Here is a 72,089-nt window from a genome sequence, read left to right on the forward strand (position 1 = left end):
CTGCTTCTCCCACATTCCCACCTCACCACAGTGGATGAATCGCATCTTGAAGGACCTGGTGGCATCCAGGTAGTGGATGTCCTTGCACTGTGGATGCTGATCCAGTCTCTCTGCAGCCCTCCCCTCTCCCTTCATCAGCCCTGCCCTCACTCCTCACCCCCACACTGCACTATGAAATGGTGCTGAGGAACCCGACTGCCCACACAGGGAGCTGGGCTGGGGACAGGCAGGCAGGGTCCCAGTGTCTATGGAGGGAGGACTCCTGGGAAGTCTGACTCTGGCTTCCATGTCCCCCAGGACAGGGCTTTTCCTTAACACCTGGTTCAGAAAACATACTTGTCTCCTTCCAGCTGTCCACATGTTCCCTGGATGCGAACTATCCCCAAAGTCTTCAGGACATGGAGGACCTCAATGAATATCAGGAATTGTGAGTTTAGAGCAGGTAGCTCGGGGTCAGGGAAGTAAGGGCACATGGACTCCATTGCTTCACATTCTTTGTGACACCTCAGGGAAGCCAACAAACTGGAGCCCAGAGGTGGAGAGGCTGCCGTGGAGCCTGACCTGGAGAGTGGAGAGGAATGGCTATTCAGGATCCACGCAGGTGAGTGAAGGATGTACCCTGAGGTGGTCCCAGGGCTCCCCTAGGGCTTCCAGGCTGAGCCCCCAGGAGCTGCTTACATCTGAAGGGAAGGCTGGGGGTGCTGGTAGGACTGGCATGTGAATGGCTTCAGTGTGGCCACGGGTGGTGTTGTTTCTGGAAGAGCCACCAGAGCCACTCAACACCTCCCTCTTGAGGGCATTTTTCTGCCTGCCCGACATGGATGCCAACAGGGAGCCTCACCAGCTGTGGTTGGACACTGGTGTTGTCCCTGAGCTCCTCCACCTCGAGACAATGAGGTGAGGATGGACAGAGGGAAGCACCTCTGGGCTCCTTTTCACACCAGAAGAGGCCACAGATCCACCTTTGCAGCCCTGTGGGTACCCGGCCCATCCTGACACCACTTAGGAGCCAGTGCAGAACAAGGGGCTGCTGGGATTTCCCCAATCCTCAGGGGGCCCTCAGCCCCTTTTCTTAGAGGGTGACAACCGAGGCTTTTTAAAATATGTTTAAACTGTTTTATTGGGGGGGGATATAAAATCATCTGGTTAGCTGTCAAGTTCAAACAGAAACACTTGACATCAATTCAAGGCAAAGCTCACTTTGGAGAGTGACAGGAGCAGGGCCACAAGTCCCTCTGTTCTTCTTGTCGGTGCTCTGATTTTACACTTCAATTACACACACACACTGGTTTTACGCCCCTTTCAGAAGAAGTTTCTTCCATCCCAGTTCCATGCTGAAAGCTACTAAAGCAATCACGATATGGTTTTAGTGCCACAAAATAACTGTTTCCAATTACATGCTTGAGATCAGATCTACAGGGAGGATAGAAAGAAGTTCTGCAGGAATAGCGAAGGAAACCGAAGAGCTGGGGCAGTTGTCTGTAGTTAAGATGTGGGTCACAGGCTGGATCCTGGATCCTGAGGGTGAGGTCAGACTGGGCAGGATCACGGCCCCACCCTGTGTCATCAGACCCAGGGGAATAGGCCTTGGCTTTTTAATCCCAGGACCAGGTTAGAACGGCTTACTTACACAAATCTACCAAAAACAGATGCTGGTGAATAAGTGGGGAAAAGGGACACTAACCCACTGTTGGTGGGAATGCAAACTGGTAAAGCCACTATGGAAGCCAGTATGGAGATTCCTCAGAAACCTGAATATAACCCCACCATACAACCCAGCCAATCCTCTCCTTGGAATTCACCCAAAGGACATTAAATTGGCAAATAAAAGAGCTGTCTGCACCTCAATGTTTATTGCAGCTCAATTCACAATAGCTAAGACATGGAATAGACCTAAATGCCCATCAACAGTAGACTGGATAAAGAAATTATGGGACATGTACTCTATAGAATACTATACAGCAGTAAAAAAAAAGAAATCTGGTCATTTGCAACAAAATGGAGGAATCTGGAAAACATCATGCTGAGTGAAATAAGCCAGTCCCAAAGGGACAAATATCATATGTTCTCCCTGATCGGTGACAACTAACTAAGCACCTAAAAGGAAACTTGTTGAAGAGAAATGGACACTATGAGAAACAGTGACTTGATCAGCCCTTGTCCTGACTATTGAGGAACAACTTACTACTTTATTCCTTTTAGTATTTTTTTGTTCTATTTAGTACCATTGGTTGAACTCTTTAATTAACACACAATTATTCTGAAGTGTTGAAATTTAACTGAAAAGTGATCCCCATTAAATATAAGAGTGGGAATAAGAGAGGGAGGAGATGTACAGTTTGGCACATGCACAATCGCACTTACCCCTAATGGTAGAGCTAGAAACATACCAGGCGATTCCAATTCAATCCCATCAAGGTGGCATGTACCAATGCCATCTCACTAGTCAAAGTGATCAGCTTCAGTTCATAATTGATCATAATGATAGGATTAAGAGTCAAAGGGACACATAAACAAGACTAGTGTCTGCTAATACTAACTGATAGAACTAAAATGGAGAGAACAATCCAACATGGGAAGCAGGATACACAGCAGACTCACAGAATGGCAGATGTTTTAAACAGAGCTTTGGCCTCAGAATCAGCCCTTAAGGCATTTGGATATGGCTGAAAAGCCCATGAGAGTATTTCTGGCATGGAAAGCCAAGACACTCAGGGGAAAAAAAAATGACCTAAATGAAAGATCTCTGTGAGTGAGATCCCAGTGTAAAGAACGGGCCATCAAAGAAAGAGGTACCTTTCTCTGAAGGGAGGAGAGAACTTCCACTTTGACTATGGCCTTGTCTAAACAAGATGGGAGTTGGTGAACTCAAGAGGCTCCCAGGCCAGCGCCGTGGCTCACTAGGCTAATCCTCTGCCTGTGGCGCTGGAACCCCAGGTTCTAGTCCCGGTTGGGGCACTGGATTCTGTCCCAGTTGCTCCTCTTTCAGTCCAGCTCTCTGCTGTGGCCTGGGAAGGCAGTGGAGGATGGCCCAAGTGCTTGGACCCTGAACCTGCATGGGAGACCAGGAAGAAGTTGGCTCCTGGCTTAGGATCGGCGCAACAAGCCGGCCACAGCACGTTGGCCATAGCACCAATTTGGGGGGTTAACCAATGGGAGGAAGACCTTTCTCGCTGTCTCCTCTCTCACTGTTTAACTCTACCTGTCAAAAAAAAAAAAAAAGAGACTTCCATAGCGTTGGCAGGTCATGACAAGAGCCTCAGGTGATTACTGACGTCATAGATAAGGGTGTCAATTGTTAGACCAACAACAGGAGTCACTGTGCACTTACTCCTCATGTAGGATCTCTGTCCTTAATGTGTTATACTATGTGAATTAATGTATAACTGGTACTCAAACAGTGCTCTATACTTTGTGTTTCTGTGTGGGTGCAAAATGTTGAAATTTTACTTACTGTATACTAAACTGATCTTCTGTATATAAAGATAATTGAAAATGATCTTGATGTGAATGGGATGGGAGAGTGAGTGGAAGATAGGATGGTTGTGGTGGGAGGGAGTTTATGGGGGAAAAAAGCCGCTACAATCCAAAAGTTGTACTTTGGAAATTTATATTTAGTAAATGAGAGAGAGAGAGAGAGAGAGAGAGAGAGAGAGAGAGAGAGAGAGAGAGAGAAATCCTAGGGCCCGAGAGACTTGCCCTTTCCTGTGCATCAAGTTCACATTTTAAGGGGTCACCTCCCTGAAGGCTGTCCCATGAATGCCTGGGGGAATTCGCCCTAGCAAATGGGCCTCAGTGACCACGACCCTGACTGCTGCTGAGTTCAGGAGATCCTGAGATCAGGAGCCCTGTGAGTGCTGTACTCCCATCCCACTGCCCACACCCCTGCTGCATCCCTGTCCCCCCACTGACCCCTGCTCCTGTGTCTTTCTTGCAGACATCTTCAGCTGCTCGGAAGTCTGCAGTGTGGAGTCCTTGGACCCAGAGGAGCTGGAGCTTCCCACACCATCGGAAGCTTGAACCACACAGGAGGAGACACAACAGCAGCCATGGCCCTCCTCACCAGTCCTCTGCGAGCTCTGATATTAAATCATCACTGAGCACCAGTTGGTTTTCATATGGTTTTGTCTAATAAAGCACAGTGTAGGAAAACAAGCTTAGCAAAGGTAGAAGTTCAAAGGGTCCGGGAGCAGTCACCTGGTGAGTGCCCTCACCAGCACTCTCTGGAAAGGAACCAGAAAGATGTGGTCTCCACTGAAAGTCACTGCCAGGCGTGGTCTTTTCAATCTGTGCTGCAGCAATGACTTCCTAGTGGTTGTGTTGTCTCGTGTCTGCTCCTCCTCTGGAAGGGACCATGAGGTCCATCTCACCCAAGACCTCTCATGACCACCTGGACGTCAATGCATTTATCACCTAACGTCAGCTTGGATGGCACAAAATTCCTGACTTATCCTTTCTCTTCTTGAGTATCTTAAATACATTTTTATTCCCCTGACCCAGTCTCGCTATCTCTACAAGATTGGTGAGAGTCTCATTTCCTTCTGTGCCGCTCATCCTTGAACTCTAGATGCATGAACACATTTTCTTTTAATTCACAGATGCTACTACTAGAGTATCAGTGACATCAGTCACTCAAAGTCAGACCCAGGATTCTATGAAGTAGTGTGGGAGTATACTTCATAGCAGAAGTCTGAATTCTAATTATTAGTCTGGATCACTGCATTGGTTCCCTCTTCCAGGAATCCCATTCATACACATGCATGGATTCACCTTTGGTATCTCCCTCTCGTATTCTGAAATCTTCAGTAAACTTCCTATTCTTAACAGTATTTCCCTTCATGCCACCTTCTGCTTCTTCTAAGGCACAGTCTGTTCCTGTGTTTCTTGTGGTTTGCATTTCAAGGCTGATGTTATTTTCTCCTGTTTTCCTTCTTCTTTCCTGAGTCCTGCCCATCCATTTCTGAGTTTCCCTGATTCTTAGTAATGATGTCCCTTCATGCTTGGTACGATTTTCTTGGAGATTTTTCCTTCATCCTGAAAACGACTCTGCTCCACACACAAAGGACACCAAGATCGGAGTCTTTTCATGTGTGGTGTGGTTCCTTCTTTGTTTCGATTACTGATTCTCCCTCTGGTACCCTTGTATGATCCATCAATATTTTGTTTTCTTCCTTTTTACAGAAAATTAGGTTTTGGAAATTCTGAATGAGCAACAGCATTCAGAAATGCCTGTCTCGCCTCACCCTGCTTTCTCAGTTGTTTCTGCGCAATGCTAAATAATACAACACCTAATCTCCTGCCTCTGTAGTTCATTGTTTCATGAACCTCCCCTCTCAATCAGTCTGACCTGATTATTCTTACTCAATAGAAGTCCTGTTATGGAGGACAACAGCCCCCAAGTTCCCAAATCTAGATTCAGTCCCTTTATACAGAGAGGCAGTGTCAGAATCCTGGAGCTCATGGAGTTATTTCTATCATGTGTCTACAAAATGCTTCCCCTGAGTTACTGGTTAACCTTTCTCTGTTGGTCACTATTTCATTCATAGGATCATTAGGTCTGAATTTCTTCTGGTTTATTTGAGTCACAAAATAAAAAATTAGTGGTTTTTCTACTTATATTTGTGTCATTTGAATTTAGTTAATAATTTTCGCTTTATATCAATCTTCAGAAAAATCTGGTTAAACTACAGAAATTTTTTTCATTAATTAGTGATTATTATTCCTCTTGAATTCCTTAGATTACAAGACAGATACACATAAAGTCATATATGCTTAGGCCCACAACGCTAGCACAATGTGATTTTGCCAAGTTCAGGCAAAGAAAGCAGGCATGCTACGTTTCCTTGTGTTTGATACACAATGGCCAAGGACCCTCTTACTGATTCACCCATGTTGCCTTTAAATGCACTGTTTTGAAATAAATTCTCAAAGGGAAAGTACTCCTTGACTTTTTTTTGCCCATGTAAAAAAATTAATGGATAAATAAAATCCTATCATTCACATAACGTCATGAATCTAATTCCTGAGAATTAAAGATGTATGCACACACACTACAGACTGGGTTTCCTGGAATAAAACACTGATCCTTACACATGTAAAGTTAACAGCAGGACTGTGTGAATGAACTCCTGGTTTCCTGTAGCCTGGGGATGCTCTAGTGCTCACTCTCCATGGACTCCCATTGAAGGAATGGCTGAGCCAGGTCACAGCTGCATCTTAAGCACCCCTGCACATACACACATGCATGACTTGTCAACAAATGCAGGACAATGTCATACAAGCCCTTCCAGCCTCTGACGCCCTGCAAGCATGTACAGGTGACCTGTCCCAGAGCACTCCAAGCACAGGCTGGAAGAATTCATGGATTCCATAATGTGTACCGGTGACCTCAGAAATGCTGCCGAGGCATGCGGTGGAGGCGCTGGTCTAGTCTCCTGTGTGTACGTGCATGCTAGGGATGGTTCAGATCAGCAGGTCCAGAAGTGAAGACAGCAGCATGTGGAAAAGCAGAATGGCCTTAGGAGGCAGGGGAACTCCTCATGGGGGACCCTCAGAACCAGTGCTGGGACCCCGACTGATCTATCTGTCCTGGCAGCCTTTCACTGGCACCTGTACAATTAGGAAGCATCCAGTGAGAGAGCCCAACTGGAAACAAAGTGCTGCTCTCAGGCAGCAGAACTGCTCAGGAAAATTATAACCAAAAGGAAATAGATGCATAGTCACTGCAGTGAGATCTACGAGTGGATGACAACAATGTTTTTAGATTTGGGCTGGAGCCTGGTATAGCAGGTTAAAGACCTGGCCTCCAGTGCTGGCATCCCATACGAGTGCTGCTGGTTCAAGTACTGGATGCTGCACTTCTGATCCAGCTCTTTGACATGGCCTGGGAAAGCAGTAGATGGTCCAAGTCCTTTGAACCCTGCACCCAGGTGGGAGACCTGGAAGAAGCTCCTGGCTCCTGGCTTCAGAATGGCTCAGCTCTGGTTGTTGCAGTCATTTGAGGAGGGAACCAGCAGATAGAAGACCTCTCTCTCTCTCTCTCTCTCTCTTTTTGTCTACCTCTCTCTGTAACTCTATCTTTCAAATAAGCAAAATCAATCTTTTTTAAAAAATAATGTTTCACAGTTTAGAACCTGTGGTTTGAGAAATGATGTAATATGGGACATACCCTAAAGGCATACAAAGTATAAATTAAATTTGCAGATCATTGCAGTCAGGAGAAAAGGAAAGTCACAAATAATTTCATTAGGATGGGCCAAGGACTTCAATAGACATTTTTCAAAAGAGGAAATCCAAATGGCCAACAGGCACATGAAAAAATGTTCAAGGTCACTAGCAATCAGGGAAATGCAAATCAAAAGCACAATGAGGTTTCACCTCACTCCGGTTAGAATGGCTCACATACAGAAATCTACCAACAACAGATGCTGGCGAGGATGTGGGGAAAAAGGGACACTAACCCACTGTTGGTGGGAATGCAAACTGGTCAAGCCACTATGGAAATCAGTCTGGAGATTCCTCAGAAACCTGAATATAACCCTACCGTTCGACCCAGCCATCCCACTCCTTGGAATTTACCCAAAGGAGTTTAAATTGATAAAGAAAAAAGCGGTCTGCACCCTAATGTTTATTGCAGCACAATTCACAATAGCCAAGACCTGGAACCAACCTAAATGCCCATCAATGGTAGACTGGATAAAGAAATTATGGGATATGTATTCTTTAGAATACTATACCGCAGTAAGAAACAACGAAATCCAGTCATTTGCAACAAAATGGAGGAATCTGGAACACATCATGCTGAGTGAAGTAAGCCAGTCCCAAAGGGACAAATACCATATGTTCTCCCTGATCGGTGACAACTGACTGAACACCAAAAAGGAAACCTCCTGAAGTGAAATGGACACTATGGGAAATGGTGACTTGATCAGCATAGCCCTGACTGCTAATGGACAACTTAATATATTATCCCTCATAGTATTTTTTTTTGTCTGTTCTACTTAATATGACTGGTTTAATTCTGTAATTATCACACAGTTATTCTTAAGTGTTGAAAATTAACTGAAATGTGATCCCTGTTAAACATAAAAGTGGGAATAAGAGAGGGAAGAGATGTATAATTTGGGGCATGCTCGGGCTGACTTGCCTCAATTGGTAGAGTTGGAAACATACCAGGGGATTCCAATTCAATCCCATCAAGGTGGCATGTGCCAATGCCATCTCACTATTCCAAGTGATCAATTTCAGTTCACAATTGATCATAATGAAAGGACTAAGAGTCAAAGGGAGCACATAAACAAGTCTAGTACCTGCTAACACTAACCAATAGAATAAATAAAGGGGAGAGTGATCCAACATGGGAAGTGAGATACTCAGCAGACTCATAGAATGGCAGATGTCCTAAATAGCACTCTGGCCTCAGAATCAGCCCTAAAGGCATTCGGATCTGGCTGAAAAGCCCATGAGAGTATTTCAGGCATGGAAAGCCAAGGCACTCTGGCAAAAAGATCTCTGTGAGTGAGATCCCAGTGGAAAGAACAGGTCTTCAAAGAGGGAGGTGCCTTTCTCTGAAGGGAGGAGAGAACCTCCACTTTGACTATGACCGTGTCTAAACAAGATAAGAGTCGGAGAACTCAAGGGGCTTCCATAGCCTTGGAAACTCATAACTGGTGCATGGGGAGATTACTGATGCCATAAACAGGAGTGTCAATTGGTAAAGTCAACAGCAGGAGTCACTGTGCACTTACTCCTCATGTAGGATCTCTGTCCTTAACGTGCTGTACACTGGGGCTTGATGCTATAACGAGTACTCAAACAGTATATTTCACTTTGTGTTTCTATGGGGGTGCAAACGACTGAAATCTTTACTTAATGTACACTAAACTGATCTTCTGTAAAAAAAAAAAAAAAAAAAAAAAAAAAAAAAAAAAAAGAAAGAAAGAAATTATCAATTCCCAACTTGACTCTCACTGGGATTAAACATGACAATAGGTCTGATCTGATTTCATCATCATTTTAAAAAAAATCATCTATTATTTTTCACTTTATGTTTCTGTGTGGGAGCAAACTGTTGAAATACTTACTTAATGTATACTAAGCTGATCTGTATATTAAGATAATCGAAAATGAATCTTGATGTGAATGGAAGGGGAGAGGGAGTGGGAAGGGGGAGGGTTGTGGGTGGGAGGGACGGTATGGGGGGGGAAGCCATTGTAACACATGAGTCGTACTTTGGAAATTTATATTCATTAAATAAAAGATAAAAAAAAAACAAATAATTTCATTAGGAACACACGTTCATGAGGAAGACAATTCTAAAATTCATATTCCTTGTGTCTGAACACTGTGGATTACAAGTGTACACAGAATGAGCCTAAATCTCAGTATCACTATGATATCAATAATCAAAGAAAACATCAGAAAGCAACAAATGGCTAAGTGCCCATTTACATTTAAATTAAATGACATCAGTAGCAAAATACCATGAAGAGATATTCTTTTTTTTTTTTAATTTTTTGACAGGCAGAGTGAAGGTAAGAGAGAGAGAGAGAGAGAGACAGAGAGAAAGGTCTTCCTTTTCCATTGGTTCACCCCCAATGGCGGCTATGGCTGGCATGCTGTGGCCAGTGCACCGCGCTGATCCAAAGCCAGGAGCCAGGTGTCTCCTCCTGGTCTCCAGTGCGGATGCAGGGCCCAAGCACTTAGGCCATCCTCCACTGCCTTCCCAGGCCACAGCAGAGAGCTGGACTGGAAGAGGGGCAACCGGGACAGAATCTGGCACCCCAACTGGGACTAGAACCCAGTGTGCCGGTGCCGCAGGCAGAGGATTAGCCTAGTGAGCCTCTGAAGAGATGTTCTGAATTCAGTCTCTGAGAAGCTGAGGCACCCAGGAAGCAGTCAATTTATACTGGGTAAGAACAATGTCACATTCTGCGCATTACCTTCTCCCTGAACCAAGCTGAGCAAAACCCAGGGAAGGTGGCTGACTTTGACTTCTCCTACAGGAGGGACACTGAGACTGGAGTGTGCACCTGGACTCCTGGTCTCCCGACCACGCAGGTCACCCCCCACAGGGCCCTTTCCCAGATGCTCATCCTGATCACTGCCTGACTCACAGAACAGTTAGGGCAGGAACTCTTCTGATAGACAAGGCTGGACTTGGAGAATTCACTGAAGTACAGGTCCAAGCTCTTTCTTGTGATGTAGAAGGAAAAGAAGTGGTCAAAGAAGTTCCCAAGTCACACAGAACACACCCAGGGGTCAGTCCATCTCTTGCATCAAGCAGAGCACTGCCGACTGATGGAGCACCAGGCCATCATGACAGGGAGCAGTCGTTGCCATTTCCAATGTACAAACAAGAAAGCAAGGCTTCCAGAAACACAGCGTCAACTGCACTGATGCAATCAAACCAAGAAAACAAAACTGCAGGTAATTCACCTAGAAAAAGGGCAGAACTGCAAACAGCCTGATACATAATTTAAAAGTCACCTAATCTGTTCTCTTTGTGCTAATATCACATAAGCATGAAAATTGGTGAGAATTTTGTTGTAGTAAGTACCGTGCATTTGCTGTCACACTACGATCTAATGTATCAATAAACTTAAATTAAAAAGGGAAATAAAAAGTAGTCACCTCAGTGAAGCTAAGTGAGTTGTACAGAAATAAGAAAATCATGAAGGCTGTTAAGGCTTCCTGCTCTGGCTGAAAACCCCATGAGAGAATTTCAGGCATGGAAATCCAAGACGCTGTCGCAAAAATGTTCTGTGTGAAACATCTCTGTGAGTGAGGACCTAGCAGAAAGAGTAGCCATCAAAGAAGGATGTACTTTTCTCTAAATGGAGGAGAGAACTTTTACTTTGCCTATGGCCTTGTCCAAACACTGATGGAGTTTGTGGACTGAAAACGCTTCCATATCCTAGGCAGCTCATGTCAAGAGTCTCAGGTGATCACTGACATCATATATAAGAGTGTCAATTGTTAAATGAACAACAGGAGTCACTGTGCACTTACTTCCTATGCAGGATCTCTGTCCTCAGTTGAGATGTATTATGAAAATTAACTATAAAACTTGTTCTCAAACAGTTTGTATATTTTGTGTATATGTGTAAAATTGTTGGTCTTCTGTGTATAAAGTTAATTGAAAATGCATTTTAATGAAGAATGGGATTGAGAATGGGAGAGGGAGAAGGAGGTGGGGTGGGAGTGGTGGTGGGAGGACAGGTTTAGTGGGAAGAATGCTATATTCATTAAGTTGTACTTATGAAATTTGTGCTCATTAAATAAAAGGTTTCTTTGGAAAAAAAGTTGTACTTATGAAATTTGTATTCCTTAAATAAAAGCTTTCTTTGGGGAAAAAAAGTTAGTGTAACCACAATTAGATGGTACTGGCATAAAAACAGACATGCTGAGCGATGTGACAGAACAGAAAACAGAATAAACCTATGGATTGAGAATCAAGTGGTCTTTGACAATTGTGCCAAGAACATACAATGATAAAAGCATAACTTGTCAATGAAGCAGGTTGAGGAAACTGAATATCCACCTGCAACAAAATAAAATAACAACCCGTATTTTTTTCTTTTTGAAATATAAAGGTGCATTTATTTGTGACCATGCCATCTAAAGCTATTGAGTACAGTAATCAGGACCGGAGAAGGGACGGATCAGAACCCAAAACACCGTCACCACAACAGCACAGGTGCCCCCTGGGCTGCGAGTCTGAGCTCATGAGGCTGCATGCTGGCTGCCAGTTTCCTCCCTGAGAAGCTCACTCCACGCTCCCTTGTCTCCTCCAGCATCTCTGGTCCCTTTCAGCTAGGGCCTGGACAGCGTCAGGATGGAGCCGCGCCCTCTCCTCCGGGCCTTCAGTCGCCTGTGGGCTGGGGCTGAGCACAGGCCGGGCCCGCAACTGCCCCCGCAGCCCCTCCACAGCCTGCAGCAGGGCGGTGCGCTCCAGCTCCAGTGCCAACAGGGCCTGCTTCAGCTTGCTCTCACTGCTCAGCAGCTCTCCACCGTGGCCTCCAGGCTTTGGATCCTGCTGTTTGCCACCTGCAATTGTTCAAGGAGGTCAAGGTTCTGTTTGTGTAAGCTGTTGTTGGTTTTCTCTAATTTATGCATTCCTTGGTTGTCACTGAGCGGGGAGGAGTCAATGAGCCCTTCTTGAAGCATGTGGTACTCGACTTCATAAGCTTGTAACTGCTTAGCGATGTCCATCTCAAACACCTGGTTGATGGTCTTCTCCATCTGTACCAAGCCCAGGTTGGGCAGTGTGCTTTTGATAAAGTTGACTATGGTTTCTAGGTTTTCCTGCTGCAGAATCAAGGGCTTGTGGCTTCCCAACAGACTCAAGACAAAATGGATTAAGACTGAAGAGAAAGGGTTTTTTTTGTTTGTTTGTTTTGGACAGGCAGAGTTAGTGAGAGAGACAGACAGAGAGACAGAGACAAAGGTCTTCCTTCCGTTGCTTCACTCCCCAAATGGCCACTACAGCCAGTGGGCTGTGCCAATCTGAAGCCAGGAGCCAAGTGCTTCTCCTGGTCTCCCATGTGGGTGCAGGGCCCAAGCACTTGGGCCATCCTCCACTGCCTTCCTAGGCCACAGAAGAGAGCTGGACTGGAAGAGGAGCAACCAGGACAGAATCTGGCACCCCAACCTGGACTAGAACCATGGGTGCTGGTGCCACAGGTGGAGGATTAGCCTAGTGAGCCGTGGCGCTGGCCAAAAGGAAGATTTCAAACTCTAAACCTAAACCACCTCCATCAAGAAAAAATAGGGAAAAGGATTTTTGAATTCATGATGTTGATGTTCACTGGGATGTTTGTTGGATTTGGCCCTAAAACCAGAGAGAACAAAAATGAAAATACACCAATGTGATTACCTCCAACCACAAAGCTTCTTGACAGCACAAGAAACAACCAACAGAGTGAAGAGACGACCTACAGAACAGGAGACAACAAGTGCAAATCACTCATCTCATAAGCGGTTAACACTCAAAATATTCAAGGAACTCCAACAGCTGTATTACAAGACACCATGTAATTTCCTTTATAAATGGAGCAAATACATCCACACGCATATCTCAAAGAGTACATACACAAGTACAAAAGATACATGGAAATACATTCAATATCACTAATCCTCCCAGGAAATGTAAATAAAAACTTGTATTATATATCACCATGTCTTTTTAATATGACTATGGTGAACAGTTAATGGGAACATAAACTGGTACAGCCATAATGGAAACCAGTAAGAGCTTTTTCAAATACTAAAAATGGATTAAGCTGGGCCTCTCTCCTGAGAACTTTGCCTCCATGTCAGGATTTTTTTAAAGATTATTTGAAGGGCAGAATTACATAGAGAGATGGGGAGAGAGAGATGGAGATAGAAAGATAGAGATAGAGAGAGAGAGAGAGAGAGATTGAAAGAGAGAGAGAGAGAAAGAGACCAAGCGAGCGAGCAAGAGATCTTCCAACTAGTGGCTCACTCCCCAAATCACTGCAATGGCCAGGCTAAAGCCAAGAGCCTGGAAGTCCATCTGAGTCTTCCACGTGGGAACAGAGGATCAAGGGCTTGAGCCTTCTTCTGCTCCTTTCCCAGTCTCATTAGTGGGCAGCTGATTTGGAAACAGAGCAGACAGGACTTGAATGGCACCCGTATGGGATGCTGGCACACAGGCAGTGGCTTAACAACTGGTGGCTTAACACGCTGTGCCACAATGACAGTCCCTCACTCTGCATTTTAAGGCTTTCTTACAAGCAATATGACACCTGGCCATACTGAATTCCTGTAAAAATCCATTCTTAATGCAGACTAGGTTCTCAATTCTTTCTTTAGATCAGCACCTGGTCTGTCAGGTGTACTCTCTTCATTGAACTTGGCTAGTATACTGCCTGCTAATTTTCCATTCATATTTAGAAAGAAATTTAAATAAGTTAAAGATCTCTACAATAAAAATACAGAACAATGACAGAAGAGATCACCAAGGACACAAAAAAGTGGAAACAAACTGCATGCCCATGGATTGTAATAACTAATGTAATTAAAATGTCCGTACTACCTAAATAATCCTACAGATTCAATGCAACGCAAATCAAAACACCAATGACATTCTTTACACAATTAGAAGAAACAACCAAAAAATCCATTTGGAATCACAAAAGACCCAGAAGAGCCAAGCAACTCTGAGCAAAACCAAACAAAAAGCTGATGGTGTCCCAAAAGCTGATTTCAAAGCAAACTGCAAAGGTGCAGGACCTAAAACACCACAGAACTGGCACAATAGCCAACACACAGATCAATAAAGTGCAATAGAGAACTCAGAAATTAAGACACGTAAAAACAGCCCACTGATCTTTGACAAAGGCACCAAGAATATGGGGAAAGGACAGCCTTTTCAATAATGGTGCTGGCAAAACTTGGTACATACATAGAAGAATAAAATTAAAGTCCTGGGGCCAGCGCTGTGGCATAGCAGGTAAAGCTGCCGCCGGCAGTGCTGGCATTCCATAGGGGCACTGCTTCAAGTCCTGGATGCTCCACTTCTGATCCAGCTCTCTGCTATGGCCTGGAAAAGCAGTAGAAGATGGCTCAAGTCCTTGGGCCCCTGCACCCATGTGGGAAGACTTGGAGGAAGCTCCTGGCTCTTAGCTTCAGATCGCCACAGCTCTGGCCATTGCAGCAATCTGGGGAATCAACCCGTGGATGGAAGACCTGTCTCTATGCCTCTGCATTTCTGTAACTCCACCTTTCAAATAAATAAATTAATCTTTAAAAACATTAGAATCCTATCTCTCCAAATACACAAATCAACTCAAGATGGATCAAAGATCTAAATGTTAGACATGAAAGTCTAAAATAGCTATTAGAAAACCAAGGGTAATTACTTCAAGATGTTGAAATAGGCTATGATTTCTTGGATAGGACCCCAAAGTGAGTGGATAAAAAAGATATGGTATATACACACAATGGAACACTATTCAGCCATTAAAAGAATGGGATCTTATCATTTTTAGCAAAATAGATGCAAATGGAGGACATCACAATGAGTACAATAAGCCAGAAAGGCAAATACCGTATGTCCATATGTTCTCCCTCATTTGTGGAAGCAAAATAAAATTCAATGTGAACACAGAATGTTGATTACTAGAGACTGGGAGGGGAAGGGAGGATAGAAGGAATATGGATAACAAATAGGGGAAGCTGGACGTGGTTCATTATTTGCAAAAAACATACAATGCTAATATGAGATGTTAATAAAAGAGAAATCTGGGTATGGGTATACATAAACTCTTTGTACTACTTCACAAATTTTCTTTTGTAGATTAAAAAATGTTCTGGAACAAAAAGTTATTAAAACAAATAATATAGAAATAAATACATGGCTCCCAAAATCATTAGTTGCTATCAAGAAAGTATTAAATATATGAATAAATATCCACCAAATACTTAGAAACACACATTATCCTCACACACACACATACACACACACAGTCCATTTCTCCAGGGGTCACTGGTCCCTCTGTACTCCTACTGGCAAATTTGAGGTCATGAACACCCAGGGAGGCCCTGCAATATACATATAATCCACGAAAATACACAAAACCCATTTCCCAGGTCAAGGGCCATTGGGACCTCTACTCCCTTACAGGCAAGTGCATGGGGCATAAACACCCAGAGAGTCCCTTCATTGCCAGCCCCAGATTCCCAAGGCAGACACCACTCACTAGACACATTCCCATGCCACTGAACCATTCCTGACTAAAAGGACCTCACTCCAAGTGGTGATACTGCCTCTCTTCCCAAGGGTATGCAACCATCTCTTCAATAAATCTCTTCAATAAACCACCAAAGCTCCAACTTGAGAGCAGGGGAGGGGCTGGAGCTGGGGCTATCCCCTGAGAACTTTCCATTACTATGCACTGTCAGGTTCCTCTGGAGGCAGGCAGTACATAAAAGCATGCGGTAACATGAAACCAGGCTACAGGAGAGCCATGCCAGGTAGGACAACAGTGTGGATGATGGGGAATTCATATAGCCAGGCTAAGGCCACAGGACTTAAAAGAGAGCCGAGGCAGGCCAAAATTATTTTGTCCTAAAGGCAGGGAACAGGTAACTTAAAAGATCAACTGACTACCTCTTTTAGTTATACTCCTAAGCCACATGCCACAGGCCTCCCCAAAGTCCTAGGTAAGAACAAGGGCCTGTATCAGCCCAGGTCACCTCTGATCTTAGCCCAGCAAGGTTTCCAGGTGTCTCTTCATTCATCATTGAGAAGCTGAGACATTTCTGTTGTCTATAACAAAAATAACCCTCTTGGAAAATACTTGGCCATGTCCTCTTACAAACAATTAGATAAAGACAAGTACATAACTGGACAAAAAGCTGTCTAAAAAACCAGGAAAATTGTTCCTTTATCTGCATAGCGACAGGATTCAAGTGTGGTTGTACCACCATTCTGGGCAACACAACACATGAGACTCACCTCACTAGATCCAAGGCAGAGCGTGGGCCTAATAGCCAGGTGGGTGCATAAGCACTGGGTCCAGTCCAGAACCTCCACTGTTGGGCAAAGAGGAATAGTCCAACTCCTGGAGGGTCTGGGGATGTCAACTGACAATGCACAAGCCAGGAGCTGGTTACAGCCTCGTGCCCAATCAACCCAGGGCGCCTGTGAGTTCAGGGTTGAACTGAAGAGCATCATCAATCACCTGCATCTAAGAAATACGTCTAGAATAGTGCATTCCTCAACAGCACCATGCCAAACACTGATGCACGTAACACATTCAGTGTCCAAGAAACAATCTGTGCAATATTAAATATCATAAATCCTACAGAGCATGTTCCCAGATCAAAATGCACATTCAACTGGCAATTCACAATACAAGGGTGTGTGGAGTATTCACAAACACCTTGAGACCAAGCAGCACTTTTTTTTTTAAAGATTTACTGATTTATTTATTTGAAAAGCAAAGTTACAGAGAGGTCTTCCATCCTGTTTCACTTGCAAAATGGCCACAATGGCCAGGGCTGAGCTGATCTGAACAGGAGCCAGGAGCCTCTTGTGAGTCTCCCATGCAGGTGCATGGGCCCAAGGACTTGGATCATTTTCCACTGCTTTCCCAGGCCATGGCAGAGAGCTGGATCAGAAGTGGAGAAGCCAGGACTTGAACCAGTGCCCATACCAGATGCCAGCACTGCAAGGTGGTGGCTTTACCCACTGTGACACAGAGCCATCCCAGCAACACTTATTTTTATTTAAAAATTCAAAACCAGGGCCTGTCAGAAATTAAAAGTATTATCCCAACAAATGAAGATGAATATACAACACTAAAGTCACGAGTTGGGAAGTGAATGCAGGTCTCCCGTGTGGGTGGCAGGAATCCAGCTACTCAAGCAGCCATTGTCTGCCTCCCAGGCTGCACAGTAGCAGCAAGGTGGTCTCAGGGTTGGACCCAGACTTTACTTAGGCCCTGATATGGAATGTGGGCAAACCAAGGGACACCTTAACTGCTGCCCAAATGCCTGCTCTCATGAAGCCTTTTTCCTTTTTTTCTTTCTTCTTTACAATTTATGCAACCCTGGGTATTTTGTTAAAGCAATGAACATTGGAAGAATTTGATTATGAGTGAGGGAGATTTTAAAGTGAAATTCCTAATAAATCAATTTTTATTTTAACTTGGGGGAATAGGGAGGGAGCACACCAATGGTCCAGGAAGGGAAGGTTCAAAGAGGGGTGAGAATTTGTAGTTTTGGGGAAAGGGAAGCTCTTTCGAAATGGGGGAGACGGGGTGGACCTGCGAGGAGGACGCAGATGCCTGAGGAGCAGGACACCAGCAGGAGTGTGTACGCACCAGCGCTGGAAGCCAAGGTGAGACAGGGCGCTTGCCCAGTACTGCTGTAACAGCCACCACCACCCCTCCCCCAACCCACCCTGGGACGGACACTGAGACACGCACAACTGAGTAGGGGAGGAAATAGAAAATGGAACAGAGTGAGTAGCGCCTGCGGAAAGAGTGCCCGATTCAGGGGGATGAATTGAGGGACTAAACAAGCGAGGATCCCTCCCCCAAGTTGGAGCTGCAGCGGGCAGGAAGCAGCCATCTTGTTTGTTTACATTCGGGCTTAGGGGAGAACTGCCTCTGCCTCCGCACTAACCTTTGGAGGCAGAGCCCAAAGGTGGAGTGGAGCGACAGGACACTCCTTGGGCAGGGGCAGGCAGCGAGGGAGGGCAGCTCAAAGCCCTGACACCAGTCTACTCAAGTTACCAGAAAAAAAAAATTGAATAGCGCCCGTGGGAAGAGGGCAGGATCCAGGGGGACAAACTGAGGGATCAATAACGCCAGGATCCTTAGGACCACCCAACCCACAATCAGAGCTGCAGCAGGCAGAGTGCAGCCATCTTGTTTGTTTACATTCGGGCTTAAAGGAGGCTGGCCTCTGCTCCAAAGGAGGAAGCAGCAGGGGCGGAGTCCAAAGGTGGTCTGGAGCTACTTACACTCTTCACGCAGGAGGTGCAGTGAAAGAGAGTGGCTGACCAACGAACCCCAGGCACAGACACGTAAGGGTGAACATAGGAACAAGGAAAATGGCCCCCCAAGGGGCGGAGATTGGCACCTCAAAGCCCTGACACCAGCCCACTCAAGTTACAAAAAATAAATAAATAAGTAAGTAAAAAATAAACAAATAAACTCTAGAAGGCAGATCAGCCTGCTTACACTGGATATTGGTACAGACTCACAGCAGCCCATAGCAGAGGGAAATCAACCTGAAAAACCACCCAGAAAGAATGCCAAAAAAAAACCAAAAAACAAAACAAAAACCCACAATAAGGATATAGAAGAACATATAAACTTTACAATGGAGCAGGCTAAACCAACCATAACAGACGCTGAAGAGGAAGAATTTGAAACTATGCCAGAAAAAGAATTCAGAAAATTAATAATCAGAATACTTAAAAATAATGAGAAACAGTGTCGAGAGCTGAACGAAAAACAAGCCCAAGGATTAGAGATCCTAAAGAGAAGCCAGAATGAAATACTGGAAATGAAAAACTCAATTGACCAAATAAAAAACACCATGGAATCTCCCGGAAATCAAACAGATGAAACAGAAGACAAATATCAGAATTCAAAGACAAACTTCCAGAAATAATACAGTCAGTTCAAATGCAGGAAGAAGAAATTAAAAAATTAAAAAATATGGTCAGAGACCTACAATATTCAATAAAATGGTGTAATGTTTGGATAATAGGAGTCCCTGAGGGGGTGGAAAGAGAGAATGGATTGGAAGGTGTTTCCAATGAAATAATATCAGAAAACTTCAAACAAAGGCAACTGGATAACAGGCAAATTCAACAGATAGCCAATAGAATGGCAGATGTCCTAAACAGCACTCTGGCCTCAGAATCAGCCCTAAAGCCATTCGGATCTGGATGAAAAGCCCATGAGAGTATTTCAGGCATGGAAAGCCAAGACACTCCGGCAAAAAAACAAAAACAAACAAAAAAAAACCAAAAACCACCTAAATGAAAGATCTCTGTGAGTGAGATCCCAGCGGAAAGAACAGGTCTTCAAAGAAGGAGGTACCTTTCTCTGAAGGGAGGAGAGAACCTCCACTTTGACTATGACCTTGTCTAAACAAGATAAGAGTTGGAGAACTCAGAGGGCTTCCTGGACTGGAGCATAGGGAGGTTACTGATGCCATAGACAGGAGTGTCAATTTGTAAAGTCAACAACAGGAGTCACTGTGCACTTACTCCTCATGTAGGATCTCTGTCCTTAATGTGCTGTACATTGAGATTTAATGCTATAACGAGTACTCAAACAGTATATTTCACTTTGTGTTTCTATGGGGGTACAAACTGTTGAAATCTTTACTTAATGTATACTAAACTGATCTTCTGTAAAAAAAAAAAAAAAAAGAAATTATCAATTCCCAACTTGACTCTCACTGGGATTAAACATGACAATAGGTCTGATCTGATTTCATCATCATTTAAAAAATCATCTATTATTTTTCACTTTATGTTTCTGTGTGGGAGCAAACTGTTGAAATTTTTACTTAATGTATACTAAGCTGATCTTCTGTATATTAAGATAATCAAAAATGAATCTTGATGTGAATGGAAGGGGAGAGGGAGTGGGAAAGGGGAGGGTTGTGGGTGGGAGGGACAGTATGGTGGGGAAGCCATTGTAATCCATAAGTCGTACTTTGGAAATTTATATTAATTAAATAAAAGTTAAAAAAAAGTGACTCCTGTGAATGACTTTGTGCTATCAACTTAGAAAACCTTGAAGAGATGGATGAATTCCTGGGTGCACGCTATCTGCCAATATTACTTCAAGAAGATATAGAAAACCATAACAATGCGATTGAAGCAGTACCTAAAAGTCTCCTGTCAAAGAAAGGTCCAGGACCTGATGTCTTTACAACTGAATTCTACAGAACATTTAGACAGGAACTAACTCCAATACTTTGCAAATTATTCCAAAACGCTGAAAATGAAAGAATTCTGCTGAATTCTTTTTATGAGGCCAGTGTTACTCTGATGCCAAAACCAAACAAAGACATAACATAAAAAGTAAACTATAGACCAATATTCCTGATACACACAGATGTAGAAATTCTCAACAAAAGATTAGCAAACTGAATCCAACACTACATCAAAAAGATCATATACTATGATCAACTAGCATTTACCCCAGAGGTGCAAGTGTGGTTCAACATTCACAAACCCATAAATATAATTCACAGTAGCAGACTGAAGAACACCATATGATCATCTCGATAGATGCAGAGAAATCATGATTCAGCATCCCATCTCTATAAAAACCCTCAACAAATTAGTTCTACAAGGAGCATATCTCAAAATGATACAGCTACATGTGTGTACATGTATGTATATGACTAACTGGCAATCAGGATCATCCTGAATTCAGAACACTTGAAAGCAGATCCAGAACAAGACAAGGATGTCCAATTTTTACCACTCGTACTTGATATAGTGTTGAAAGTATGAGCATGGGCAGCGGGGCGCTGTGCTGTGGCGTAGTGAGTAAAGCCACTGCCTGTAGTGCCAGTATCCCTTATGGGTGCCAGTTTCTGTTCTGGACGCTTCTCTTCTGATCCAACTCTCTGCTATGGCCTGGGAAAGCAGTGGAAGATGGCCCAAGTCCTTGGGCCCCTGTACCCACGTGGGAGACACAGAAGAAGCTCCTGACTCCTGGCTTCGATCGGCACAGCTCCAGCAGTTGCACCCATCTGGGGAGTGAACCAGCGGATGGAAGACCTCTCTCTCGCTCTCACTCTCGCTCTCTTTCTGCCTCTGCCTCTCTGTAACTCTGCCTTTCAAATAAATAAATATATCTTAAAAATTAGAAAGTATTAGCATGAGCAATTACAGAATTGAAGAAACAATGAGCTTCAAATGTCACAGAAGATGAAACCAAATATCCATGTTTGCAGATGACATGATGCTGTACAGTGCCAGGTCATGCCTCTCATTCAAACTGTTACCTCAACTATATTGGAAACAGATCCTCTTAAGTCACTCAACTTACTTCACAAGGAGGGAATGAGAATGTGTGGGTCTTGCAGTCAGTTTTGGAAACAAAACTTGGACTCTAAAATGACCACGCTTGGACACTGAAAAATGTGTGTGTAGACAGCAGTACAGCATCACCTACAGTGTGGCATGGCTCACTTTGAAAATTCCATGGTGTCCTGTCGCCAGGGTAACAAGGTGAGTGACATCATCCTGCCATTCCAACTGTCACTCTCTTGAGCTGAAAGGTTCAAACTTGAGTGCGGTGGGAACGTGCGTATCGTCCTATCCAGAGTGGTCCGCGATGGGAAATCTCAACTGCTGTGCAGCAGGTAGGCCACACTGACCTCCACAATGCTGCTTCTCCACTGGCCACTTACCTTCTGCTTAATCACTCTCCTCATGGACTGTCATTTCCCCATTCCAGGCTGTCTACAGATTTATAAAGATAGTTGGTCATCCGTATTATTCAGTTTCTACTTTTGATGCTTCTGTTAAGTTTGTTGTTTCAAAATATTTCCTAAATTTAGAGAAACACATTATTTCCAATGTCAAGTTTGTTTGCACCTTATCCAGAGAATGATGATTGGAAAGAAACTCACGCTACTCTCATCAGTCAGGAAAAATTAAGACCAAACACAACACAGACATCACACAAAAAGGCACTTTCAAGCCAGTCTCTTCTCTCTGTAGAGGTCGCCATCTGAGACCAAGACTGTAAGAACAGTCTGAACCCAGATATCTTTTTCTCACATTGGAAGAAACTGGGATTTCAGGGTGGGGTGGATAAACACATGAACCCTGCTGTTTGGGAGTTACAGGGAAACGGGGAGGAGGGACAGCGCCGTTGGTCAGTGGGGCAGACATCTGAAGACAGAGAGAAAGGGCCTGCATGATGGTCCTCAGGCAGAATCATGGGTTGGAAGGGGCAAGCCTGGTGATGGATGAACCTCACCAATGGGAGAGGGAACTGTGTATGCTGTCCCTGCAGGGTCTAGAGAGAGGTGAAGAGTTCCTAGGGACTGGGTTTTGGTGAGAAAGGTCATGGGCATGAAGGTGCAAACGCAGAGTTGGTACAGACATTGCCTTTTTCAGACAGGGATTTGAGACTACTCAGCCACTTTCTCTGAAGGACAGATATTAAGTTTTCTGTGGCATTAAAATTTCATCTTAGAGTGGGTAAATTACAAAGAAAGAAGACCCCCAAGCTCAGGATTCTCAAGTCTGGGAGTCAAAGATCAGGTGCCCATATCAAGGGTCCCATGTTGTGTCCCATCATCGTGGAAAAGTAGAAGAGCAAGCAGAGTGACAGAAGAGAGACAGGGAGAGGGGTTGGGCTTGTGTTCTAATGACTCTCCCCCGTATTAACCAATTCAGTACTGAGAACCACACGAACTCCTTTCAACAACCTGATCCACTATTGAATGGGAAAACTGGGAGTAAAGTGAGGAACTGTAATGATCATACACTTCCCTGTGGTCTCCTGTCAGTGGGATGTCAACAGCTGTCTGTATTGTCATACTGTTCCAGGATCATGTCTAAAGAGTTTTAGACAAAAAGGAAGTCGGAGGTCAAGAACATCGACTGTCCATTCCACACAGAAGGTCAGAAAAATCCGTGTCTTGCCAAAGAACAGGATGCCCCCAACAAAGGAATCAGTTGAAGGTACTGTGCAAATTCAATCATGAAGCTCGTTCAACAATCAGGATTCTGCTTTATTCAGGGCCTCATAGTTAAGACAAAACTCTTAAAAAGCTATGCTATCTGTGTCTTTCATTCCATGACTGCAAAATTAGAATTGGTCAACTCAATCAGCAGGGTGACCACTACACAGGGAAGACATGTTAACAACTTAAACTTGGGGTCACTGTTAGTAGTAACATTTCAAGGTACTGTTCAGACATTTGCCCGATTGTGCAACATGGGCTGAAATGGACATCTTACTGAGAGAGTGCCACCAGATTTCATGCTAATATTAACAATTGGAGATAAAATAGGAAAACTGAACAGATAGCTCCTAAAGTTCTCATACTGGACTCCCACTTCCCTTTTTCTGATGACACTTCCATTAGTAGGGTACATTTGTTATGGAGACTGAACCAATAAAGAAATGTTATCATTGACTCAACTCCCAAGTCTGCACTAAGGTTGGTTCTGGTGGTACAGTCCTGGGAGTTATTCATCTTTACCCATGTTTCTAGAACCCTTGAATGACCCCAGAACATGACCCTAGAACTGGCCATTTTAAATATCTTTTTAGTCATTCTTTTTCAGTTTCCTAGAGTTGGAATTAGATTTGGTAACATACATAAGAACTCTTCTGCTCCTTTTTGTGGCTTGATTGCTCAATGATTTTCATCACTGAGTTATACCCCCTTGGATAGATGGGCCAATGTTCTTGGTCCTGGTTTCCAATTTAAGCAATCAGGAAGAAAGCCACCAGAAACAGTCATGTGGCAGGGTTCTGTGGGGACAAAGTTTTTTAAATTAATTGGGTAAACACCTAGGACTATGGCCCCTTGCTTGGATGGGGATGACATTTTTCTTGGTAAAACTGACTGGAGTTCACCAATGAATCCACATGGCCCTGACACCTTCTTTCGCCTTTTGTAGCTGTAAAGTTCTCTTCAAAGGCTCGGGCCCATGGGTTAGTTTGGGTAGTTCCTGACTCTGAAGGAATTTCAGGCTTCGTTGAACCTACTTGTGGGCATACAGTATGTAAAGTACTTTTTTCTTTTCCTTTTCCTGTCCATGCCATGAAAGGTGAGGATTCCCTTCTCATTTACAGTAGCAGACATTGTTTCTTCTCCTTTTTGCCTTGTGCTTAGACAGGCAGAGGTTTTATAATCTTATGGATTTTTTTCAAAAAAAATATTTTTTGACTTTTTGTTTTATTCTGCCCATTTCCTATTACATCCATTTCTGAGAAAATTGCTATTTTTTCATTTTTTATCTAATTTACATGAGATTGCTTTTGGTCATCTACTTTTCTAGGTTGCAAGAATCCCTTATTGATTTTAGATCATCATTGTTTTCTAAAGTATTTCACTCAAGGGCTCCATTTTCCTTCTGAGCACTGCTTCATTGCAACCCAAAGTTGCAAAAGGGGTTTTTATTTGCTTGGTTCAAAATAGTTTAAAATGTCTATACCGTCTTCTTTGACCCATTTGTTTTGGAGAGTATGTTATTTAGCTTCCATAGTTCTTGCAAAATTTACCAAGTAATCTTCATTGCATTGATTGAACTCTATTGTATTACCATAGTTGCCCAGTGGCACAAGCTGTGTGACATACATTTCTTTAAGTGAGTGGTTGTGCGACAGAGCTCATACTTTGATCTGCCTTGGAGATTTCTTCATATGAACCTGAGAAGAATGTGTTTCCCTCATGGCTGAAATGTCTCTACATGCCAATCAAAATAGTTAGTTGAGGGATAATAATTTTCTCAGGCTGCCATAATCAAGTGCCTGGTTGGTTGGTCAGTTTGAAGTACATGATATTTTATTTTCCCACAGGTCTGGAGATTGGGTGTCAGAAATCTAGGTTTATGCATAGTCACCCTCCCACAGAAACCCATCAGGACTAATCTTTCCTGTCCCTTCCTGGCTTCTGCTGGTTTCCTGGAAATCCTGGGCCTCCTGTGTGCCTACCAAAGCACCTGAATTTCTGCCCCCATCATTTCATGGCATCCTTCCATCTTGGACCTGTTTCCTCATCTTGTAAAAATGCCAGTCATATGGGAACAAGTCCTTGCTACTCCAATATGAATTCATATTAACTGGTTAATCCTCCAGTGACTCCATGCCCAAATAAGCTCACCTTCACAGGTCCTTCAAGTGAAAGGGGAGGGAACATGCTGAAGCCCTCATACTGCTGTTCATTTCAACTCCACCTGGCTTGTTTCATTCCTGCTCAATCTGTCAATTTTCAATGATAGTAGTGAATTTGTAGGCCAGCAGCGCAACTTAGTTGGCTAATCCTCTGCCTGGGGCACCATTACCCTGGGTTCTACTCCCAGCTGGGGCTCTGGATTGTGTCCCGGTTGCTCCTCTTCCAGGCCAGCTCTCTGCTGTGGCCTGGGAGGACAGTGGAGGATGGCCCAAGTGCATGGGCCCTGCACCTGCATGGGAGACCAGGAGGAGACACCTGGCTCCTGGCTTCGGATTGGCGCGCCGGCTATAGCAGCCATTCTGGGGAGTGAACCAACGGAAGGAAGACCTTTCTCTCTGTCTCTAACTCTGCCTGTCAAAAAAAAAAAAAAAAAAACAACAGTGAATTTGTGCCCCTCCATGCCACATGGCTGAAGGTCTCTGACTTTAATAAACCTTTATTATTTTAAGATTTATTTATCTATTTGAAAGTCAGAGTTGCACAGAGACAGAAGGAGAGGCAGAGCGAGAGAGAGGTCTTCCATCTGCAATTGGCTGCAATGGCTGGAGCTGGTCTGATCTGAAGCCAGGAGCCAGGAGCTTTCCCTAGCCTCCTATTCTCCCTATTTATTTTACTAAAACTAGTGGGGACTAGAGTTGTCTGGATGCCCCCTATCCAGTCACATAAGGTTCTGGTGGTTTCCTTGGAGGATGTGACTTTGTTATGAAGAACACCTGGGAATACTTCACAGTGCTCACTTTCCCCTGAGTATTTCCAAATGGGTATTTCCCCCTCTCCTGGGCCCACAGGGGTTCTCCTCTGACCTTCACCATAAGAATCTGGTGGACCTGTGGAGCACAAACATATGGAAGTGGGGTGACCTGGAGACTGGACCCCACTGGGTTTGTTCTCCAGTAGGTGCACACTCAGCCTCTGAGCCCATCCACACTCCCATGCATATGCGCTGTGAGCCACAGGCTCCAGGACCCCTGTTTCAGCTACGCTGACTGCAGCTGTGCTCTCTGCACCTATCAGCTGCAGGCAGGAATTTCAGGGCGGCAGCTTGCCCACTTGCTTCACTTTTTTGATAGATCTAAGTTGGCCTTTTTTTAAAAAAAAGATTTTTTTTGAGAGAGAGTTACAGAGAATAAGAGGGAGAGACAGAGAGAGAGATCTTCCTTCTGTTAGTTCACCCCCCAAATGGCTGCAAGGGCTGGAGCTGCGCTGATCCGAAGCCAGGAGCCAGGTGTCTCCTCCTGGTCTCCCACGTGGTGCAGGGGCCCAAGCACTTGGCCCATTCTCCACTGCCTTCCTGGGCCACAGCAGAGAGCTGGACTGGAAGAGGGGCAGTTGGGACTAGAACCGGTGCCCATATGGGATGCCGGCCCAGCAGGCAGAGGATTAACCTACTGTGCCATGGTGCCAGCCCCTATTTTGGCTTTTTTGAGGTAGTCTCTCCCTTTCTGTCACACTCTGTGTATCACCAAATAGTGGACAGCAGATGATGAAGCAGGTATCTCTCTGTACCTAAGTGTTCACAGCAAGCAGAAAACAGAAACAACAGAATCTGGATTATTTCCCAGTATCCAACAACAAACAGATGAGTAATGACAATGTGGTATATGAACACAATGGAAGAGTTTTAATATGTAAAAGTGAATTTACGTTTTATACCAGACGAGGGATGGACATGGTAACACCTGACACTGTATTAAGGTGGACACAGAAAGACAAACACTGTATGTTTCTAATACAATGGCATGTCTACAACAGGCAAATTCAAAGGGACTGGAAGTACAGATTAGTTGGGGATGGAAGGAGGAGAAGGTAAAGTTCTTCCGTTATAGATGCAGAGTTTAGATTGGGTATGATGACAATAGTTGGGGCACACAGGGGTGGTGCTTACACAGCACTGCCAAGTAATTCATGCCACTGAAATTTTCACTTACAAGTGATTCAGATAATAAATGTCTACTTGCCCACAGCAATTTAAAAATACCTGAAAGGAAAGATGGCAAATGTAATAGCTGCTTATGTAGATTCATGGAGGTAAATGATCTTGGGACACAACAAGAAAAATGGGGGGATTTCCATGGTCTACAATTTGGGCATTTCCACGCCCATTTTGCACAGGAGCAAAGATGAGGCATCATCAAGGAATCAGTGCACTATAGCAGTCGCCTATTTCTAAATTGACTGTTTCATTTCTAAATTGACTGTTTCATTTGGTTGCTGGCAGTAAGAAAGCCAAAACTCCCCTTCTCATTTCTTTTCTGCTCCTCTTCTTGGGCTTTGTCATCCACCAGGGAGGATGGCCCAGCAGTGGCACGTGTGCAGTTCCAAGCCCACATCAGGTGGCCTTCCTGCTACTTGTGGGTGCAGGGCTGGCTTGTCTTTTTCTTGCTCTGTTACTGAGTGCAGCACAGAACTCTTGACATTGTTCACTGCTCAGCAACCCCCCCACCTAGCCTAGGCCCATGTCCACAGCAAGCAAGTCTCCCTGCCGAACTCATCCACAACACCTGACAGTTACCCCTGGTTCACCTAGCTGCTCCTGAGGACCTGGTGGAAGCGATTCCGAGAGGCAGAGCAGAGGAAGAGGTCACATCTCTTGGCAAGGTGTGACTGGGGTTTTTGGTCACAGAAACAAATGTTCCTGGTATACAATCACTAGTCTTATTTATTTATTTGTTTGAAAGGAAGAGTTACAGAGATAGGGGAACAAGGCAAAAGATCTTCCATCTAGTAGTTTACTCCCCAGATGCCTTCAAAGGCCAGAGTTGGTCCAGGCCAAAGCCAGGAGTCCAGTGCGCTATCCAGATCTCCCACATGAGTGATAGGGGACATTCTCCATGCCTCCCCAGGCACAACAGCATGGCATTGTATTGGAAGCTGAGCAACCAGGATGCAAACTGGCACTGCAGGATGGACTGCTGGCACTGCAGGTAGCAGTTCCATTCACTGTGTCACAACATCAGGCCCAGGCAACGTTTTTCTCAGATATGAAAATCTGAACGCCTATACTGCAGATGACTTCCACAATTTATTTGGTGGGGAAAGCCCAGGGCATGTCTGTTATGAAGTGAGACATGACTCAAGAGGGTCTCCTGTAATCACAGCATCAATTACAAGTGATGTGGTGCTGGGCGTTTTCCACAGGAGCAGTTCTGCATAGTTTAAATATTTTATAATTTAAAAGATTTATTCTTTATTTGAAAGGCAGAATAACAGAGAGACAGAAAAAGATCTTAAATCCTCTGGTTACCTTCCCAAATGGCTATAATGGCTGGGGCTGGGCCATGTGGAAGCCAGGAGCTAGGAACTCCATCTGGGGGGGGGGTCTCTCACTGGTTGGAAGGGACTCAAATACTTGGGACATCCTCCACTGCCTTCCCAGGTACATGAGCAGGGAAAGGCAGCAGCAGGGCAGCCTGGACTTGATTTGGTGCTCTGATATGGGATGCTTGCCTCACAGGGGGCAGCCTAACCCAGTGTGCCACAAGGCCAACCCCCAGGTTTTCATTTTCACAAATGAATGTTGCATTTGCCAACCAAAATGAACACGTAAAATAGGCTGTGAAAAGCTCACGTATTTCACACAAGTATCCTCTGTGCTTTAATTGGGGCATTTGCCTCATGCACTGTATCCCATCAAGTTTCCCAAGGTCAGCACCAGGAGAAGAGACCTGTACAAACAGTATCTGATCTCACAGTGACTTCCTTTCTCTGACTGCAGGTGGACTCAGGATCCAGTGGATACTGTACGTATTCTAGAATGCCTCAAGTGCTGAGGAACAACTGAAGGGAGGAGACACTGGGACCTTCCTGCCGGTTCTCTTCTGGAGAGCCAACCTGATTCCAGCTTCCTGGTGGATTAAAAAGATTGAGGGTGTGGTAAAACAAAAACCAGAAAGACTAGCACATAGCTACAGGCATCTAAGGCAGGCTCTGGAAATAGCTATGTCATTTAGATGGTGGGGGTTTCTGTGCCCCAGTATGGTGAGTTTTTATGAGTGAGCGTGTATGTCTTTGAAAGTGCTTGGATGTGTATATGTGTACATATTTCCCACAGAAAATGTGTTCCCAAATGCACAGCTCAAGGTTCAATTCTCAAAAAACAAAAACAAAAAAGAGCCTGATCACCCTCTGAACATTATGTAAGTGAGCTCATTCAACCCTCACCCCACATGTGTCTGATGGTTAGGTCACAATTCCATGGCTTAGCTGGATATGAAATATACTCCCAACATATGTGAAAAGTATTTAATACTAATGAAAACAGTTTAAAATATATTTAGGGAGCTGGAAAGGTCAACATGATTTGATCATCACACACTGTCTGCATACAATGAATTCTTATGCTATAATCCATAAAGATACCATTTCTAATGGTAATAAAAACAATAAGATCAGGAGAAAAGTTTTACCATAATGCCTGGTGCTCATTTTTAAATGGTGGAATTTCAACATTTTTACATTTTCTTTATTTACTTGTGTGGTACCTAGGGATTGGCAATAAATGAACATGTTGCATTGTCTACAACTGAGTCCTTCTCCCACTAACGGTTGCTTTTAATTAAGTTCAGAAGCTCATAGGAGAGATGACATATTCAAATACAATAAACAGATATTGACCCCTGAGTAGTAGTGACCTTGGGAAACATCAAGACGACAGTAGCCGTTTATTTGGCTTCTAAACATGCAGGAGTCGTCCCAGGACTCTTACGGAAATACAGCAACCGTGGTGGTATTGACCCTAAATAGTTCCCATGAATGAAGCTGCCTTGAGCTAGAAAGCTTAAGGCTCTGCTTCTCAGGTCTTTCACGTTCTTTTCCTTGGCCTTAACCCTCACCCCATGCCCATGTCCACCAATGCTCCCTGATGCACCAGTGTACTGACAGTCACCATATGTCCTTTTAGTGCCCCTGGAGGATGCATGGGAGGAGCTTCCTGGTGACACGGAGGATAAAGAAACTCCAGAGTACACTGAGGTAAGGGCCCCCACCTTCCTCTAAAACAGAAATGTTCCTTCCTTGGCTTCTTCCTTTCTCAACCAGATGAAGAGAAGAAAAATCTGAACATGGATAGGGTCCATGATACACCCTGTGTACAGTGAGTGCCACTGAGAGGGAGAGTTTACAACAACAGAGAGCTGAAACAGGACACAGGGACAAAATGAGTGTCAGGACTGGACCATAGCAAGCTTTTCTCTGCAGCACTTCTCCTCTTTTGAAAGGAATTTTGTGACTTCCAACCACAGTGGACTGGAGAGACACGTCCCCCATGAAGAGCTCGTGCCTGCTGGCCTGAGTGTGATCGCTCTGCTCACGTCTTTGGGTTCCCTCCATAGGACCACTCTTTCACATGGGGTTTCCCAGTGTCACCAAGGGCATTAAAGACAGGTGCAAAGGGACACAGAGTGTTCAGACCCTCATGGTGCCATTTTCTAATTACAGGTGATTTCAATACGAACAGCAAGTGGTATGTATTCGGGAATCACTTACTCCCTGTAGTATGAATAGTCCAGATGACAGCACAGATGGGACTATCTTGGGGGCTTTAGTGTGGAAGGCCACCTGACGCCCAATTCCTGCTATGACAGAGGACTAGGAGTGTGGTGGTGGGGAATTAACTTCCTCATACAGGGTAATGATCATTTTCTGGGGTCCCTGGAAGATACTGGCTTGTGCATGGGCGTGGGCTTTATCTATGTGGGTTTCCATGTATTACAGTTCTGAGTCTACAAGTTTGGCAGTTTGTGTGTATTACCCTAGTTATGTTCCTCTGAAGCCACTATCAGTTCTCTATAAAAAAACAATCACAGAGGTATTGCTGCATGGTTACAGGAATATGTATATAAAAAAGTGGGGGGTTTCAGATGCAGGCTGGAGGCACTAGGGAAAGTGAGACGTTGAGAGGTGGTGCCGTCAGCTCCTCTCCCTCCCTGGAAGGCTTGAAGCTGTGGTCAATGTCTGCCTGAAGGTCAGGTCCACAGAGCCCAGGAAGGGGCTGAGAGCACAGAGAAGGGGCAGGGTCATGCTGAGCAATCCAGGGGAGGAACGGGTGAGACTCTCTGTGAACACTTACTGTCTGTGTTTGTGTCTCTCAAGATTGGGTCTTACAGAGCGTTTCTGACTATAACAGTGATGATGAAGCCTATTCAGGTAGGAGCAACACCCACAAAGATCAGAGGGTCAAATTAGGGCAATTCTTGGGTTATCCGCTACTTTGGACCCTGAGAGGACATATGAACTCAGGAGGAAAAAAGACATTGCATGTAGACGTCTGATTTGTTCTTTTTTATATTAATTATAGAGTAGGAAGAGGTTTTATACCCATGGGATTGGAGCAATAGAAATTGTTAACTATCATTTCTTGCTTTACTATTTAAAGCTTTACATATTCTTTAATACTGACCACCCCCGGCTTGCCATTGCAAAGATCAAATCCACTGCATTGTGACAGGACAGCATTGCCTTCCAACTGAACACAAGAGATGTCTGGGTTTTGCACTGACCATTGTCTTTGTCCATTTATGGCCACAATGTAATACCTGAGACTCTGTAACTAATCAGGAACAGAAATTTCTTTCTTACAAGGTTGAAGGTCAAAGAGCAAGGTGCTGCCATTGTGTCTCAGTAAGGGCTCCTTGCTTCATCCTCAGCTCAGGGCAGAAGGAAGAGGAGCACCCCCCTCCCCGACACACCACCAGGGTCAGTTGAGTTAAAGAATACTTGCTCTGGGCTGACTGGGAGGCCCCAGCATCTTAGAGTTGTGAGGGCCAAGCATTACTCTGGGTTCATCTTGGCTTCCACATCTCATCCAAGTCTAGTGTTTGGAGTAGACTGTGTGACAGGCCATTATCCAGATCCTACTGGAGACGCTGCATAGCTGTACAGGCTGCCCAGAGGATGTGTGTTAAGGGATCCTGGACTGTACACACACGCGGTGTGCTGACCTCATCTCCTGGAATGCACTGGGCTCAGTGGAGGGCCTCTGGGCAGCAGGACTGGGCATCACTGTTCCCCTCAGATGCACTGCTTCAAACACAGCCTGTTCCCCCTCCAGTCATGCCTAGCACGTTCCCTGTCCTCAGGCCTGCCAATGTCCTACTTCCCAGTCCTCCCACTGCTCAGTGAAAACCCTAGCAAGTCCCATTTATTGATATGGCCAAGAATACACCTGCTGTGGACCCCCTGTTGCCTCCTTGGCCGACTACCAGAATTTGAACAAATTAAATTTCTTCTCCTCTTTGGGTCATCTTTTCAAGTGGATCAGGAAACATGGGATTCTTGTGATGATTCAATATTTCCAAACTCCATGAGGTTACCCCAGACATGTGGGGTTGGTCCTCATTACCTTCCCAAGGCCCAACAAGTGTCCATGACACTTGTTCCCCATGTAAGTGATCTATAGATGTATTGCTGTGCATGGCAATATGTTTTTTAAAGATTTATTTACTTACTTGAAAGGCAGAATTATAGACAGAGAGGGAAAAACAGTGAAATCTTCCACCCTCTGGCTCAGTCCCCATAGAGCCTCAATTAGCAGGTTGGGCCAGGCCAAATCAGGAGTCCAAAACTCCATCAGAGTCTCCCAAATAGCTGGCAGGACCCAAGCACGAGCCATCTTACACTGCTTTCTGAGGCACATTAGCAGGGAGCTGGATCAGAAGTGGAGGAGCAGGGACACCAACCAGGGATCCCATGGAGGGGTCCCCACAGGTGGCGCTTGAACCTGCTGCACCACAATGCCAGCCACAGGTGGCAGTATATCTTTATCTTGGCCTCCAGAGCTCCCATATCAGACAATAATATGATTGGTAGATGACAAGGACAAAGGAAATGGACAAGAGTTATGAGACAAAATAGAGGAAGGGAAACACGAGGGATGGAAAACAATGAGTTGCACACATCAACCCAGTGGCTACCTATGGAGGAACAAGGTGATACTTCTTAGGCACAGTGATGGGAATCTGAGGCAGGAAGAAGAAGGCAAAGTTCAGAGATCCTCTCACTTATTACAGAGGTGAAGCCATCTAGGCCCTGGGATAGGGATATAGACATGGAGTCCAAGGTTGACCCACATCATCTAACCAGCAGCAGGGATCTGAGTCCTCACCTCAAGTCTAACTCTCCCCTTTCCTTCTCTCTGCTCTGGTGCACACGGAAGGCAACTTGGCAGAATCTGAATGTTATCTTGGCAGCGGCGATCTAGGGGTGAGTGATTCCTTTCATTTTTTTCTGATTCTCTTGCTTTCTTGCTCACAAGCCCCTGGTAATGCTTCTCCCACATTCCCACCTCACCACAGTGGATGATTCGCATCCTGAAGGACCTGGTGGCATCCAGGTAGTGGATGTCCTTGCACTGTGGATGCTGATCCAGTCTCTCTGCAGCCCTCCCCTCTCCCTTCATCAGCCCTGCCCTCACTCCTCACCCCCACACTGCACTATGAAATGGTGCTGAGGAACCCAACTGGCCCACACAGGGAACTTGGCCGGGGACAGGCAGGCAGGGTCCCAGTCTCAATGGAGGGAGGACTCCAGGAAAGTCTGACTCTGGCATCCATGTCCCCCAGGACAGGGCTTTTCCTTAACACCTGGTTCAGAAAACATACTTGTCTCCTTCCAGCTGTCCACATGTTCCCTTGACGTTAACTACCCTGAAAGTCTACAGGACATGGAGGACCTCGATCAAGATCAGGAAATGTGAGTTTGGAGCAGGTAGACGGGGGTCAGGGAAGTAAGCAATGGACTCCATTGCTTCACATTCTTTGTGACATCTCAGGGAAGCCAACAAACTGGAGCCCAGAGGTGGAGAGGCTGCCGTTGATCCTGATCTGGAGAGTGATGAATGGATGTTCAGGATCCACGCAGGTGAGTGAAAGATATGGTTCCAGGGACACATCCCCATTCCATGGCAGCCCTTAGGGCTCCCAGGCTGAGCCCCCAGTAGCTGCTTCATCTGAAGGAAAGGCTGGAGTTGCTAGCAGGATTGGCATGCAAATGACTTCGAAGGGGGATGTTAGTTGTGTTGTTTCTGGGGAGAGCCCCCAGAGCTGTTGAACATCACCCACTACAGGGTGCATCCCTACCTGCACAGCCCAAAGTCAACAGGCAGCTTCACATGTGTGGGGAGATACTAGGGGTTGTCCCTGACCTCCTCCAACTCAGGACAATTAGCAAGAGGGAGAGACAGAGAGAGGTACCTATGGGTGTCCTTTTCACACCAGGAAGAGAGCCCACTGCACCCACTTTTGTATCCTTGTGGGTACCCAGCCCATCCTGACACCAAATAGGAGCCAGCACAGAACACAAGAGCTCCAGGCCTTTTGGGGACCTCAGCCTCCTTTCTTAGAGCCTTTTTTATATGTTGATTGCTTTATTTTTCTGGGTATAAAATTTCCTATGTACCTGTCAAATTCAAACACTTGGGCTGGTGCTGTGGCTCATAGGCTAATCCTCCACCTGCAGCGCCAGCACCCAGGGTTCTAGTCCCGGTCAGAGAGCTGGATTCTGTCCCAGTTGCTCCTTGTCCAGTACAGCTCTCTGCTATGGCCCAGGAGTGCAGTGGAGGATGGCCCAAGTCCTTGGGCCCTGCACCTGCATGGGAGACCACGAGGGAACACCTGGCTCCTGGCTTCAGATCAGTGTGGTACGCCAGCAGCAGTGCACTGGCCGCAGTGGCCATTGAGGGGTGAACCAATGGAAAAGGAAGACCTTTCTCTCTCTCTCTCTCACTGTCCACTCTGCCTGTCAAAAAAAAAAACTAAAAAAAATAAAATTCAAACACTTGACAGCAATTCAAGGCAAAGCTCACTTCGAAGAGTGGCAGGAGCAGGGCCCAAAGCCCCTCTGTTCTTCTCATTTGTGCTCTAATCTATACTTCAATTACAAATACACATTGGCTGTATGTCTTCAAAAGAAAGTCTTCCATCACATGTTCCATGCCAAAATATACTAAAGCAATAATGGTGGGGTTTTAATGCCACAGAATGATTCTTTGCCAATAAAATCTCTGAGATGACTTTTACAGGGAGGATAGAAAGAACTTCCACAAGATTAGGGAAGGAAACCAAAGGGCTCTGTGCAGTTGTCCATAATTAACATGCAGCTCACAGGCCCCAGACCTGTGGGGTAAGGACTGAGTGGGCAAGGTCAGGACTCTCATTCTGTGTCATCAGACCTCCTGCTCCTCACAAGACCCAGGGGAGTGGGCCTTGGATTTGTAATCCCAGGGGCCAAGAGACCTCCCCCTTCCGTGCATCAGGTTCACTGCCAAAGTAGCCAGTCCCATGAAGGCTGCCCAGGTGAGTGCCTAGGGGAATTCACAATTGTAGGACATCCACACCCCATCCAGATGGGCCTCAGTGCCCCATGGCCCTGACTGCTGTGGAGTTCAGGACCTACGGTTACCTCCCAGGGCACAGGAGCCTTCTGAGAGCTGCACACCCATCCCACTGTCCCCACCCCAGCCTCATCCCTGTCCTCCCCACTGACCCCTGCTCCTGTGTCTTTCTTGCAGACATCTTCAGCTGCTCGGAAGTCTGCAGTGTGGAGTCCTTGGACCCAGAGGAGCTGGAGCTTCCCACACCATCAGAAGCTTGAACCACACAGGAGGAGACACAGCAGCCACAGCCCTCCTCACCAGTCCTCTGCGAGCTTTATATTAAATTCTTTCACCTAGTACTAGTTGATCTTTACATGCTTTTCTGTAAAATAAATACATCATAAGAAAACACCTTTAGCAAAGGCAGAACTTAAAATGATCAGAGAGCAGTCACCCTAGGGAGTACCACCATCATCACTCCCTCGAGAGGAATCTCATTTGGTCTTCACTGAACAAAGTCACTGCCAGGTTGGCTGTTAAAATCTGTCCTTACAGTAATGACTTTCTAGGGTTTTTGTCTCATGTCTGTTCCTTCCTCTGGAAGGGATCGTGGGGTCCATCTCACCCAAGATCTCTCACAAGGACTTGGATGCCAATGTTATTTTTCACCTAATGGCAGCTTGGATGGCACAAAGTTCTTGGCTCTTCTTGAGCATCTTAAATATTGTCTTCTTTTTCCTCCCAACCCAGACCAGCTGGATCATTTTCATTCCCTTCTATGTTACTCATCCCTGTATTCTAGATCTCTGAATATTTTTCATATAATTCCCAGATTTTACTAGGCTATAAATGGCTTCACTCACTCAAAGTATGACCCAGTTTTCTGTGAAGGAGGAGTTTGAGAGCATATTGTCATTTCCGGAAACAGTCTGAATTATAATTATTAGCTTTAGATCACTGCATTGGTTTTTCCTCTTCCAGCAATCTCATTCATACACATGCAGGTATTCAACTTCTGGTATTCCTCTCTCATCCTCTGAAATCTTTGGTCAAGCTCCTATTCTGTATATTTCCTCTCTCACCTTCTGTTTCCTGAAAGGCACAGATCTGTTTGTGTTTCTTCTGGTTTGCATTTCATGGGTGATGTTAGTTTTTCCTGTTTTCCTCCTTCTTTCCTGAGTCTGCCCATTCATTTCTGAGCTTCCCTGATTCTTAGTATCCTGTCCTTCCATGCTTGGTATCATTGTCTCAACCATGTCTCCCTCATCCTGAAAACTACCCCGCCGAGAACACAAATTACACAAAGATGGAAGTGTTTTCATGTATCAGAGAGTACTTTCTCTCTCTTTATTACTGATTCCTCCCTCTAGTACTTTTATATGGGGATGGGCATATTGCCACCCAGATTCTGGTTTTGTTCCTTTTAATAGAAAATTTGGTTTTGGGAATTCTGCATGAGCAATAGGATTCAGAAAGACTTGTCTTACTTCACATAGCTTCTCTCAGTTGCTTTTGTGCAATGCTGAAAAACATAACACCTGATTTCTTGGCTCTGCAATTTACCATTATTCCATATGATATTCGCCTCTGAAAACCCCTTTTTCAGCTTAACTGGATTATTGCTACTCCATAGGAAGGCCTGTTATATAAGGAAACAATGGCCCCCAACTTTGCAAATCTAGATTTATAAAATCCCTTTTTATGAAGAGTCAGTATCAGAATTTCTGAGATTATGCAGTTACTTTCTATGATGTCTACAAAATTCTTTTCTCTGAGTGACTGGTTAGCCTGTCTTTATCGGTCACCATTTCATTCATAGGATCATTAAGTTTTAGTTTTTTGGTTTCTTTGAATCACAAAATTTAGGAGCTTTTTTATTTATATTTGTGGCATTTGAGTTTAGAATTAGTAATTTTCACTTTACTTTTACATCAGTCTTATTTCAGAAAAATTTGGTTTCAGTTACCAAAATGTTTTTAGTTAGTTAGTTTTAGTTAGTGAATGCTATGCATTTTGAATCCCTTAGACTATCAAACAGGTACATGCAAGATCAGGTTCACCTAGGTCCACAACTCCAGCAGAAATGAGTTTTGCCAAGTTCAAGCATAAACAGCTGGCTTACCACAATCTCTTCTGTTTGACACAGAATGGCCAAGGATCATCCTTACTGATTTGCCCTTGTTGTCCTTAAATGCACTACCTTGGAAATAAACTCTCTAAGCAAAAGTACTCTTTGAATTTTCTTTGCTGATATATAAAAATTAATGTACAGAAAAAAAAAACCTGTCATCCATATAATGTCATGAATCCATTCCTGAGCAAATAAAGATTTATACACACACACACACACAAACACACACCCCAGAACACACACACACTATAGGATGGGTGGCTTGGAAAATAAAATGATGATCTTATACTCACAAACCAGGAGTTCATGAATGAACTCTGGCTCCCTGGAGCCTGGGGATGTTCTACTGCTCACTGTCCAGGGACACCCATTGGTGGAATGGCTGAGCCAGGCCCACAGCTGCATCTTTCTTTTTCAAGATTTATTTATTTATTTATTTATTTGAAAGGCAGAGTCAGAGAGAGAGAAACACACACACACAGAGAGAGAGAGAGAGAGAGAGAGAGAGAGAGAGAGAGAGAGATCCTCCATCTACTGGTGGTTCACTCTCCAAATGGCCATAACAGCTGGGATTGGGTCAGGCCAAAGGCAGAAGCCAGGAGCTTCATCTGGATCTCCCACGTGGGTGCAGGGGCCCAGGCACTTGGGGCATCTTCCACTGCTTTTCCAAGTGCATTAGCAAGGTGCTGGGTGGGAGGTGGAGCAGCCGGTCATAAACTGGTGGCCATATGGGATACCGGCATTGCAGGTGACAGGATAACCTGCTGTGCCACAACACTGACCCACACAGCTGCATCTTAGCCCTGCCCCCCAACACACAAACACATACACATGGCATCGCTTGTTAGCAAAAGACAAGATTAATATCATACAAGCTCTTCAAGCCTCTGATACCCTACAAGCATGCACAGGTGATCTCTCCCCAAACCGTCCAGGCACCGGTTGGCAGGATTGATGGATGGCATGGTGTGCACCTGTGACTTCAGAAACATAGGCATGGCGTGCAGAGGAGGCACTGGGCTGGCCTCCTGATGCACTTGTGCATGGTGCAGATAGCTCAGAGGCAGCAAGTCTAAAAGGGATAACAGTGGGTGGAACAGTGGATGGAACAGCCTCAGACACAGTGAGCAGGAGGCTAGAGAAGTAACTTCCTGGAAACACCTGGAAACCACTCCTGTTAAGCCTCTCATGTGCTTGGAGGGGCATTATGGAACTGTGGCTGGTTTACTGGCTATTCAAATGGGACATGTGGGAGACAACAAACCCCCACACCAGAGGCTGAGGATAAAGCATAAAAAAACAGGTAGAAGCACAAGAATGGGTCTAATAAAGGACCTTCTGCTGGTGAGTGGGTTATCTCCCTTGTTGGAGGGCACAGGGATGTGAGCTGTCTATGCATCATCTAAGATCAGGAGATAGGGACAGAGTGAGCATCTAGATCAGCCTTGAGTCCCCGGATCTCATGTCAACGAGATTTCCGGACGACTCCTGGTTCATTAATGGGAATTTGAGTGCTGCAAGGGATATGTAGCAAAAGTAACCTTTTGGGGCACATTCCTCCCTTGATGTATTTAAGGAAATGTGTGAAAGTACTGAATGAATGCTTAAAGACACATATATAACTTTATAAATACCTCTATGCTTTGAAAAATAAAATTTGGGGGCTCACTATGGTGTAGTGGGTAAAGTTTCTGCCTGTGGTGCCTGCATCCCATATGGGTGCCAGTTCAAGTCCCAGCTGCTCCACTTTTTTATATATATTTATATATTTATTTATTTGATAGGCAGAGTTACAGAGAGGCATAGGCATAGGTATAGGCATAGGCAGAGAGAGTGAGAGAGAGAGAATCTTCCATCTTGGGCCATCTTCCACCATTTTCCCGGGCCATAGTAGGAAGCTGGATCGGAAGTGAAGCAGCCAGGTCTTGAACGGGCACCTATATGGGATGCAGGTACTATAAGAGGTGACTTTAACCACTATGCCACAGCATCAGCCCCTGCTCCACTTCTGATGTAGCCCCCTGTTAATGTGCCTGGGAAAGCAGCAGAAAATGGCCCAAGTGCTTGGGCCCCTATACCCTCATGGAAGACCTGGATGAAACTCCTGGCTCCTGGCTTCTATCTGGCCCAGCCCTGGCTGTTGCAGCCACCACGGGAGTGACACAGCAGATAAGATTTCTCTCTCTCTCTCTCTCCTCTCTCCTCTCTCCTCTCTCTAGAACTGCCTTTCAAATAAATAAATAAATCTTTTTTAAAAAAGAAAGTTGTAGCCGGCACCGCGGCTCACTAGGCTAATCCTCCGGCTTGTGGCCCCGGCACACTGGGTTCTAGTCCTGGTTGGGGCGCCGGATTCTGTCCCGGTTGCCCCTCTTCCAGTCCAGCTCTCTGCTGTGGCCAGGGAGTGCAGTGGAGGATGGCCTAAGTCCTTGGGCCCTGCACCCCATGGGAGACCAGGATAAGTACCTGGCTCCTGCCATTGGATCAGCATGGTGCACCGGCTGCAGCGCGCCAGCCACAGTGGCCATTGAAGGGTGAACCAATGGCAAAAGGAAGACCTTTCTCTCTGTCTCTCCCTCTCACTGTCCACTCTGCCTGTCAAAAAAAAAAAAGTTGTTTTTTACTTGTAAAGTTGAATCCTTCTTTCCAGGATGCTTCCCTCTCAAAGGAAGGAGGAAGTCAGGACAACCTTTAATTTACAAATGTGCACACCACAAATACATAAAACATGTATCCTAGAAATAAATACAGATAGAAACCAATCTGTAACATCCACATACCTGACGTTCACAACACATTGGGCTTACAAAACTAATATACACAGCCCCAAAGAGCTCATACAGAATTGGACACACACACTCAAGCTCTTCACAGAGGGGCCACTGAGCCCTCCTCTTCTGTGCTGGAAAGCATGGGGGTCAGAAACACCCAGAGACCCTTGCTGATAGTTCCATTGACCATGGGATGACACCAATCACCACGGACATGTCAGTGCATCAGCCCTGAAACCAGGGACCTCAACATCAATGGATTGTTGGCCACTCTTTTCCAGAAAGAAAACCCACATTTTGAAAACTTGTGGCACTTAAAGACTCCCGGGTCAACAAGGGTAGGTGAAGCCTGGCCTCTCCCCCTAATCCATGTTTCTGGGGAGGTTATCTTGTAGGTAGTAAACCTAGGCACCAGGTCAGATGGCATGAGGCTGGAGGGATGGTCTTGTCACAGTGCAACCAAAATGGGGTTGTTTGGGGACTTCTCAGAGACCAGGAAATGGCACAGGCCTGAAGGCTACACACTCTGGGAAAGCCAGCTCTGGCCAAAGCAGCATGTCCTAGAGATACTACCAAGGAGAACTGCAGGGCCAGCTCACTGACTCTCTTGGAAACACCTGGAGTCCACATGCTGTACACCTCCCACACCTGAGGCGCTCAGGACCCATGGCTGACAACACCCTTTACTGACAACACCCCCATGTGAAAGATACCCCTCACCAGGTCACAGGCTGGATGTCTGGTCTGAAAGCCAAGGTGGATGCATAAGGAGACTGTCTATTTTAGGGCCCACTAATTATAGGCCAAGACACTTAGAAAAACTGTTAGATGTGTGTGCACATATATGTTGCCCATGGACATAGCCAGAAGACAGGAGCAAGGCGATGGGTCATCCCCAGTCCCCAGGCCATTAATCTTTCCAGAAGTCCCTTGCTTCTACATTGACAGGTGGAAACCCATATCGTATCCACAACAAAAGTTAAAACTCTTAGACAAATACACATTATACACACATCTGTAAATGTGTGCATGTACCGAACAAACTGCGGAGGAAGTGTACATAACTGTGTATGTACTCCTATTGGTCTACAGAACAGACAGTGGTTCCTTTAACTGTGGAGCTATATGGGATAATCTGACACTGCAGAAGGGAGGAATGTACTATGGCCATTATTTCTAGAGCTGTATATACTCAAAAATACATGCAAACATATATGTTTCCAAAGTAAGTAACAGAGAAATAAATCCATGAGTATTAAATCCATGATTCTATAACAAGACAATGTACATATACAAATAACTACACACACAACACTGGGGAGCACACACAATCTGACACACATAGACACATAGACACACGTATAGTCTATATAATCTAATTGTCCAGGCATTGGGCCCTCCATCTCACTGGCAAGCTTGGGGTATAACACACCTGGAGGCCCTTCACTGCCCATTCCAGGGCCCCTTAGTGCACACCAATCACCAGGGCCTTTCTACCAAAACAGCCATGACAACATGGATCTGAATCTTGGTGGAAAGATGGCCACTCTTTCCATCAAAAGAAAAACACATCCTTCGAATCAGCCACGAGTCTGAGCAACTCAGATGCCAACAGAACTGAAGCTAGCCCTCTCTGTGGAGAATTTCCTCACACAGAGAGCTATGTTCTGAGGCTGACTTGGAGGTAGTCCATGAAGACCTGAGTTCTGGTGACATAAGGCTGGTGGCACAGGTCTGCCACGTGAGAGTGCCCTGAGGATAACGTGGGACTTCCGAGGGTCTCCTTGGATGTTTATGGCCCCCACACTCTCGTACAGGAAAGGCGATGGTCAGCCAAGGGCTCCTATGACCTCAACCCAGCCAGGGTTGCACATTTCTGGCCCATGATTGGCAGGTTCTGTTCTGTATGGTATTCATAGCTAAAATAGTGCTCTTGTAGAAATCCTGGCCTGTATACACTTATGAAAATGTACATAAACATTGAACAAACTCTTAAAGATATATTCTTAACTGTCTGACTACTTGTACCACTCTATAAACATACAGAAAATGGTTCCTTTACCTGTATTCTTGCAACCAGGATGCTTCAACTCCCTAGGAGAAAAGAATGCATTAACATCATTATTTCTACAAATGTATACAAACACAAATATATACAAACATGTACATCACAGGAATAAATAAAATAGAAAAACATCTGATCCCACATGCATGAGAGTATAACAAGAAAGTGTACATGTACAAATAAGTTAGATACACAGCAAAGCACACACAACCACACACATACACACATTCACTTCCTTTGTCTAAAGGCCATTTGGCCCTCCCCTCCAGTATTGGCAATATTGAGGGCATACACACCCAGGAAATCCCTTCACTGCCATGTCCATGGTCCATGGCAACACCAATCACCAGGGACATGTCACTGAACTACCTATGGCAACAGGTAGCCCATTAGGGAGCTGAACGCTCTTTCCAAAGATGTCCACAAGAAGGAAAAATCATCTTTTAGTTAAGTCAGAGCTTAGACTCTCAACTGCTTAGAGTCAGAGCTTAGAATCTCAACCAATGGGTCTGGCAGAAGCTGACCTCTAAGAACATTCCCTCACACTGTGCTCTCAGTTCACCATGGAGAGAGTACACATCATGGCATCAGGCTGGATGGACAACCCTACCAGGAATGGACTTCAAGGAGGATGTTTGGGGACTTACAGAAGCCTGGCCCAGACCCTGAACACTATGCCCTATTACAGAGCTGGCTCTACCTATAACTCCCTTGTCCTAGAGGCCAATGTAGCTACCTAGAGGACTGGCTCACTGACTCATTGAGAAACAACTAGAAACCATGTGTCTTAGGCCTCCCACATTGAAAACCCAGGACTCTCAGCACCAGTGTGATCCTGGCATTCCTGATTGGAGAAGGGCTTTCAGGAATAAAACAAAGCCTAGAGGACAAAAGGGAAATGACAAATGACCCTGACCACTTGAAGTTTAAACATAACACAGAAGCAGCGTGAAAACAGCCAATGCTATGGGGATCATCTGTGCGAATGCACATACGCAAAGGATGCTGCCTGCCCATTAAGTGGTGCCCTAGAAACACGTGTAATTTCTGGGCTTCTTTATTTTTTTTCACTTTTATTTTACTTTATTTTATGTTTTTTATTCTTTATTATTTTTGACAGGCAGAGTGGACAGTGAGAGAGAGAGAGACAGACAGAGAGAAAGATCTTCTTTTTTTGTCGTTGATTCACTCTGGGCTTCTTTAAATAAATGTTTAAAAGATACTGGTTTCAGCATTACCTACTACAATGAGAAAATCTGCTCTCTCTTTCTTGATCTCTCTTGCCCTCTCCTCCAGCCTGTTGGGTTTCCCCCACCTGACAATAAACATTTTCCCTTACTCTGTTGTTTGGTGTGTTTTGTGGTGACCTTTCATTGGCTCCAAAACCTGGGGCCAGACTCTGCCCTCAACCTTGCTTTCCTCTTGGGGATGTGAGCTGCTTTGGGATCCTGGATTTCTGCCAACCACAAAACTCAACCCCGGACTTCCCTCACCTCTGAACACTCTGCAATCTCCATCCACACACCAGCCCTCCAAATTTCCGAGGTAAGACAGGGAGGAAGAAGGATCCTCTCATTTAGACTCTACGGGTTATGGTTCTATGCAACTTCACCCCAAAGTCCTGGTACCAGGCACCACAACTCCTATGGCCTCATGCCTCTACAGACTCTGTGTCCAGCCAATAGCGGGTATGGGTGATGACTCAACCCCCTGTTTCCCTTCTATGAGTTATGTCCTTTGCTCCCATGGGTGCATGGGTAACGATGCCACCCTCTGTTCCCATATCCTCCCATCAGATGGCCGTGATCTCAGGGATCCCCAATATCGGCCAGTCTGACTCTACGGGTCACCAGGAGAGCTTCTTCCCATGTTCTAGTTAATCCTCCTCTCGTTAGTCTGCTACCTCGACAACCAGTTCAAGATCTCCATCTGTGAGCATTCGGAAAAGTGGAAGATTTCCTATGTCCCAGCTTTCTCCTATCTCAGTCTAAACCTCCTCTGGCTCAAGTTCTCTGAACTCCCAAAGCTTGCTAAAAAGCCAAAACCCCTTTCTTTTACATTCGCTGCTCCGGCTCTTGCTGTCTCAATTGTACCTCCCCCTCCTGTCCATGAATTCCCACCTGTCACAGAACTAGCCCTTGTCCAAAGTCTACTCCCCCTGCCTAATCTATTATCCTCCCTAACACCCTACTCCCAGAGAAGCAAAGGCAAGTTTGGGAGTGGGCTTGTCTCCATGCCATCACCCTCCAGCTCTCATTCTCCAAGGGGGCTTCACCCCTCCTGCTCCTGTTCCAATTTTACCATAAGAATAGCAAGGCAGTGGTGATTCCAACCTCCTGAGTTCTCCTGTCACCTATCCCACACTTTTGATAGCTCTTTTGTTTTATCATGAGCAAGTCAGACAGGATAATCAGGTCTTTTGGTGGGTTTTGTCCTCGCCTTGTAACTGAATTTCAAGCTGACCTTGCCAGGTCTCCTCAATTCCTACAAACTCGATTTCCTGGTCCCAAGAGTGAGCATTTCCTAGATATATCTCTCCCAACCCACATGAAATAAAGATCAACACTACCAGACCTGCAAACCAGCCAGCTCACCAGGTTAATTACTATTTCCAGACATATCTCCTTTTCCCTAACTGCCCCTTGCTCTGTCACCTATCAGATTTCCTCCTTAGGAATCTCTGGAGGGGTGTCCATCTACTCTCATGGATATTCTGCCCCATTAAATCTAACATAATGACTTCTTGTCCCTGGCACATCGGCCCCAGCCCACAGTCACCCTTGGGACCTGTCTAGCAGCTTCCTGAACTTTTGATTCAGAGGCAGTCCTGAGTGGCTGACTGTTAACCAAGGCATCACTAGCCTAAGGTCTTTCTTGGGTAAAAAGAAGACTCAAATCCAATTGGAATCTAAAAAAATGTCTTTGATAAATAACAATCTCATGCATTAGAATTTGGTTCAACTGTAAATGGACATTGGGTTTACAAGAATTTCTCTCTTTGAATCTAGGAAGATTACTGCCTTTAAAAAAATAGTTGTGGCCGGCGCCACAGCTCAATAGGCTAATCCTCCACCTGCAGTGCCAGCACCCAGGATTCTAGTCCCAGTTGGGGCACCAGATTCTGTCCCGGTTGCTCCTCTTCCAGTCCAGCTCTCTGCTGTGGCCCAGGAGAGAGTGGCCACAGTGGCCATTGGGGGTGAACCAACGGAAAAGGAAGATCTTTCTCTCAGTCTCTCTCACTGTCCATTCTGCCTGTCAAAATAAATAAATAAATAAATAAATAAATAAATAAATTTTTAAAAAAATAGTTGCTTTGTAACTTGCGCATCTTGTTTTGCAATTTGGTTTTAACAAGTTTCCAATGAAACAGCAATGGGTAAAGGTGGATTTTTGTGGTCTCTGGTTTAATGCAATTGATTTATAGATGGTTTTATAAAAGGAGTAGAATTCCATGTGAATGTAATTTTGACCATAATTCAGATAGAGGTATGGTATAATATCAGCAATTTCAGTCATCCAGGTGTAATTGCTAAATGTAAATTGGGTAAAGCAAGTGAGATAAATGTCTAAATGTAAACTTAGCACCTTATATTCTATGCAAAAACTACTTGAGTTTGCTAACATGTTTTCATAAATTGTCTATGAAAATAGTCCAACATTGCTTGACAGTAAGGTTAGATAGAATATATGTTATCTTATTTTGAAAATGTTGTCTTAATTGGAGATTTCTAAAGGGTTATTTCAAAATATAAATCAAGGAAATCAGCAGGTGGAAAGCAAAAACTATTATTTGACATGGAAGTAGAATCTGATCTTCTATTAAAGCAAGGAGGCTTTTATAATATTTTGAAATTGTCTTAAAAATCTGTTTAGAACCTGCAGCATCTCCTTTTAATAGTTTTGTTTAAGCACTCTGGCCTCAGAATCAACCCTTAAGGCATTTGGATCTGGCTGAAGAGCCCATGGGAGTATTTTAGGCATGGAAAGCCAAGATACTCTGGCAAAACAACAACAACAACTAAAGGAAAGATCTCTGCGAGTGAGATCCCAGTGGAAAGAACGGGCCATCAAAGAAGGAGGTACCTTTCTCTGAAGGAAGGAGAGAACTTCCACTTTGACTATGACCTGGTCTAAATAAGATCGGAGTCGGCAAACTCAAAATGCTTCCATAGCCTTAGCAACTCATGACAAGAGCTTAGGGTGATTACTGATGCCATAAACAAGAGTGTCAATTTGTTAAGTCAACAACAGGAGTCACTGTACACTTATTCCTCATGTAGGATCTCTGTCCTTAATGTGTTGTACATTGTGATTTAATGCTATAACTAGTACTCAAACACTATTTTACACTTTGTGTTTCTGTGTGGGTGCAAACTGTTGAAATCTTTACTTAATATATACTAAATTGATCTTCTGTATATAAAGAGAATTGAAAATGAATCTTGATGCGAATGGAATGGGAGGGAGCAGGAGATGGGAGGGTTGCAGGTGGGAGGAAAGTTATGGGGGGGGAGCCGTTGTGATCCATAACTGTACTTTGGAAATTTATATTAAATAAAATTTTTAAAAAATAGTTTTGTTTAACTGGTGACTCTCAGTTTTCAAGCCAGCTCCAGTAAGCTATTCTCTCTTCCCTAGTTCTGACTCTATTAAAACTCTTCCAAGTTATTGGATATGATCCCATGCACTGGCTCTTAAATTTAACATTTTATTTCTGATTTTTGGAATGACAAAAGACACAGATTTTGTGTTCCATTGAAGTAATCTATTGTGCTCTCTTAATATCTTTGTTAGGTTCGAATTGTTTTACAACTGAGTTTTTTATTAAGAGTTTTGGTTTGTTTAAATATATGTTTACTCTAAAACATCTGAGTAATCACCTTGTAACAGTGATCAAATCTGGTCTATATTATGTCATGATGTTAAGGGATCCTATTTCAACCAGATATTTTAAGCCTTCTTGGCATCCTTGACAGGTATTCAAAAAATCAAAGTTCCAAATTCTCTGGACTTTGATATTTCCATTTGGGCCCCTGGAAATATCAAAGGATATTTGTCTCTCATCTTGTAGAGACACCAACTAATCAGGCTATTTGGATTATATTACAGGTACTGTCAAGATGTGAAGTGGTGCTAAATTTTAAGTTATGATAATATAAAATACTACAGATACAAATGTCCAAAGATAAAAAGTCTAATGATCTTGTATTACCAGACCTAAAAGGGATAAATGTTTTTTAAAATCCTACCATAGACTTCTAATTTAGACCATCAAAGATTAGAGATGGGATTTGAGCACCCCTTTGACTTGCATCCTCTTAAAAGTTCCCTTTGGCCTGCTTTAAAAAAAAAAAAAACAGGAGGAAGAGAAAGCTAGGCAGCAGAAGCACTGTAAAGATAGGCGGCAGGCCAATTAAGGCTGCTCTACACAGTGATCTGCCATCAAGGAGACAACAGCCTAGTCACTGCGCTGGTTTATATGGAAAGCCAGGGCTTCAGCTTATGAAGAGCCCTGGCAGCTCTGCCAGCAAACAGTCGGGTCACCGGAAATGGATCTGCCCTGGAGTCAAAGGACGCCCAGATCAGAGCTGCAGACCTTGTTGGCTCTAAGCTGAAGAGCCCTTCACTCGACCCAGCTTCCAAACTAACCACTGCTGCTGAGGGGATGGCCAAGTAGGGTCAGTAACATTGCAGAAAGAACTGCAAATTTCCTGTTAGAGATGCCACCTGCTTTTCCCTGGCCAGCTCTCCTCTCAGGCCAGCTATATAAGGGAAGTCAACAGGGTGCCTTCCCCAAGGAGGTTCACACCTCCCTTGGGATGTACCCCATGTGAAGAGACAGATAGGTCTGGGCCTCATAAATGGCAAGGCCTTAAAGCCCACCTGACTATTATCAGGCCCCTTCTGTCAGTTTCTATTTGCCTCTCAATCAAAAAACTTGTTCATGGTTTAGACAGCAGCTTTCTTGGGTCCCCTAATAATGACTCTGTCCTTTATTTTAGACCCTGTCTAGCCCACTTGGGGACTCATTCCTTTGTAATCACAGCCTCTACTCTTACATCAATGGCTCCACTCCAACCGTATGCATTGATGGTCCTCTCCCCCACTTAATGTTGTATAATTGTTCAGAATTTTTCTTTTTTTAAAGATTTATTTTATTTATTTGAAATACAGAGTTACAGATAAATCTAGAGACAGAGAGAGGGGTCTTCCATCTTCTGGTTCATGCCCCAGATGGCCTCAATGGCTGGAGCTCTGCCAATCTGAAGCCAGGAGCTAGGAGCTTCTTCCGGGTCTCGCATGCTGTGCAGGGGCCCAAGGACTTGGGCCATCTTCTACGGCTTTCCCAGGCCACAGCAGAGAGCTGGATCAGAAGAGGAGCAGCTGAGACTAGAACCGGCGCCCATATGCGATGTCAGCGCTTTAGGCCAGGGCTTTAACCTGCTGCACCATAGCGCCAGCCCCCAGAATTTTTCTACAGACAAGGCCCTCTACCCACAAGAATTGAGCGACCTTTCTCCCAGTCTTGGTTGGGATCAGCTCCGCAGCCTCTCTGTCCTCAGTAGTGGTCTCAGAGCAGCTTTTGGCCACAATGTTATCTCAACCAACCTACTGCAAACAACTCCAATAGTTTTACAACTGTTGTTTGCAGTTACAAGAGAAGGTCACTAGGCCCATCGAGACCTCAGTTGATGCCATCTGAGGTCTCCAAAGCCATATTGCCTCACTAACCAATGTGGTACTATGGAATAGATGGACCTTAACTGTGTCGTTATTATATTAATCAATAAGGTCAGGCAAAACTACATCCATCAAACAGTCTTACAGAGTCCAGAGACTCCCCCCTCATTTCCTCTCCTCTATGAAATCCTCTCATTACTTGGTTAATGCCACTCTTATGACCACTGGCTGCTATCCTCACCCTGTCTTTTATACTACAGTGTCTGTTTAAGTGATTACAGGAGGTGATAATGGAATGAACCAAAGCCTTCACCAGTCAGGTGCTAAACCCAATGCTGCTGCAGGGATATACTTCGCTCCCCACCCAGGAGATCGCAGCTTGAGGCATCACCCCATGCCAGCAGAGAGTAACTTGTTGTACCATGTCAACAGAAAGTAGCTCTAAAGACAGATCATCATCCCTCCAACCCTCCTGGACTTTGGGGGCTGATGTGATCCCATACAACACTTGCTTTATAAAAAAAGGGGGGGTTAGTAAAATGGTGCAGTCTCATCTGTGGCACGATCTACTCCCTGGACACCATCCTCAGCTCTAGCCCCCGCTACCACTGCTAGAAGCCAGATGACAAAATGGCCCAACCACAGGTGTCAGCTCCACCCCCACTCCAATAGGATTCGCTGCTATTTCCCAGCCCCCTGCAAAGTTTTAATAGGACACGCTTCCTGAACACGTGCTCTCTCTCTTCATCTCTCTCTCGACTTCTTTCTCTCGCTTACTCTCTTGCCCTCTCCCCCCTGCCTGTCAGGTTTCCCCCACATGACAATAAACCTTTTCCCTTAAAAAAATGAGAAAATCTGAGAGGTGGGGATTTCAGACATTCAGTGAGAGAGGGCACCTTAAATAAATTCCTGTACGTCCGTACACACAATACTATGGATCTGCAGTTCAACTTGTGTTTGAGTGAGGAAATCACAAGTGACAAAATAGTAAATGCAAAAAGCAAGTTACATAGCTTCCCTGGTTGAAAAATGGTATGCACATTTATTTTTTAAAAAATCACATGTGGGGGCCAGTGCTGTGGCACACAGTGAGTTAAAGCCCTGGCCTGCAGTGCTGTTATCCCATATGGGCACTGGTTTGAGCCCCAGATATTCCACTTCTGATCCAGCTCCCTGCTCATGTGCCTGGGAAAGCAGTGGAAGATGGTCTAAGTCCTTGGGCCCTTGCACCCACACGGGAGACCTGGGAGAAGCTCCTGGCTTCGGATCGGCTCAGCTTCAACCATTGAGACCATCAGGGGAGTGAACCAGCAGATGGAAGATTCCCCACCCCCGGGTCTCTACCTCTTTCTCTCTGTAACTCTTTCAAATAAATAAAATAAATCTTTTTAAAAAATCATATGTGGAGAGAGACACTAAAGTAACTGAAGCAATTTCAAAAAATGGGAATTAAGTGCCTTCCATGTCAACACTTTTCTATTAACTAATAAAACCCATGTAGTATTGTCAGAAGGAGAGACACATTGGTCAATGCAGAACAGACACTCAACCAAGTACGACCACACATTTCCACCTATAATCTGCACACATAACCACAAGCCTGTGGGGAGCAGGGCCTGTCTCCTGCAACATGGCGAAATAAGTACTGAGACTACCAAGACTAGACTAGACCACTGAGACTATTAAGACTAACTCTATGCGTCTGATCTCCCACCATATGGTGCTGAGAGAGAGTAAACAAATCTTACACAGCTGCTTCGTTAATTAGCTGATTCCTGACCCAACCCCTGTTTGGAAGAAAGCAGTGTGCTCAGCATGTGGGCAGCAGAGCATGGATTGGTGGGAGAGGACTATAAAAGGGGGAGAGAGACAACATGCAGGGGCCCCCCTGAGAGAGTCAGTCGGAGAGCTCCTTGGTGCCGCTCCTCCGCGAAAGCAAGGGAGCTGCGGGGGTGCCGCTGCTCCTCCGCGGAGGCGGGGGAGCGGCAAAAATCTGGGAAGGACCTGGGAAAGAGAACAGCGCCCAGTGTCGTTCCTCCGCGAGTGGGGGAGTGACACAAGCCCATACTGAGAATGGCATATCTCCAAAGTCACAAAGGATGTGTAAGTCCACCACAATCCAAGACCCACTTTCAAAGAACTTGGACATGTGGTAAAACCCATCTTATTCCACTAGAAAGCATATGAAAATATAAACACTAAATGCTATCTAAGTCAAATCTTTACATTTGACTCAAATACACCCACACTGTCCACATTTGCAATGCCCAGAGCCCCAGATACAACATTTCCTCAAGTAGATAATCTGCTTTGTATTATTACTCCCTTCATTTTCATTACTACTTCCTTTTTCTATAGAAGCTGGTGTGGAACAGGATAGACAGTTTAGCCACCTGCAGCCAAAAATCTAGCACACGCACAAGCTTTAGTAGATTTACAATCTTTGCACTTCACCTGGCAGGTGTCTCATCAATTTTTGAAGCCATCAATTTCATCATGATAGTTAATATTAAATCACTTACTATATCCCAACCATTTGTAGGATCACTATTATTTACAAATATAATCCTCCTGGGACCGGCATTGTGGCACAGCAACTTAAAGCCCCAGCCTGTAGCACCAGCATCCCATATGGGTTCCAGTTCGAGTCCCAGCTGCTCCATTTCCAATACAGATCTCTGCTAGAGCCTGAAGGCAGTGGAAGACGGCCCAGGTCTTGGAACTGTGCACCTGCACTGGAGACCTGGAAGATGCTCCTGGCTCCTCTTTAGTTACACTCATATGGAGGTAATATCGAATGATCCCACCCATACTGTGAGCCTTGGGTTTTATCTTTCTATTTACTGTTAGATGGCCAAGGCATTGCTCTAGCCAACTCATTCCTAGACACCGTTCTTCACGATGCATACTGTGCCACACCACATTTCCACTGTGTCTTGTCTGTAGATCTGCATTCACAATCGCAGGAGGAGTCACATATTGACTTTTACTATTTTAAGGATATACACTTGAGTCTACCTGAGCTACAATTTACTTAATTATATTTGTATAATAAATCAATATTTTTCTTGCATAATTGGGCATACAACAATAATACTCCAACTTTCCTGATGAAATTTCAACAAGAAATACTGCACCATCAACAGGGTCATTTATTTCATTAAGAGCTATTATAGTAATAATTTGTGTTATTTGAGAAGTTTTTGCCCCAGAACAAGAAGTCTCAGTAATTTAACTGTCACAAACTTGAATACTACACAGTGCCCACATCACATCACACACTTGAAGAGCCAGCTTATGTAAAATCCTGAATTAACAACAGAAGGAATCCTGCAGGGGTTGTGGCACAGAAGGCTAAGCCTCTGCTTGCTATGCTGGCATCCCATATGGGTGCCAGTTCATGTCCTGGCCGCTCCTCTTTTGATCCAGCTCTCTGCTTCTGGCCTGGGAAAGCAGTAGAAGATCGTCCAAGTGTTTGGGCCCTGCACCCTCCATTAGGTTAAGGTATTCTATTATCACCAATATGCCTTCAAATATGTATAAATATTTTAGCATATACTGCATCCTTACTAGGAATATCATCAGTATACTGATACATGGTCACTTTTGTGTTTTATAAGGCACAATATTATATGCATTCACTTTAGGAATCCTTGTAATCCTGAATGCTCATTTTATCATATCATGTATATTCATTGCCTACTAGTATTTTTAGCCTATGAAGCCACTGTGCGCCAAACACAGTTAATAGCATCCAACACTTACGGTCAGATAATGTACAAACTTAACCCTTCTCCTATGAATTATGTAACTTACAATTACACTTATTCCCATAACAATGTACACAAAAACATTATACTCTGAATCAACATAAACACAGAGCTTATACACTACCTCATAATCCTATTTATTATAAATAAATCTATTATAAAATAAGCAGTCTCTCACCAGCCTCTTCTCTGACCCTCCTCTTGATACCACCTCACAGCTTCCCTTAATAATCCTAGTGAGTATCCCCTTTCTAAAGGACCACTTCCATGAAAGAAAGCTATATTTAAATATTAATATATAGGCATTCTTAATTATGACATTCACAGGCACAGAAGTAATTTTGTGCTAGATACTTTTCATCAACAGTAATTTCAACCCAAGTAACTATTACCCAATGAGGAAACTAAATAGCATTTAAATGGAAACCATGCATAATAACTTTGATAGTAAAAAGCAAAAATGTCCCTGTATGGTCTTCACCTGTGATTACCAGAAGCCCATGTAGAGGCCACTATTGCTAGATCAATATGCCTTGCAGTCACACTGTTAAAACTAGGAGGCTACAGCATAGCATGAGTGCCTACAATCTGAAATCCCTTAAACAGAGCAGAGAGCCTTCTCACTTCCCAGAGGAGCCCTGTGAGGAAACCCCTAACCAGCGCCATCTCGCTCTGTCAAACACATCTAGCATCACTAACCACTTTTTCATTAGTGAGCCACATTAACACTGGTGATTGTGACTGTCCTTATTCAAACATCACGAAGATTTACAGGAGCTACAGCTCTAACACTGGCCCATGGCTTAACATCAGCAATATTATTTTGTCTTGCAAACTCTATTCACAGGCAAACATCACGATTTGCCCAAGGACTACAAAACAGTTTCACCTCTAGCAGCAGCATGATGAACCCTGGCAAACCTAACTAACTCGGCCTTAGCACCAATCATTAATTTAATCAGGTGGCTGTTCACAAAAAAGACATCATTTTCACTGTCCAAACCTACGACCATCCTAACAGAGTCTAACCTGTGAATTAACACTATACACTGCATCTGCTTACTAATCACAACACAACAAGGAAAACTTCCATATCATATCGATAATATCCCTCTTTCCTTCACACGAGGAAATCACTCATATCCATCACCTTCTTCCCTATCACTCAGTGCTAAGATCATTTCACGAAACACGCATTGTAAAGAGACAACATTAGCTTATGAATGTAAAAACAGAAACTTCAGTCTCCTTATTCACTGAGGAAGTATGCAAAAACGGCTAACATGCTCAGACACACAGTAATATGGCTTTCTTAAGCTATAAAGGGTAGAAATAACCCATTGGTTTTAGGAACCAACAACTATTGCAGCTCCAAATAAAAGTAATCTATTTTCTCCCTCTACAACAATGTCACTACTTTCACTTCACCAGTTATAACAACTGTCCCATATTTATAAGTGTGGGGAGCAGCCCGGACTGGACTGAGTTACTGGAATTAAGACTTATTCTATGCATCTGCTCTCCCACAATATGGCGCTGGGAGAGAAGTAAACAGCTTCTGCACAGCTGCCTCCAGTTCAACCAATAAACTGTAGGACTTGCTCCTGATTGGAGAGCAGCGTACTCGGCGTGTGGGCAGCCGAGTTAGGATTGGCGGAGGAGGACTATAAAGGAGGAGAGAGACGGCATGCACCAGGAACATCTAAGGGGAACATGTAGCTGAAGGAACACCTGTGCAGCCCCCGAGAAGAGCCGGCCTGCGGTGTGCCGCTCCCCCGCGGAAGTGGGGAATGTGGCCAGGGGGAACTGCCCTTCCACGGAGGTGGAAGGGATAGTAGCCAACCCGGGAAGAACCAGCAGCAAACCCGGGGAGGGCCGAGCAGACGAAAGAACAGCGCAGGGTCCTGTGTTGCTCCTCCACGAAGAGGGGGAGCGACATAATGGTGCCGTGACTCGGATATGAAGCCTAGGCAGGGTTTAGTGTCGTTCCTCCATGAAGAGGGGGAGCGACAATAAGGAGACTGGTGCTTTAAACCTCTAATGCGCCTTATTTATTTATTTAATTTTACTTGAGAAACAGAGCCACACTTCGCATCTGCTGGCTCACTACCCACGTGTGTGGAGCCAAAAATGCCATCAGGGTCTACCACGTGGGCAGCAGCCGCTCAATGACACGATCCATCCGTCACTGCTGTTTCCCAAGCTACGCATTAGTGGGCAGAGTCGGAAGCCAGAGCCGGGTCGCAAACTCGGGTACTGCAATATGAGACATGGACCTCGGAACCAGCATCAGAACCTCTCGTCTAAACACCTGACCTGCACTGCGGGTAACTTACGAATGCACCTTGCGTGATGTACATTTAAAAACTCATGGTATACACAGGGTTCCATACGATCTGCGTCCTCAGGGGTCGCTTGGGGGTCCTGGAACGTGCCCTCCGCAGAGAGGGGAGGGCGGCTGGGATTTGTTACCCTGAAGTGAAAACGAGTCCGAAGTAGAGCCGTGAACCCCAGACACAACACCAGACACACCCGAAGGAGAGGATTCCCAGCACGGGCGGGCATCGTGACCCCCACCCCACCCCGCCCAGCGGGGGTCCCCCACCATCCGCCCCGGAGGCGCCTCCTCCCGACCCCTCAGTGTCCACGCCCCGCGGGCACCGCCGGGACCCCGGGCCACGAGGGGCCGCGCGGCCGCGCCGCTCCCTCCTCAGAGGCCGAGGCCGCCGGGCGGCGTCTCCGCAGGAGCCCTGCCCGGCCGGGGCTGACCGAGAGGAGCCACGCGGACGCCGGGTCCTCGCTCTCCCTTCCCGGCTCCCGCTCCGGGACGGGGTCAGGGCCGAGGCGCCGCTCCGGCCGCGGACACCGGGACTCGCCAGGCCTGAGGAGCCGGCGCCGCGCGGACGCGGGAGAGCTCTCGGCCCGGCCGAACCCGCGCCCTCACCTGGCGCACGGCCGCGGGCCCGCCCTTCCCGCCGGCGTCCGCCGCTGCCGTCCTGTCCAGGGATCCAGGGATCGGCGCTGGAGCCCCGCACGGCCGTTAGGTGACCGCGCAACCCCTGGCCGAAGGACAGAAAAGCCGGGCCTCGCGGAGAAAATGGCGAGGGGGAAGCTCAGCGGGCTATTTATAGCCTCGGGGTTAAGGTGGCGGGTCCCGGAGACTCATTCTGATTGGATGATGCGGAAGGGCACCAACCAATCAAAAAGCGAAGACAGGGCCGGCGGCGAGGTTTAGCAGGTTAGGCCGTCGCCTGCGATGCCAGCATCCCTTACGGGAACCACTTGTGTCCCTGCAAGTGGGAGACCCAGATGAAGCTCCTGGCGCCTGGTCCAGCCCTAGGCCATGGCAGCCATTTGGGGAGTGAACCCGCGTATGGAAGCTCTCTCTCTCTTCCCCTCTCCCCCACCCCTCCTGCGCCTTCAAATAAAACATAAATTTTAAAAACAATTGAAAAAATTTTGAAAAGAATCTGCTCATGTGAGCATTTGGCCTAGTGGTTAAATGACGTCTGGAGGACGCCGCTGTAGCAAAGTGGGTAAAGCTGCTGCTTGCGGTGCCTGCATCCCATATAGGCGCCGGTTCAGGTCCCGGCTGCTGCACTTCCGATCCAGCTCTCTGCTACGGCCTGGGAAAGCAGTAGAAGATGGCTCAAGTGCTTGGGACCCTGCACCCACGTAGGAGACCCAGAAGAAGCTCCTGGCTCCTGGCTACTGGCTTCAGACTGGTGACGCTCCAGTCATTGTGGTCATGTGAGGCGTGAACCAGCGAATGGAAAGATATCCACTGCCTGCTTCTGCCTCCCTGTAACTGCCTTTCAAATAAATAAGTAAATAAATCTTTAAAAAAAAAGTTAGTGAAATACATTCAAAGATAAGGGAGCAATTGGTATTTTTAAAAAAAATGACATCTGCATCCCACATTGCAGTGTGTGGGTTCAGGTCCTGCCTCTGGTTCTTGTTCTAGATTCATGCCGGTGCAGGGAGGCATCAGACGATGGCTGAAAGAATTGTGTTCCTATCATTCATAAAGGAGACCCGGATTGGGTTCCTAGCTCTTGGCATCAGCCCAGCCAGGCCCCAGCTGTTGTGGGTATTTGTGGAGTGAACCAGTATATGACTGCTACCTTTCTCGCTCTCTCGCTCTCTCGCTCTCTCTCTCTGCCTCTCAACTAAATATATATAATAAATTCTTTAATTAAAAAATTTCTTGAAATTCAAGTTGCTGGGTCAGTGATACAGCAGATCGGAGTCAAGGCTGAGATGTTCATTTGGGAACAGACTCTAAAGAGGGAGAACTGGAGCATGTCTGGCCCAGGAACCCAGAGAAGCCAGTTCGGGCAGGAGGGCGTGGTCAGACAGGAAGGAGGTGGTGGAGGTGAGGCGGCTGACTGACCTAGGAGACTGTGGGGTGTGCCCACACACAGAGGCCGCTGGCACCCGACGCAAGGTCAGAGGTGATGGGGACTCCCCTGGCGGGGCTGGTGGGTGGAGTGGAGGAGGTGCTGAGAACCGACCACCAATCAGACGCAGCGCTGGGAAGGAGCATGCAGAGTGGAGGGTGCACCTGGGGGTGAGTGGGTTTCTCTTCCTCGTCAGCCACCCAGATATCGGTGCAGGGGACCACAGGGGGCCGTGGGGGCTTTCAAGCAATGCAAAGCAGCTCACTTGTACCTCTGCCCCTCCGCTACCCCTCACTAGAGGGAAGCAGGCACAGGTGTCAGCCTCAAGGGCTCTGGGGTTGCTCTGAGGGGTGGGGTTGTAGATAAGGTGTAGGATACTGGAGACCAGGACTGACCCCGTGTGAGGGGGCACTGATGACACAGGGGAGGAAGGGCAGGCAGCTAAGCTCCCATCTGCTGGATCAATCCTCAGATGCCTGCAAGAGCAAGTACTGAGCTGTGCTGAAGCTGCGTCGCCCGTGTGGATGCCAGGAACCCAATGACTTGAGTCAACACTGCTGCCTCCCAGAGCCTGTATCAGCAGGAATCTGGAGTCAGGAGCCGGAGCTGCGTATGGAACCCAAGCAGTACAATATGGGAGCAGGCATTTTAACCAGGGTGGGGTTCTTTTTTTTTTTTTTTAAGATTTACTTATGGGGCTGGTGCTGTGGGACAGTGGGTTAACGCCCTGCCCTGAAGCGCTGGCATCCCATATGCGCGCCGGTTCGAGACCCAGCTTCTCCACTTCTGATCCAGCTCTCTGCTATGGCCTGGGAAAGCAGTAGAAGATGGCCCAAGTCCTTGGGACCTTGCACCCATGTGGGATACCTGGAAGAAGCTTTTGGCTCCTGGCTTCAGATCGGCGCAGCTCTGGCCATTGCGGCCAATTAGGGAGTGAACCATCAGATGGAAGACCTCTCTTTTTCTCTCTCTCTCTCTCTCTCCCTTCCCCTCTGTCTCTGCCTCTCCTCTCTCTATGTAACTATGACTTTCAAATAAATAAATCTTTAAAAAAAATCTCACTAGATTGTCTAAAATTTTTTTAAAAAAAGAAAGATTTATTTATTATTTATTTCAAAGTCAGAGTTACAGAGAGAGAGAGAGGTCTTCGATCCACTGGTTCACTCCCCAATTAGCTGCAACAGCTGGAGCTGCACCGATCCAAAGCCAGGAGCCAAGAGCTTCCTCCAGGTCTCCCACAAGGATGCAGGGGCCCAAAGGCTTGGACCCATCTTCTGTTTTCCCAGGCCATAGCAGAGAGCAAGATAAGAAGTAGATCAGCCAGGACTCGAACCAGCACCCATATGGGATGCTGGCACTGCAAGCAAATGCTTACCTGCTACACCACAGCGCTGGACCCTCCCAATTAACTTTATACCTTTACACTTCGGGAAAAAACATCCACAAAATAATTTCTATTTTTCCGTCTTGGGAAATTAAAACTCTGCCTTGATAATTTTGTTTTCTAGCAACTTCTTTTATTTGTCCAAGGGAACATTCTTTGGAAAGTATTAAGCCAACTAAATGAATGTTGCCATTGAGGCTCAAGGCCAAAAAGGAACGAGTTTCTCCTAGTACCAACTATTTTTTAAAGATTTATTTTATTTATTTAAAAGGCAGAGTTAGATAAAGAGAGAGAGAGAGAGAGGGAGAGAGAGAGAAAGAGAGATCTTCCATCTGTTGGTTCACTCCCAGGTAGCCGCAGTGGCCGGAGCTGAGCTGATCTGAAGCCAGGAGCCAAGAAGTTTTTCCAGGTCTCCCATGTGGGTGCAGGGGCCCAAGGACTAGGGCCATTCACCACTGCTTTTCCAGGCACATTAGCAGAGAGCTAGATCAAAAGTGGAGCAGCTGGGACTCGAACCGGCACCCATATAGCATGCCAACACTGCAGGATGCAGCTTTAACCGACTGTGCCACAACACCGGCCCCTGTAGTATCAATTATATTAAAGACAATTGAAACGTAAAAGGAAAATAGAAAACGGTCGCCATCCACTACTGGCTGTCTTGGCTAGCATGGAACAAATTGTAGGAAAATACTGATACTTTCTAAACAGGTAACTTTTGTACTAACATATCCCTCAATTCCCCAAATTCTTACACGTTGCTTTTAAGGAGTAAAAAAAAATGAGTCTATCTAAATCTGAAAGTACTGGGGCCAGTGTTTGGCACAGTGGGTTAAGCTAATGCTTGCAAAAACTGTACCCCATATTGGAGCACCGGTTCAAGTCCTGGCTGCTCTGCTTCCAATCCCGCTTCCTGCTAATGTGCCTGAGAATGCAGTAGAGCATGGCCAAAGCCCTTGGGCCCCTGCTACTCACGTGGGAGTGAACCAGTGGATGAAAGAGTCTCTCTTTCTCTCTCTCTTTCTGTCTCCCTCTCTGTTACTCTACCCTCTCTGTCACTCTGCCTTTCAAATACATATTTTTTAAAAAAGCTTTATTGTAAACACTCTCAAAGACTTCACACATCACCCAAATGAAACTGCTTCTTTTCACCCACAAAATGGAGACTGATAAGAGATCTATCATGGAAAAGAAGACACGCAGAGAACAGCATAAAAATGTCCTTTCTCCCGGTAGGCACTGGAAGTCGTTGCCTTAAGTGGACAAGTGCCTTATAGACCTTAGTGCCGTAGAATTTGGAACTATTTTAGTTGACTCAGATGTGTGATCTGTGAGGCTTTGGCAGATCCAAGTGAGGAGGACAGGAAATAAGAGTGTTGAGTGCATGTGAGGAGCCCTCGGTGCAAAACACTCGTGCAGCTTGGTGTGCACTTGTTCAGAGCAGCAGGTGTGTGTAGTGTGAGCCCTGTGAATGCACACGGGGCTCCTGGGATGTCCAGGACTGGGGGCGGGGGCCACATTCTGGAAAACTAACCTGCACTCCACAAGTTGAGCTTTTATCTTAGAGATAGTCACATCTCTGTAGACACTGAAATAACACAATCTGCTAAATAGCCAACTCAGGTAACTCGCTTCTTGATGATGTGATTAATCTTATTTGCATAATTAAATAGTTTTTTAAGGGAATTAAGTTGACAGGAGCCCAAGTACTTGGACAATCTTCCATTGCTTCCTAAACACATTAGCAGAGAGCTGGATCATAAGTGGAATGGGGGGTCTGTGCTGTGGCGCAGCGGGTTAAAGCCCTAGCCTGCAGTGCCAGCATCCCATATGGGTGTCAGTCAAGTCCCGGCTGCTCCACTTCTGATCCAGCTCTCTGTGATGGCCTGGGAAAGCAGTAGAAGATGGCCCAAGTTCTTGGGCCCCTGTATCCGTGTTGGAGACCTGGAAGAAGCTCCTGGCTCCTGGCTTCAGATCAGCTCAGCTCTGCAGTAATTTGGGGAGCGAACCTGCGGATGAAGACCTCTTTCTCTCTCTCTCTGGCTCTACCTCTCTCTGTAACTCTTTCGAATAAATAAAATTTTAAGAAGGAGGAGGAGGAGGAGGAGGAGGAGGAGGAGGAGGAGGAGGAAAAGGAGAAGGAGAAGGAGAAGGAGAAGGAGAAGGAGAAGGAGAAGGAGAAGGAGAAGGAGGAGAAGTGGGACTCAATCTGTGCTCTGGTATCGATGCCAGCGTTGCAAGTGCCGGCTTAACCCACTGTGTCACAACACTGGCCCCGAGCCAGTGGTTTATACAAGCCAATGAAAATGTTTTCCTTTACTAAAAAAGGTCAGGGGAAATTGTGATGACTTTTCCATCTGTTCCCAACAATACAAGGCTGTCTGTGTCCTTCCATAGCTAAACCATGTAAACATGCGACCAAGCTGTGCGTCTTACCAGAAAGTGGCCACAAAGGTCAACCACAGGCCAGCCCAGAGAAGGGACCTCCTGGGACAGATGTCACTTTCCCTCACTTTGTCCACTATGCAGTGGCCATCCACTGCGTATGCTCAGTGGTGTTTTATTTTTGATCTTCAAGATGTGTTTATGTCTAGAAAGGGAATCAAGCAAGATCTCTATTCATTTGTTTCTTAACTATGATGGGAGCAGAGGTTCTCAGGCTAAGAGAACCAGTTCTCCCTGCACCAGGGCAGAATCTGCCTCTTCCATCTCCTTCCACTCAGCGCACAGCACTGGGAATGGCGAGAGGGGCTCGACCAAGTGTGTACTAAGCACAGCCTGGCCCAGGGAGGCCCAGACACCCTAGACAATGGCAGCAAGCAGCCATGACTGTGGAATGTGGAGGGTGTGCTGTACTCTGTATTTTAAAGACACTGCTTTTTTGGAAAACCGTTCATTCCTTTATTATCTGTGTCTTGTTTTGTTCAAAAAGTATTTGAGAGACTGAAGAAAGGTTTTAAAGTGCATGATGGGGTGGGCACCGGGTTCTAGTCCCGGTTGCTCCTCTTCCAGTCCAGCTCTCTGCTGTGGCCCAGGAAGGCAGTGGAGGATGGCCCAAGTGCTTGGGCACCTGTACCCGCGTGGGAGACCAGGAAAAGCACCTGGCTTCAGGCTTCGGATTGGCACAACATGCTGGCTATAGCGGCCATTTGGGGGGTGAACCAATGGAAGGAAGACCTTTCTCTCTATCTCTCTCTCTCACTGTCTATAAATCAAAAAAAAAAAAAAAAGAGGGCAGGCGCCATGGCTCAATAGGCTAATCCTCCGCCTTGCGGCACTGGCACCCTGGGTTCTAGTCCCAGTCGGGGCGCCGGATTCTGTCCTGGTTGCCCCTCTTCCAGGCCAGCTCTCTGCTGTGGCCAGGGAGTGCAGTGGAGGATGGCCCAAGTGCTTGGGCCCTGCATCCCATGGGAGACCAGGATAAGCACCTGGCTCCTGGCTTCGGATCAGCGCAGTGTGCCGGCCGCAGCACGCTGGCCACAGTGGCCATTGGAAGGTGAACCAACAGCAAAGGAAGACCTTTCTGTCTGTCTGTCTCTCTCTCATTGTCCACTCTGCCTGTCAAAAAAAAAAGTGCATGATGGGGATGAGTGTTTGGCCCAGCAGTTAAGACACCCATATTCAACACTGGAGACCTGGGTTCAATACCCAGCCCTGGCTCCTGACTTCAGCTTCCTGCTAAAGCAGACTGCAGGAGGCAGTGTGGATGGTTCAAGTATTTTAGTCCCTGCAGCCTACAAGGGAGACCTGGACTGGGTCCTTGGCTCTTGGCTTCAGCCTTAGTTATAGGCGTCTGGGGAGTGAACCAGAAGATGCGCTTGCTCTCTCTCTCTCTCTCTCTCTCTCACACACACACACACACACACACACACACAAATAATTTTTTAAAGTGCCTGACTTACTATGACTTCTAAAAATATTTACAGGGGGCTGGGCTAAGCTGCTGCCTGCAATGCCATCATGCCAGTTCGTGTCCCAGCTGCTCAAGTTCCAATCCAGTTCCCTGCTAATGGCCTGGGAAAGCAGAAGATGGCCCAAGTATTTGGGTCCTGCACTCACATAGGAGACCAGGATTAAGCTCCTAGCTCCTGTCTTCAGCCTGGTTCAGCCCTGGATTTCCTGGCCATCAGTGGACCAGTGGACAGAAAACCTCTCTCTCTCTCCCTCTCTCTCTCTCTCTCTCACTCGCTCTCTGTCTCTCCCGCTCTGTTCATAGCTGTGCTTTTCAAATAAATAAATATTTAAATATATATTTATAAAATTTTCTTATTAAGAGATACAAAATATATGACCTTGGATCAAAGGGATTACTTCTCAGACTCAGGTTTTTTGGTTTTTCTGGGGTTTTTAAGATTTGTTTGGCCGGCGCCAAATAAATCCTCCACCTGCGGCGCCGGCACACCAGGTTCTAGTCCCGGTTGGAGCGCCAGATTCTGTCCCGGTTGCTCCTCTTCCAGTCCAGCTCTCTGCTATGGCCCAGGAGTGCGGTGGAGGATGGCCCAAGTGCTTGGGCCCTGCACCCCATGGGAGACCAGGAGAAGCACCTAGCTCCAGCCATCGGATCAGCGCAGTGCGCCGGCCACACCAGCCACAGCGGCCATTGGAGGGTGAACCAACGGGAAAGGAAGACCTTTCTCTCTGTCTCTCTCTCTCACTGTCCATTCTGCCTGTCAAAAAAATAAAAAGAGATGATTTATTTGAGAGGTAGAGTTACAGACAGAGAGAGGGAAAGACAGAGAGGTCTTCCATCTGCTAGTTCACCCCCAAAATGGTCACAAAGGCCAGAGCTGCGCCAATCTGAAGCCAGGAACCTGGAGCTTCCTCAGGGTCTCCCGCTTGGGTACAGGGGCCAGAGCACTTGAGCCATCTTCCACTGCTTTTCCAGGCCACAGCAGAGAGCTGGCTTGGAAGAGGAGCAGCTGGGACACAACACCGGCCCCGAAATTGCTGCTTTCAAGGCAGAGTAGTCACTGCATCTGTGCTCCGGGCTGAGAGCAGAGTGCACGCAGCAGGCCGGGTCTCCAGCCTATACTGCAGTTCTGTCCACTGCTTCTTCCAAGGTCACTGCCACTCCCAGGACGGAGCCCCAGGTATTGCAGATCACGGCTACGCCCTTGGCTGACTGGGTCCCTGCTTCACAATGGCCTTGCCTTCCAACCATCATCTACTGGCAGTCAGAACCAGGCATGGCAAACACTGACGTGACATGTTCAGTCCCATGCTGCAAAACCCTGCAGAGTAACATTGTGGCCCCGCACCAGGGCCTACAGTGACCTGTGTGAGGAGGGCCCTGAGTGCACCTTGGCCTGGAGGTCTGACATTGTGCCCTGAACACGCCTTCAGACTTGCAAGCAATACAGTGTCCCCATGCACTGGGCTCCAGTCGCATCAGCCCTGCATGAAGCCCCCCCCTCCAGAGGGCTCAGCTGTATCCTCCTGAGGCATGCTGATCACTCAGCCAAGAATTCTGGGGATGCCAGTGTGGCGATGGCAGCTGCTTCTCATCCATGAGGTTGAGTTGAAATGCTGTCATCTCAGGTCCTCTCCTATGATGCTTCTCCACACTGTCCTGGCTTCTTCTCCAGGAGGTGTCCTGTCTCTCCTCTTATCTCAAACCCTAATCACAACCTGCAGCTCCCTCTCTCTTATTTGTCACCTGTCGGTAAGCTCCCTACCTGTCCTGTTCTTGATTGTATTCTCTGTGGGGGCACAGTGAAGAATGGGCCCTCCATGAACACCTTTTGGATCAATAAAGAGTCAAAACAGTTGCAAAACAAAAAGAAAAGGGCCGGCACTGTGCCTTGGCAGGTAGTGCCGACATCCCATATGGGTGCCAGTTTGTCCTGGATGTTCCACTTCCAAACCAGCTCTCTGCTATGGCCTGGGAAAGCAGTGGAAGATGGCCCAAATCCTTGGGCCCCTGCACCTATGTGGGAGACCTAGAAGAAGCTCCTGTCTCCTGGCTTTGAACTAGCCCAGCTCCAGCCATTGCAGCCATGGGGGGAGTGAACCAGCAGATGAAAGATCTCTCTCTCTCTCTCTCTCACTCTTACTCTCTAACTCTGCCTTTCAAATAAATAAATATAACCTTTAAAAAAGTCAGCTTTTATAGTAAGGGATAGTGAAAATACACTTTATGATACTCAGGAGAGGAAGTGGTGGCTATACACTTGGTATTAGACCCCAATAATCAATTGCCGAGTGAGAAGAGAGGCAGAGGCACTGCTTCTGCCTCCCCCAGCCTCTCTTGAGCTCCACAGGATCATGGATCAGCAGGGTGTGATTGACAACTTCCAATGATGCGATTTCCTCATCTTGGGCATCCACCTCGGGAGAAAAGAGTTCTCCTGGTCTACATCCAGCACCATGGATTGCTGAGTCAGCGTCAAATGCAGGGCGGCGTTTTACTGAAGCCAGTTCTTAATTTCAGGGATGCCACAATGCCAGTAGTCTCAATCACTCCAGCAGGTCATTCAGGAATCATAGAGTTATAGCTGTTCAAGCTATTGAAGAAGTGCAACCACTTAGTTGGAGGGAGAACAGATTCAAGACCAGAGCCTTGGAGCCAGGCAGCTCCAGGCGGTGGGTTAAAGCAGGAAGCAGCAAAGCAGACCAGGAGCTGTCAGGGACGAAGGGCCGTAAAGGCAGGGGCTGAAACCATCACGCAAAGAAAGGCGTCAGGCGGATCCAGTGTTACAGAGGGCCAACGCCAGCCACACTGAGGACTGACCGCTGGATCTGGTAACGTGTAGGTCCTTGGTGACCCAGAAAGGATAAGTGTGGTGGGATGGCAGCAAGAAACGCCTGTTTAGAGGACTGTAGTAGATGGAGTGGCCTCCCAAAAGAACCTCCAGTCCTCACCCTATGTCCTGTGACCGTGTCGCTGGGCAGGAGAGCCTTAGCAGGTGTCACTGATGTCACGGCCATGGGCCTTCCCAGAGGCACCCCCACACCAGTGGGCCCAGTCTGATAGCAGGAGTCAGAGAACTTAATCTGGGCTGAGTGAGAGAGGGGACACAGAAGGGCAGGTCAGAGAGAGCTGAGGGGGCAAGAGAGAGACGGAGCCCATGACTGTAGACAGGAGCCACATGGAAACATCACACCAGCCCGCAGGTGACAGACAGCAAGGAAAGGGGGTCCTCAGTACTGCACCCTTGAGGAACAGAGTTCAGCCCAAAATCTGGATGAACTCAGCAGCCGCCTCCTCCCCAGAGTCTGTAGTACAGGGATGCAGCCCTGCCCACACCTGAGCAGGCTTACGGGACCCTACGCAAGGCCGCCCGGCCAGGACCACCTCCACTCCTACCCTGCACAGCTCTAACGTAGGGAATTCCTGTTGCATTACGCCGAAGGATTCATGGTGCTTTGTTACAGCTGCATTTTTGTAAGTAATTGTGAGGAGCGTGTGGTGGCATGGCAGTTTAAGCCTTTGCTTGGGATGCCCACACTCCACATCAGGAGCGCCCAGTTGAGTCCCAGAGGCTCCACTTCCGATCCAGCTCCCTGCTATTGCTGCACTGGGTGATGCTCTCAAGTTGTTGAGTTCCACCCACAGGGGAGACCCACGATGGAGTTCCAGGCTCCTGGCTTCAGCCTGGACAAGCCCTGGCTGCTGTGGCCATTTGGGGAGTGAACCACAGGATGGAGGATTTCTTACTGTTTCTCATTCCCTCCCTCCCTCCCTCCCTCCCTCCCTCTCTCTCTCTCTCTCTCTCTCACTCTGCCTCTCAAATAGGTAATTTTAAAAAAATGTGTTGCTTAAGTTTCACATACTTTTTAATTTCCTCAATTTTTTACTGCTACTGGTTTTTCATTTTACTCTGTGTTGGAAATGAACTTTATACGTTTCTATCTTTTAAATTTGTTAACAGCTTTTAATAATTCTCTCTAGGCTTAGTTGAGTCTATGGTCTACAGGATGTTGTATTTGCACTTGATAAGAAGGTATATTCTGCTGTTGTTGGATGAAGTGTTCCAGAGATGTCTGTTAGATATAATCGGTTTATAGTGTCACTCTGACCTTCCACTTCCTTGTTGACCTTTGGTCGAATTTTTCTGTACGTTTCTGAAAGCAGGTTGTGGAAATCTCCAGCCATTTTGGTCGACTTGTCTATTTCTCCCTTCATTTTGTCAGTGCTGTTCCATGTATCTTGGTCCTTTGCCATTGGCTGGATATTTATCTGGGACTGTTATATATTTTTGACAGTATTAAGTGTCCCTGTTTCTCTCTAGTAACATTTTCATGTTGTTTATCTTGCCTGATAGCACAGCAGCCACTCCAGCTTTCTTGTGGTTGCTACTTTTTTTTTTCATTCTAAAAGGCCCAATGCACGTCTCTTTCTGCTAAGTCCAACATCTGAGCCCTCTCACAGGCAGTTTCCTGGCCTGCTTTTTCCTCCCAGTGTGTGGGTCATGCCTTCCTGGATTTTTTGCTTACTTTTTTTTTTTTTGAAAAGACATTGTAGATCGTAGCAATGCTGGGTGTGATTCTCCTCTCTCGAAGACTGGTTGGTTTTTATCTTCTCATTTATTTGCTTAGTGATCAGCTTAATGTTTTAATAAAGTCTGTTTCCTCCCTGCACCTCTTGATTTTGCTCCTCAGAGAGGCTCAGCTTTTTCCATGTGTGCAGACATTCAGGACAGCAGTGCATGGGGAGGGCTCTCTTCCTCTCTTCCCCTAAACACACCCAGCTCTTGAACTCCATGAACCACTGGCTGGTTGCGTTATCATTTCCCACAATGTCCTGAGTTATAAATTTTGTGCCCCACAAAACTAATCCAGTCAATAACGGCTCTCTTGAAGGGACATTGCGTGACACCCACCGCGCGTGCTGTCTCTTTTTTGACATTTCAGCTTCTTTTGATGTGACAGAAATAGGCAGGAAGTTTGTTTAGGATTGCTGAGATGCAGGTCACAAGCCCCTGTGTGTAATTCTATCCTCTCACTTGTCTATCCAGACACCCCCTTTCCTGGGATGTTGCTGCTTCATCCGGGACCTATCAATATTTATAATGAGCTCCACGTGGAACTCGTGGAGGTGCCGTATAATTCATTCCCAGGTAGCTCCACGCCTGGAAAGGCACCACCCCAAGCTCGTAAGAGACCATAAGAAGGGAGGGGGTCTCTCTTCCACCACAGACCACGGCTGGAGGGACTTCCTGGAGCCCTGTCTGTCTTCCTTCTCCCACCCATTCTCTTCGCAGGCAAATCTGGCCCACTGTCTACTCATGACTGCGACTGATTTCTCTACATGGAGCAACCCATGCTCACATGTGTGTGTGTGTCCACTTTCTCATCTTCTAAATAAACTTTATCTGATTGTGCTTTTTATTTATGTCAGTACTTAGAATGTGTATCTTTGTACATGACCAGAGTCAAAAAAAAATTAATACCTCATTACCTACATCACTCTTATCTGTATTATTCACAATTCTCTCTTGCAGACTGGCTGGCCCTACAGTTTGGCCTGATCATGACTCTGTCCCTAATTGCCTTTCCCCACAATCCCCATGGTTCTCCAGAGCACCTAAAAGCATGTGTGCCTTCATTCTCCATTACCAATGAGGTCGATTCCTTTGGGAATCCACTGGGAGACATACGTTTAAGATGTCTGTTTCTATCATCCCAGGCAAAGTCCCTCTCTTCAGTGCCCTGGGGCTGAGGCTAGACATAGTGGTCTGGACGAAATGAGGGCAGTTGCTTGGGGTCCCCAGAACCAGGGTCCCCAGAACCAGCAAGGGTCCCAGTATGTGCTGTGAAACTGCACCCAAGTCAGAGTCTTCAGTCCATGTGTAGAGGTCCTGCAAAGAAGGTTGCCTCCATAGCACCTTGAACACAGGTGCTAGATCAGGATGCTAGCATCCCATATGGACACCGGTTCGAGCCCTGGCTGCTCTGCTTCCAATCCAGCTCTCTGCTAATGCATCTGGGAAATCAGCAGAAAATGGCCCAAGTGCTTGGGCCCCTGCACCCATGTGGGAGACCCGGAGGAATCTCCTGCCTCCTGGCCCAGCTCCAACAATTTGCAGCCATCTGGGGAGTGAACCAGAGGACAGAAGATCTCTCTCTCTCTTTTTTTTCTCTGTCTTTCTCTGTCTCTCTCTCCTTCTCTCCCTTTCTCCCTCCCTCCCTCCTTCCCTCTCTCTGTACCTCTGCCTTTCAAATAAATACATCTTTAAAAAATAATAATAAGGGGTGGAGCCAAGATGGCAGAATAGTGAGGGCACACACCGATAGTCCAGGAAAAGATATTTAATAAAAGTTGAATTACTGTATATTCTTAAGTGTTGAAAATTAACTGAAATGTGATCCCTGTTAAACATAAGAGTGGGAATAAGAGAGGGAAGAGATGTATAATTTGGGGCATGCTCGGGCTGACTTGCCCCAATTGGTAGAGTTGGAAACATACCAGGGGATTCCAATTCAATCCCATCAAGGTGGCACGTGCCAATGCCATCTCACTATTCCAAGTGATCAATTTCAGTTCACAATTGATCATAATGAAAGGACTAAGAGTCAAAGGGAGCACATAAACAAGTCTAGTATCTGCTAACACTAACCGATAGAATAAATAAAGGGGAGAGTGATCCAACATGGGAAGTGAGGTACTCAGCAGACTCATAGAATGGCGGATGTCCTAAATAGCACTCTGACCTCAGAATCAGCCCTAAAGGCATTCGGATCTGGCTGAAAAGCCAATGAGAGTATTTCAGGCATGGAAAGCCAAGACACTCTGGCAAAAAGATCTCTGTGAGTGAGATCCCAGTAGAAAGAACAGGTCTTCAAAGAGGGAGGTGCCTTTCTCTGAAGGGAGGAGAGAACCTCCACTTTGACTATGACCGTGTCTAAACAAGATAAGAGTCGGAGAACTCAAGGGGCTTCCATAGCCTTGGAAACTCATGACTGGAGCATAGGGAGATTACTGATGCCATAGACAGGAGTGTCAATTGGTAAAGTCAACAACAGGAGTCACTGTGCACTTACTCCTCATGTAGGATCTCTGTCCTTAATGTGCTGTACACTGAGGCTTAATGCTATAACGAGTACTCAAACAGTATATTTCACTTTGTGTTTCTATGGGGGTGCAAACGATTGAAATCTTTACTTAATGTACACTAAACTGATCTTCTGTAAAAAATAAAAAAAAGAAATTATCAATTCCCAACTTGACTCTCACTGGGATTAAACATGACAATAGGTCTGATCTGATTTCATCATCATTTAAAAAAATCAGCTATTATTTTTCACTTTATGTTTCTGTGTGGGAGCAAACTGCTGAAATCCTTACTTAAGGTATACTAAGCTGATCTTCTGTATATTAAGATAATCGAAAATGAATCTTAATGTGAATGGAAGGGGAGAGGGAGTGGGAAAGGGGAAGGTTGTCGGTGGGAGGGACGGTATGTGGGGGGAAGCCATTGTAACCCATGAGTCGTACTTTGGAAATTTATATTCTTTAAATAAAAGATAAAAAAAATGTTGAATTACTGTAGCCTCAGGAAAAGGCTCAGGAAAAAATTGCAGAGGAAACTCTTCTGGATCTAGTGGAAGTGACACGGAGGACCTACGGGGAGAGCAAGGTCGCCCACCATGTGGAAGCCGAGCCACCGCGGGAGCTGAGCCACGTGAGTCGCAGAGTGTGCATGCCAGTGCGGGAAGGGGAGGTGAGACAAAAAACCTCAGTAACCCGAGACATTGGCGGGGAAAGGCAGAAAGAGCCCACAGGGAATGAGGCCTGAAGCCCCACTGGGGAAAGTTCACCAGGCTGACTGGAGGAGAGAAAAAATGAACAAATAAGGGGAACCGGCACGGACATTAACCTCTCTCTCACCTTACAACGCTGAGCAAGACAAAGAGCAGGCTCCATTTTACATATGTAGAGAGGTGCCTGCCATTAGCCAAGCAGAAAAACCTGACTCTGGTTGGGAGAAATAACAGGAGGTTAAGACCTAGTTAGTGAAAGTGTGGAGCTAATGAACTGAGACTGTGAAAATCTGACGGGAGGAGAGAGAACTCACTGAGTACACAAACTCGGTAACTTGGGCAAACTGGTAAGAGACTGCAGAGAAACTTGAGACCACACTGAGGGCTCCATAAACTCTTTGTGTGCTCCCAGGGGTAAGCAAACAAATACCCACAGGGGCCAGATTTCATACATCAACTACCCTCAATCCCACTCAGCTGTGTGGATTTACTTCCCAACTGAGTCAGAAAAAAAAGAGAGAGAGATAGCGAGCAAGCGAGCGAGAGAACAATCTGGGTGGATCACCTTTGGCACACCCTTAACCGTGAAGAACCAAACAGAGCTCTCTGGCCACACCCATTACAGCCTCTAAGGATCCATCAAAAGCAGACAGTCCACTGAATCTAGAGTCACAGTACAATGAGAAAAAGCACCACAGCAAAGAAACCAAAGAATATCTCCAATATGACAAACAACAAATGCAGAAACTGAGGTAACAAGAACAAGGAAGACACTATGATGCCCCCAAATGAAATAGACACCCCAATTCAAGATTATGAAGATGATGAGATAGAAGAAATGCAAGATACAGATCACAAAAAAAATTGATAAGAACATTAAGAAGTTCTCAAAAACAAATTCTCGAACTACAGAAATCCTTAATGGACAAGATAGAAAATCTCTCTTGTGAAAAGAAATATTAAGGAGGAATCAAAATGAAATGAAACAACTAGTAGAACATGAAACTGTGATAGTGACGAGAAATAATGAAATGAAGAATTCAATAGATCAAATGACAAACACATTAGAGAGCCTTAAAAACAGAATGAGTGAAGCAGAAGAGAGAATATTGGACTTAGAAGACAGAGAACAGGAAAATATACAGTCAAACCAAAGAAAAGAAGAGGAAATTAGAAATCTAAAACATATTGTCGAGAATCTTCAAGATACTATTAAAAAACCCAACATTCAGGTTCTAGGAGTTCCTGAAGGCATGGAGAGAGAGAAAGGATTAGAAGGCCTTTTTAGTGAGCTACTAGAAGAGAACTTCCCGGGTTTGGAGGAGGACAGAGACATCCTAGTACAGGAAGCTCATAGAACCCCTAGTAAACGTGACCAAAAGAGATCCTCATGATGACACATTGTAATCAAACACACCACAGTGAAACATAAAGAAAAGATCCT

General features: G+C 45.8%; 1 long non-coding RNA gene and 1 pseudogene across 1 annotated transcript; both read right to left on the bottom strand.

Moving 5' to 3' along the window:
• Positions 1-11,599: 11,599 nt before the first annotated feature.
• On the bottom strand, positions 11,600-13,911 carry LOC149121275 (TBC1 domain family member 1 pseudogene; annotated as a pseudogene).
• A 22,007-nt stretch (positions 13,912-35,918) lies between these two features.
• On the bottom strand, positions 35,919-56,293 carry LOC149121276 (uncharacterized). The gene is made up of 3 exons (XR_016223706.1): positions 56,103-56,293; positions 42,705-42,736; positions 35,919-36,125 (listed from the first exon to the last, which is right to left on the bottom strand). It is a non-coding gene; the product is annotated as an uncharacterized LOC149121276 (long non-coding RNA).
• Positions 56,294-72,089: the final 15,796 nt, after the last annotated feature.

The sequence above is a fragment of the Oryctolagus cuniculus genome, chromosome 17, assembly GCF_051225735.1.
Source record: "Oryctolagus cuniculus isolate XC-2025 breed Fujian yellow rabbit chromosome 17, ASM5122573v1, whole genome shotgun sequence".
Taxonomy (NCBI): Eukaryota; Metazoa; Chordata; class Mammalia; order Lagomorpha; family Leporidae; genus Oryctolagus; species Oryctolagus cuniculus.